Source organism: Cannabis sativa, chromosome 1 (genome assembly GCF_029168945.1).
Source record: "Cannabis sativa cultivar Pink pepper isolate KNU-18-1 chromosome 1, ASM2916894v1, whole genome shotgun sequence".
NCBI lineage: Eukaryota > Viridiplantae > Streptophyta > Magnoliopsida > Rosales > Cannabaceae > Cannabis > Cannabis sativa.
Window position 1 is genome coordinate 13,258,151 of NC_083601.1, and position 72,089 is coordinate 13,330,239.

The window sequence follows — 72,089 nt, forward strand, 5'->3', positions numbered from 1 at the left end:
CACTGGTTCTCTTTTTACGAAAAGGACATTGCTCGGGCTCGCAATTGCACGAGAATGTTTCCAATGCCGTGATGTCCATGGATCGTGACTTGATGCACTGCGAACTCACCGGAGCTCGTTCGTAATTGAAACCGGGGAGAGTCTTCGAATTACTCACCTCACTTTTGCTCATGCTTCCCTTATGCGGTTTGCACTAAGCAATTGGGTTCCAAATTCGAACAAGACCGTGGTGTCTCAAGAAGTGGCTACACTCCTATACCGCATCACCTCTGGAACTTCCATTGATCTAGCTTCTCATATTCTCAACCAGATTGTCTCCTTTCGAAGAGGTAAAAAGCCAACCTTCAAACTTGTATTTCCAAATCTCATCTATAAGGTGTTATCTTCTCAGAAGAATGTGGCCCAAGAACATGAAACTCTGGAGCCTCCCATCACTGGCCCTACATTCCAACCTTCTGAATATTTTGATGGTGTGTTCCAAAAACGGCCAAAGGCTGGTCGCTCTTCGCTTCGCCGGTGCAAGTTCGGGCTCGCTGCCGCAGCTCTGGAAGTCAAGTCCGAACTTCGAATGTGTACACTCGTCTTGAAGCAATGGCCGATGTCCGGCTTGACATGTCCGTGCAATCGACCACCTTGATTAAACTCTCCAAAAATTAAAGTGTTATAGTTTGTTTCTTTTTACTTAAACTTTGGTCTATTTTTGTTCTTTGTTTACTTTGGCCCTCCGATAAACAAAAAGGGGGAGAGATATTTATTTTTTGGTTTGTTGCCCAACTCTGGACCCTCTTTTTCAGGGGGAGTTGTGGTGTGTTAGTACCTGTGAACTTAATGTTTCTTAATATTTAAAGTTAGCATTTTTTTTGGTTTTGTTGTGATATTCGATTGTGCTACTCAGGGGGAGTAGTATCGTTTGCTCTTGCTAACTTTGCATTGCAGGTACTTTATGGAAAAAATTATTTTGTTCATCTAAAGTGCCAAAGGGGGAGATTGTAAAGTCCTTTTTTGGCAAGTTAGGTGACAAAATAATTTTTCCTTTTTATGGTAAGATTGCCTTGCATTCATTTTCGAAATCTTACCTCTTTTATTCGGTTTTAGTTGCCATTTTCCTTGTTTGGAAAGTTGCACTTTCAGCTGAACTTTCCTTTGTTGAAAACTTCTCAAAAGAGAAGGAATTCTCTTTTGGAAAGTTGTCCTTTTTTAGGGAAACTTTGTTTATTGCCTTTTCCTTATTGATTTCGATTGTATCTTGATACAATCAGAATATCTAATCTGTTTTTGGCAGGAATCAAGCTTTGAAAGAAGATCGGACCCGATTTTAGTAAGTTTCCGTTTAAGGCGGTCTGCTTCGTCAGCAACCGAATCTGATGTAGCAGATCGTGTTTGTTTTTGGAAAGTTTTTGTACAGCTGCTAATTCGAACTTGTGGTTGCCTCTTTGGTTTCTATGATCTATAAATAGAGCCTAGAGAGCAACCATTCGAATTACCTCTTCCATTATTCATTTTTTGCATTTATCTTTTGTGAGAAGAGAGTGTTTCTTTGTTTTGTGAGAGCCTAGTTGTTCACCTAGGTTCTAGTTGTTCTATTTCTGTTCTTACTCTATCCTAGAGGTTGTGAAGAACTACTTGACTGAACAAGAGATTGGTCTTCGGGAGAAGACTTGATTAAGCCTTACTTCGGGAGGAAGTAAGCACTTGGTCTTCGGGAGAAGACTTGCTAAAGCCTTTCTTCGGGAGGAAGTAAGCACTCACACTTCAAAGACGAAGGGAGTTCGGGCTTGAAGGTGTTTCAAGAAGTCAGATTCATAAAGTGGATTACAAAGGATTGCGGCAATACTTTAGAGGGAGTCTAAACTTGTTTAAGTCAATTGTCTTTGTAATTTTGATACTTTATTAATTGATTTCATTCTCTGGGCGTGGCCCCGTGGACTAGGAGTGTTCGTGAGAACACTGATACCACGTATAAATCTCTTGTGTCAAGTTATTTATTTTTCTGCAAAATATTTTATATTACGCCCGTTCGGTTTTCTTTGTAGCGAAATTACTTTCTGCTGCTGCAAACGTTTACAGTTTTTATAATTTCACATATACAACTGACATTTGCAAAAACACGGTTTTTCAATTACTAAGGTTATAAACATTTCTTTGTACTTGTTTATACTCTTGAAGATACTTTGAATTCCATGAGTACACATCCTTAGCTGGAAGATAATTAGACCTGAAAATCTTTAAATTTCTATTATTCCAAATCATCCATAAAAGACCTAAAACAGTTTCACAATCAGATTTACTCATTGTTTTAAAAGTCGTTAACATATAGTCTTTAATATCCAAATGTTTATTTTGATTCTAGAAAAGGTGCGTATTTCCATATCTTCCTATCTCTGGAATACTCAAGTAGGGAATAGGTCACTATTTCAGACTGATAGGCACAATAAGAGCATGGAGAAGTCATGGGTTCGAACCCAGGACCTTTAAGTTATTAAGCTAATAAATGATTGTAAAATACCATATTACGTTACACTCAAAAAAAAAAAAGAAATGTCTTTTATATTATGCAGATTCAAAGTAGTGGGAAGAAGGTGCTTACAAGTTCTCCAAACAAATTGTTTTAATTTAAGAGGTAAGGCAGCATATCCCCAAATGATCTATTGCTTTCAAGGTGATAACCAAATTTAAAAATTTCCAAATGGAGCATATCCCCAAATGATTGAATCAGACTTCTAGGTGTCTAAAATAAGAATGAATAGGATATCATTAACCACATCAAGATGGAAAAAATGTTGAAGTTTATGCACATCCCAATGTCCAGAAGGATTCATATATAAAAAAAAGGAAAGAAAGAAACAATATTTGAAGGAGGTGCAAAAGAAGTTTTGTAATTGTTGTGCTTCATATAGGGGATCCAATAATCTTACAAAGTTCTAACAGAGAGACTATTACCAATGTTATCCCAAAATTTGCACAGGGTGACTTGGCATTTATCTGAGTGATACATGAGGAACATTTCATGACTTGGATGGGCAATACGCACCAGGATGTACTGTCTAGAATAATTTATCATTTGTAAACAATTGATTAGAAGGATAACTTGGAATATCCAAACAGAGTAAATGGCACCGTCCTACCAACGTCGATCTTGTCGCAAGCCCACATACACTGGCCAAGGTAAATGCGGGTGGAATATCTTCAGAGATATTTTTCTCTTTTATTTATCAATTAAATCCTTATTTTCATGGAATTTATACATGCAAAAAAATATACAAGTTTCCCATTTATTTCCTAGTTATTTTGGAAAACTAACATGATGTAATTTTTTTTTTATAAATAGTGGAGTCATTTCACTATTGATGGATCCGAAAATTATTCATTCAATAGAGTATTTACGCAGCTAAAATCTCTATAAAAGCTTTCGACAAAGATCAAAAACTTCTTGCTTTTTTTTTTCTCACAAGTTAATACAAGTAAAATTACCATTTACCACTATCATGTGGTCGAACTACTATAACCAATTCGTGTTCATATTGCTCAATTATTATTTTTTATTATTTATAATCACTTTAATGGACTCATTGTCGTTGGCTAAAAGTGAGGTCAAAAACTAATTTTCACAATTAATCCTTTGCTCAAGAGTTCCCTTCCCCAAATAAGACTCTGCCAAACAAAGGAGGAAGAATGGCCTTTCCTAGCTTCAAGAAAAATTGTATGAGCAAAGTACTTAGCTTTAAACAATTTACCCAATAAAGAATTAGGATTTTTATAGATTCTCACTGCTTGTTTAGCAAAAATGGCTTGACTAAAATGAATAAAAAATGTAAATCCTATCCTTCTAAAATATTTAGAGTGACATAAATCTGACTATCTCTTCAATTGAATTTTAAAACATTCATTAAGATAACCCCACCAAAAGTTAGGCAAAAGAGATTCAATTTTTGAACAAATATTAAGAGGAATTTTAAAACAAGACCTCGCATTAGAAGGCAGAGATTGAATGACAATTTTAAGAAGAATTTATTTCCTAGCTCTAGAGAAAAACTTATTGTTATAGAAATCAGGATAAGGATTGACTTTATTAACAAGAAATTGAAATTGCTCCTTCTTATTTCTACAATAAATTGAGACAAATCTATATATTTACTAACAAAAGGTCTATCATATAGATTTAGATTATTAAAGAAACAACATTTCATATCATAAGGTGTATTAGGTGAAAACAAAATTAAAGATTCAAAAAAGTTAACAAGTTGACCTAATGCCCTATGATAGATAGAAAGAGCATCTTTAATAGCTAAACAAGAGTTTCTATCAGCAGTGGTGAATAAAAGACTATCATCTGCAAATAAAAGATGAAATATAGAGGGAGTTGTCCTTCAAATTCTAATTCTACTAAGCTGAGAAGACATTTCCTAACAACATGGTGTCTTTTCTTGACAACATCTTTGTCTCCCAATCGAATTACATACTAAATTATTTATTACAAAAATAAATAATTACTATTTTGCTATTTCAAAACATATTTTTCTCAACATCATTATTTTGTGTCATCTGTTGACATTGAAAAGTGGCCAATACCTAGCTAAATAAAAGAGATGAATAATGAATGTACGTATATAATTTATAGAGACATGCAAAATTTATAGTAGTTAACTGTCGTGATGGTAATGGAGCTACATATGCTTTGAGTTTGTATTCTCACGAGATTGAATTATAAAAAAATGGATAAGTGTTTAAGCTCTAATTTCTATAGAGAGAAACTAGAGAGATTTTCTCTAACCTTGTGGGTAGTAATCTGAATATGAAAAATAAACTAAGGGAGCTCTCCTTTTATAGGTGAAGGACGTCCTTGAAAATAAGAAAAAGTATGAAAAAAATTTAAATTGGCTAATTTTGATCATAGATGATGATCTAATGGTCAAAATTAACTTTTGAGGTTGATACTTAATTTTTGGAGTTCGGGTCGAGACGGCAGGACTCGCTCTAGGTAAGTCGGAGCTTATTTTTGTAACTCCATTGGGGGTGAAAATTGGAGTCGATAACTTAAGAATTGTGATTGAAATTTGAGACATGACTTGTTAGATCATTGAATTATCTTAAAAATGCAAGTTGAATTGCATCAATCAGATCAATATTGAGTGAGTTATGGTCATTTTACTAAAGGTTATTCTGGGCCCAGCCCCCGAGTTGACATCCCATCTCCCAGGTTGACATATGACGTCAACCTGGATGTTGGGTAAGTGAAATAAATATCCAGGGGATGCACTTTATGATGCCTAAGTGATACTTTGAATCACTTAGTATGTTTCTTTGTTCTAGCAAAGTTGGTCACCAGTTCTCGAAGATATTATTGTTTTGTGAAAATGAGAGACTCAAAACTCTTCACTTCCGAGTGAGTTTTCCAATGTAAAAATGATAAATGTGAAGTTATGAATTTAACTTTTCTGACTTCATGGATCTTAGTCATTGTAAAAAACTAGATAGACCGTTGAGACAAAATCGGAATCGAATAAGCAGAACCCAGAGCACCAGAACATTTGTCAACCTGGGCGTTGGGTGCTCATTTTAGAGCTTCTGGGATATCATTTTGATACTTCCAAGGTTCAAGAACCTAAGGACGAGGTCTCCTACCCCATTTTTGACCATTTTGAAGAGAATGCTCAGATCAAATTTGACATTTGAATGATCAAAACTAGAGCACCAGGCTAATTGTCAACCTGGGTGTTAGGCTTAGCTTTAAGGCCCTCGAGTTTGTAGTTTTCTCCTCGAGTTTGCTTATATCTTCGTTATTTCTTATGACAAAAAAAATGCCTAGAATACTTTTTTTGAGAACTTGATTGAAAACAGTTTTGGCCCTCTAGAAGTTCTGTTTGGTCCCTAAAAATAGTTGAATCTTAATATTTTCTAAAAATAGAGAACATGCTCGTAAGAGTTCTCGAAAAACATCATTAAAATCGGCCCAAGTTGACATAATGTCAACTTGGGCATTTTGCCTTGCTTCTAATACCCAAGAACAACTGTTTCTTCCCCAAAGTACCTATTTCCCTATTTTTGATGAAGATGAAGATAATGCAACAGTCAGATCGTCAATTTGATACTTGGAAGTCACCCAGACATCGGGTGCTTTGGGTGCTCAAAAATGAACTTTTTCCAAGTCTAATTATGATGCCTCAAATATTTTCGTGGTATGTCTAGTTTATGTTTCAATGCAAAATTTGACCCATTTACACTAAGACGATCTCGAAAATAGATACCCTAGTTGAGGATGTCAACTTGGGCGCTAGGTGAAACCCTAGTGCCTAGGTTGACTTTTGAGGTGTTGGTTCGTGTATTTTTAGCTCCCAGGGCCTAGACTTGGATGTTTCATGTTTTCATGGTACAGAATACTGAAAGATGGTGAGTTGGAAACAACTTGGCAAAATTAAAACACCCATTTTGGAGTTCTCGAAGTCAACTTAGGCCCAGGGCTAGGGACCCCTCCAGGTCAACTTACTATGATTCAAGACTACTTAACTCCAGGATGTTTTCCTTCTTGCCAAGTGTCAAACATTGATGTCCATGTCACTAAGACTACTTTTGGTGTAAATTTTTTCCCCCCAAGTCAACTTTACACTTGTGTGAGGTTGACTTAATGATGTGAACTGAGCCTGTTTCTCTCGAAACTACTAGGTGGGCATCAATTTTGACAATCTTGGACAATTATTTCTATTCTTCAAGCATTCCCAGTGAAAGTAGGATTTCAAATTCTCATTCCCTGTTGAATAGTAGAATTCAAAATTTCTAGTATAAAAGGAGAAGAGGAAAGATGATCATCTTTTCTTATCGCTTATCTTTTCCTTTACAACTTAAAATTTAAATGAATGCTTGAGTGATTTCTTTTTATTTGAGATACCGTGAAATCATGCTAATATTGGAATGTCAACATTTACTCTGACCTTTGGCTATTGTCTTAGCATTGACTCTCTTGTCGTGCTGTGTGTTTATGTGAATATAGATGTAGTCTTTGTCTTCTCTGAGATTTTAGCCTTGTAGCTCTTTAGCATTCCCTCGACTGTGTTTCAATGAAGGTGGTCTTGTTCATCTCCTAGATTTGGTAGTAGGGGAGGCCTTCGTCAACTCCTTAACTTTACAGCGTAGGAGGCCTTCAACATCCCATCAGCTTTGTAGCCGAGGAGGCCTTCAACATCCTATCGGCTTTGCAGCGGAAGAGGCCTTCATCGTCTCCTCAACTCTACAGTAGAGGAGATCTTTGTCATCTCCTCGACTTCACAGTAGAGGAGGTCTTCATCATCTCTCCAACTTTACAGTAGAGGAGGTATTCACCATCTCATGGGCTTTACAACAGTCTTCTTGACGACTGTCAACGATGTGTGTAGCAGTCGCTGGCTGTTCTTTGGTCAATTGAGGATGTGACCAACTCCTGGATTAATATACCCAATATAAGGTGATGTCTTTCTGATAACTCTAGAAATTAGAGTTATTATATCTCATTTTTTAAGCTAAATCAGTTTAGTTCTTGAGTTTTTAATTAATTACATAAGCTTTTATTTATTTTTGAATTTATTAGCTTTATTTTAATTTTATAGGTTTTATGTATTTTTATAAATATTTTGTTATAATTTGTTATGGGTTATTTATTTATAATATTATGTTAATTTTCTTTCTTTTTTTTTTTTTTTTTTTTTTAATTTTTAGGTGTATTGTTGGAGCAAAGTTGGGATTAGATTGAAGAAAGTATGAGAAAACAGGGACAAGATTGTATTTTAAAAAATAATTCAGATCTGGCCTCAAGCAAATCCCAACTCGTCAGCTCTGCACTAACCAAAAGTTGCCACGCAAGCCAACCGTCAGCCTCCATCCAATCGTGCCACACCTTGTGGCCGTCTGTTGAGAAGAAAAAGAAAGGAAAAAAGAGAATTGTTAATTGATTTTCCACATTTTCTCCCACAATTTACACATAAATAATATAAATGACAATTTCATTTGATAATTAATTATAATTATTAAATAAATAATTTTGGCATTTATAGGATTGAATTATAATATAAAGAAGCACCATCACCATTCGTCGCCAGTGAAAGATTTGACAATTCAGAAGAAGGGTCACGTTGTTAGTGTGACAGAGAGTTTGTAGAGTAAACTAGTAAAGTAGCTTGTGTGCGACATCAGTTGAGGACATTTCGAACATTTCCTCTCGTAGTTACCAATTGTGTTTTGGTGAATATGGATGTTACGAATTTTATGTTTATTACGCAAGTGTACGCAATCAAGTAGTATCTCACGCAAGTGAGGTCGAACCACAGGGAATTGGATTAAGTACTACTAAACTATACTTATGATTCTATTTGGTAAGATAATAAGTTTGCAATTTGAAAGTAAATTACTCAGAAAATTAAAGAGAAAATAAACGAAGATTAATCAAGATGAGAGATTAGGGAGGTGAATCCTGTTGTTAAGCTACCAATGTTAATACCTAATTGCTAATCTCAATGTGAATGACAGATTATAAATTAACCTAACTCTTTTCAGATCTTTTAGGCTCTAAATAATGTGTTCTCTAATTAACTTCTTAATTAAATCAACACAAAATCAGCAGTAAGCAATAATCTATTAGTCATTGAGGCTATGTAAATACTTTCGTTTCACATCAAAACCTAGACTATCCAAATTTTAGCATTCCCAATTCTCACTTTTAAGATTTCGAATTGAGATCATTGAACGTGTAAAAGGTAATCAAGCTTGCACATGGAATTAAACACAAATAAAGATAGTATTCACACATAAGATGAAGGAATGACAATTATTTATTAACTAGGCAAAAACTTAAACAACAATCATCATCCTCCCTTATTGGGAAATTTAGTTCATAATAATTCTAAAAACATCCATGATTAATTCAGAAACAAAACTAAACATAAAGGAAGAAATTAAGGGTAAAAGAAAGAAACTAGAAGGTGATATCGCTCCGGGTCTTCAAGATAGCTTCCTCTCCACTTGCATCTACTATTTAGGTCTATTTCTGCTTAATTCTGACCTTCAGTGTCGTATTCCTTATATAGGGATGAGTAGTGTGCCTCCAATTGAGAGAAAAATCAAAATTAGGTCAAAACCACGATGTCCGTACCAAGTCGCGACTAGCCCTTAAGTTGGTCGCGACTACAAGCAAACCTCAAAAATCGAAGGTTCTGCCAAACCTCGAAGTCGCGACCAGGGTCGCGACCAGGAAAAAGGGTCGCGATCTGGCTCTCATGAGGTCGCGACTACTGACGCGTCTGGAGCCGAATTTTCCAATTTTTTTCCAATTTATCCCAGTTTTTCGCCATTTGACTGAATTTGAACTTTAACACTCCGGGAACCTGAAATAATGAAAATCAAGCGTAAAACTGCTCCAAAAGACACCAATAGACGAGATAATGCTAACTTTAAAGACCCGAAACATAGGCTAATTATAACCTAACAAAATCCCCCAAACTAGATTCTTACTCACCCCCGAGTAAGATAAAAAAAAACTAACTACGCTATCAGATAATTACTATGCTGCTGACTCATGCTCTGTTTTCTTCCTTGCATAAACTAGAATTTTGACCCTACTAACTCTAACAATTAACTCGGATGCTCAATTAATAACACTATGTACAACTGCAACAATTTATTCAAATGTGAAACATTGTTATAAAAGTTTTACTCTTTCCAACAGTTCCACAATCCGACAACTCATAAGCTTGCATGCTTACCTTTCTCCACTAATGTTGACAGTATTCTTTGGAATCATTAGGTCTTTTAAAGGCTTAAGTATAATGGCTCAGATATTCAGGGATAGGCAAAAGACAATTTTTTTTTTTGGCTCAACATATCATAAGCACACAAATAGAACCCACAAGCTTCTTACTTTTCTTTTTTTTTCTAGAATCCCATAATGTTCCCCAAATTTACCAGGATTGATAGAAGATATCTCTATTATTTTTCCAACATCACTGAATCTTTTTTTTTTTCAAACATATTTTTACTTTTTATTGTTTTTTTTTCTTCATACTTCATTTTTTTTTTCCAGTGACATTGAATTACACAATTTTTTTTCATCTTCTCAATCTTACAAGTTTTTCTCCCTCTCACTATTTCCTCACACTAAATGTTTCTCCTCCCCCAAACTAATCATGTAGCTTATGATATCATGGATAACATGGTGAAGAAAAATTAATAGTGTGGTTGCAAAATTTTTAAATCAATGGGTGAAAAACATAACAGGTTTAGGCTCAAAAGGTTAACTAGGGATACACATTATTATGGTAGGCTTGAAAGGCTCAAACTATCCAACAAATGCCTAAGTCATATTCCAATTGAACACTATCAAGGATTTCGCCTCAAAAGAATAAACATGCAAGTTCTAAGCTATCATGTCAATCTTACCACAAACCATAGTAAAACAATTATAATAATTTTCACAGATTGAATATTTGCAGAAAAACATAGGTTTCAAAACATCCGAACTAATCCAAAGAGTTAACAAAATCAAACACACAGTTATTTTACAGTTTCAGATCACATCGCACTAATCAGCAGTATACAACTATCATCAAGCTTATTGCCATTCCTTGACTAAAACAAAAAACTAAAACAGAAAATTAAAAGGCAGAAATTAAAGTGCAGAATTTAAAATGCAGAATTAAAAATTTTTAAGTCTCTCCCCCCAAACTAAAATATGACATTGTCCCCAATGTGTACAGTACGATACAGAGAAAAGAGACTTACCTGAGACCCTCTCAGAAAGGGTTGGGTGGTGGCGGCTGGTCATAGGGATAGAACCGAGGAGGTTGCGCCAAATAGTTCGGGTCATCAATCCCGATGTTCATTCTGTTGATGAGAGAGTTAAGTTGCTGAACTTGTCCCTCATCATAGACACTCCTCTGCACCATGTATTGTTGCATGTGGTTGTTCTGCTGAATTATATAACTCAGCTGTGCATGAGTGTATTGTGTTGTAGGATCGATAGGCCCATGCAATTGTAGGGGCTGCTCCTCTTCTTCTTCAACACTAGGCTCGCGTTGCCGCCTACGCCCTTGCGGTGCATCAGGTGGTAGTTGGCCATAGGGATGTGGCTCTTTCAGCCTATTGACAAAGGCGATGTCCATCTTGCGAAGTGGCAACACCGTGTTGTCATACTCTAATTGGGGAACTTCATATGCCCCGCAGAGTTCTGTGATCACTCCCGCCAAACCAAAACCACCTCCCGTGGCTCCTTGCACGATCTGCTCAATGCTTTGCCTTATGACTTGTCCAATGTTAATGTTGTACCCCTTCATTATGGCGTACACATATTTCAGGCGATCCATTTGGACATCGGAAAAGTGCTTATTTGGCACTAACCGAGCACTTACAAAGTACAGCCATGTTTTTGCCACCGGGTTCAGCTCACACCGGTATAGGATATTTGGGGACCCTTTTGTGCCATCATTGTCATGGAACCTCAACCCAGGAAATCACACTGTCTCCGCCACATCCACCATATCAAACTGCTCTTCCTCCTCAATAATTCGGAGGCGTTGTTCTTGTTGGGTTTTATGCCCTAAATAAAACTCCTTTCAATATAATCAGATTTACTTATTAATATAGATCAGAAATAACATTTAATGTTGCATGGTTCACATGATTTATTTCATGATTATATGTACATAATGTATAAATTCATCTGAAACCCTTTTCACATACTTGATCCTATTTATTGTGCCATCAACACATTGGAAAGTAAACATGACTATGTGAATAAAGTTTCCTAGATTTATCAGACATAGGGTTTTACTGATATGATAATCTACAACAGAGTTTAATTGCATTTGGAGAAGTGTTATGTTCTTTCGAGAGCATTGGTTAAAGTAAAGCTCAGGTTGGATGCATGGAGTATGCATCGGAAGGGACCGATATTGAACTTTGACTTAGATTTATTAAACTTACCGTAATATCTATTCAAGTCAATATCGCCTAGTTGATCCTAGATCAAATGTTCTTAATCCTGTTATGATTAGGCTCAATCTTGAAAGGCTATTCGTGTTCTTTGATTTTTTAGTTAAGCCTACTTTTAGGTCAGGGTGATACGTACATTTTGGGAACACGGTAGTGCAATTGAGTGGGAGCGCTAGCATAAACATAGAATCTATAGCTTCTATCTGGCGAATAGTAAGCAAAGGATGATCTCCTTCGAGCTTGACCAAACGAACATAAATGGTGGAGTACTCATTTCACATAAGCTGAAATATCATTTATACGGGGTCAAGTGTTTTAAGGAATAAATACATTGTAGGGTGTAACGGTAATCTAATCCCTTTACAGTGTAGATTATTCATATAGAGGATCATTGATCAAATTAGGATTATAACAATGGATAACTAATGATGTGTCTATATGGTGGAACATATAGAGCATTCTATATACTGAGAGTGCAATTCTAAGTTCTATGCGTGGATTCAACGAAGAATTAATAAGTTAGTGAATTTTAGTGCTAAATTCTTGATCTACTTATTGGAAGCTCGATTATATAAACCCATGGTCCCCGCACTAGTTGAGATAATATTGCTTGTAAGACTCATATAATTAGTTTTGATTAATCAATTATAATTCTCAAATTAGACTATGTCTATTTGTGAATTTTTCACTAAGGACGAAATTGTAAAGAAAGAGTTTATTAGGGGCATATTTGTTAATTATGATACTTTGTATGGTTCAATTAATAAATATGATAAATGAAAATATTATTTAATAATTATTTATAGTTATTAAATAGTTAGAATTGGCATTTAAATGGTTGAATTAGAAAAATGGCGTTTTTGAGAAAATCATATGCAAAAAAGGTAAAACTGCAAAATTGCAAAAAGTGAGGCCCAAATCCACTATGTAGTGTCGGCCACTTTTGTAGGGTTTTTCCCTCTGATATTTTCATTATTTTAATTCCAAATAATTGAAACCTAACCCTAGTGGAATGCTATAAATAGATAGTGAAGGCTTCAGAAAAATTACACTTAAATTTTCTACTTTTTCATTCAGAAAAAACTGAGCCTTCTCTCTCCCTATCTTTGGCCGAGCCCACTCTCTCTCTCTTCCTCATTGAGATTTCGAAATTCTTAGTGTATGAGTAGTGCCCACACACAGCAAGTGATACCTCAATCATAGTGAGGAAGATCGTGAAGAAAGACTTTCAGCAAGAAGGAGGTTTCAGCATCAAAGATTCAGAGAAAGAGATCCAAGTTCAGATATTGATAATGCTCTGCTACAGAAAGGAATCAAGGGCTAGATATCTGAACGGAAGGAGTCATTTAATTCCGCTGCACCCAATGTAAGGTTTCTTTAACTTTATATGTGTTTATTTTATCGTTTTAGAAAGTTCATATTTAGGGTGTTAATCAACATACTTGTGAGTAGATCTAAGATCCTGGTAAAATAATTTCCAACAACTGGCCTCAGAGCCATGGTAATTGATTTACTTGCAAGAAATTTGGACTTTAAAACGATTGTTTGTTTGTTTTTGGATGGTATCATGTTGTATTGAGTGTTATTTGATGATTGATTGATGTTTGTGAATTTTCATTAAAAATAATTGCGATTCTGTTTCTGGAATTATTTTTATTGGATAGTATGAAAAAAATTAAGCAAGTTACTTTTCTACAGAACTCAATTTCGATTTAATTTGAATTAGTTATGATTTTTTGAAGATTCGAAAAAATCGGAGTTGTCCTGAAATTTTCCTGCGATCGCGAAAACTGTCCGTACAGCTCACAATTTTTTCGTTTTTCTTCGTTTTTTCATGCTTTTTCATGGAATTAACTTTCGATTTTTTGTGTAGTTCTATATTTATACTATTACTATTCCTAATTCAATTCTAATTATCATTATGAATTAATTTAATATTTTTTAAATTTAATTCAAGATATTAGTGTAATTTGAATTTGAAAATCATTAGTATCTATCTTTTTGCTTAATAATCTATCTTATTTTTAAATTTGATTATATCTTATCTTATTTTTAAATTTAAGGTCAGATTTAGAATATTTTAAATTAATTTTTTTTTTAAATAATTTGACCTTATTTAAATTTAAAATAAGAGAACTATAATCATGTAATTTTAAAAAGATGTAAGATATTTTGCTAATTTTTAAATTTTGTTATTTTATTTATTTAAATTACATTTAAAATCTGAAAAAGATATTCATTTATCTTTTTTAATTTTTCATTTAATTTTTATTTATAAAATAACATTTAATTTTTAAAAGTATTTAGCAAATTTTGAAATGATATTTTGGTTGGTTGAAACCTAATTTTTTAAAATTGTAGGTTTAATTTTAATTTTTTTTTTTAAATTTCGAATTTTCAAATTTTTTTTAAATTATCGAAAATTATTTTTTTATTTAATTAATTATTTTTGAAATTAATTATTTAATTTAAAATTAAATAAATCCTACATCCAACTATCCAGCTAACCTTATTGCAGGAGTATGTGTTTTAGCTTGTTTGTAAGTTTTCAAAACCTATTATTACTTGATTGCAAATAGCCATGGTTACTTTTTGCCAGATCTAATGATCTGATGGCTCCCTTGGTCAAGTAAATAATTTGTAACAGGTATATTTACAATCTTCTTTCATCTGTGTATGACCTAACAACATGATAGGACCCATCCAAAGTGTGCCTGTGTGAGCCTATGTGTTTAATTTCATTATAGATGCATATAGGTTGTTGTTGCTAAATAAAATGTCATAATTCTTGATAGATTTTATTTAGGCCCATTTAGTTTTTTTGGTCTATTCAATTAATAACAGTTGTTCATTTTAAGGTTAAATTCCTCTCTTTTGGGCCTTGTGTGAGAGTTGGGAGCCATAGAAGTGGGTACGACATACTGAACCCAGCACCCCCTCACATGAACCACCCCAATTGTGAAGGCCCATTTGCCTGATTTGAATAACTGTACTAGGTTAATTACACTAGTTTAACCTAATAAAATTGATCAGCAACATAATTAATTTCATTTATTTTGAAATTAATTTAAGAAAATTATAGTTTAAAGAATTTTTTATTCTAAGCTAAACTATATGTATTTTCTTGTATTTAATTAAATATAGAATTATAACCATCTAGATTCTTTCTGGAGCTTAATTTAAATTTTTCATTAAATATTCCTATTTAAGTTGATATTTAGTTATCTAAAACTAACCAACTTAAATCTGAATATCTTTTGAATTTCAAATTTCAAAATTAAGTTGAGGAATTGTAGGCATTGGTTATTAAGATTCTTTAGATATTTTTTAGGTTAATATCTTTTCGAATATTAACTTAAAATGGAATATTTTCAAATTAAGTGGTTATAACTTAATTTTTTGATATTTAATTAAATTTAAATTTGAAAATATTTAAGTTCTAGATTTTTTCTAATACAACTTAAATAAGATATTTTTTCAAATTTTGTGGAAAAGATACTTAGTCAAATAAGATATTTTCTAGATAGTTATTTCTAGACTACTTATTATTTCTAATATTAAATAGGAAAATATTATACATTGTGAAATTAATTATTTAAATAATTAATTTTGGTACAATTTATTTTAAGTATATTTTTTCCTAGTATTAAACTAGAGATTAATAATTAAGCCTTCTCTACACTTAATTATTTATTTCTTGAATTTAATACATTTAATTAATTTGAAAATTAAATATCTAAGTTGATTTTCATCATGATACTTAAATATTTCTTTTTCATGACACTTAATTAAATAGAAAATTATTTTTAGTTGAAATTTATTTTTTCAACTAAATTTAAATAATTTTTAAAATATATATTTTTTATTTTATTAATCAAATTTCGAAATTGCATTTATTAAATGCTGGAATTTCGAATTTTATTTGAAAAATAGATTAAAGCTGTAAATTAATTATTTTAATTTTGGACCAACTTAAATCAATGATTTTTTCATTTAATGATTAATTAGAATAAATGAAGTAAAATATATTTTTCTTTATTTTATTAATCAATTTTCGAAATTGCATTTCTTAAATGCTGGAATTTCGAATTTCATCTTGAAAAATAGATTAAGTTGTAAATTAATTATTTATTTTAATTAATTCTTGGATCAACTTAAATAAATGATTTTTTCATTTATTGATTAATTTAAAATAAATAAAATTAAAGTATATTATTAGAAATTGAATTAATTAGTCAAAGGAAAATCTAGATAGATGATATTTTTGCTTGAAGTATTTTTCTAGTGTATTTAATTAAATAGAAAATTAATATTTAAGTTGATTTTCATCATCATACTTAAATATTTGAAATTTTTCTTATATATTTAATTAAATAGGAAAATTATATTTTTTGTTGTAAATTAATTTTATTAATTAATTTTGGGCCAACATTAAATTAGAATAATTTTTCCAGGATTTATTTTTTTTATTTTAATATGCATTTTCGAAAATTGTGTCCTTGAATACTTTAATTTTTCGAAATGCAATATATATTTATAGAAAATTAAATTTGAGTTGTAAATTAATTTAAATTAATTTTGTAACAACTTAAATTGAATCTTTTTCTAAATATTTATTGGAAATTATTACTAAGATGGAAATAATTCATGTTATTTTCATATCCATCTAAGTAAAATTTATAAATATTAAATTAAAATTTATATTTAGAATTTTTCATTCTAAATTGGAAATTTTAAATAAATATATATTTAAAATAAATAGATTAAATAAAGAGAATCAAAGAAAATACAACTCACTTTAAATAATGAGCTTGATTATTATTAAGATATTCGATCTCCATTGTTGGTCTTACAAAAGTTAAATGTTTTCAATATAACCTCGAGACGCTAGACTTCGTCCCCCTATGGATGGTTATTCGTTGAACGCATTTAACACCGTAAAATCTCATTTGATAAGTGTTTTGTAAGTTTTCGTCTCTATTAGACTTTCCCCTACGGTGACTACTTAGAGATAAACTTATGAAACATGAAACAATGGTGGAAGCTCATAAAATGAGAATAACCTTGACTCTCGCCTACCGGGACAACGTTGGATTCTTATTTTGATCGAATAAAAGGTTGCTAGAATGGTTTGCATTTTAGATGAGCTGACAACTCTATTCAATGAATGATACTTTGACTCTCGCCTACCGGGACACTGTATCAGTTTGTTGAAAACCTTGGAAATTATTTAGGATTGTATGTTTTAGTATTTTCACTGGTCATTCCTACTTGCTATATGTTTAATAATTTCTGAATTGTGTATGAATTTATATTGAACCATGTTAATTTCTGTTATTAAATTGTAGTTTAATTTCGAATCTTCATTGTTGGTCTAACATGTTTGTTTATCTAATGAGATAAATCCCTAATGGATTTTCACCATTAGACATACATAATAGTGTAAGATCTCGAAAGATAAATATTGTATATGCAACATCTAGCTGTTCATCAATTGATGACACCTTAGACTAGTATTTTTACAATATGAAACAAGAAGATTACATAAATAAGATTACTTTGTCTTTCGCTAATCGAAGCATCGTTGGATTCTTATTTATAAACGAAATTATCCTAATTCCTCTTAGCCTATTCATTTCGAATTAGCTTTAAAACATATCATTGGATGAATGGTCTATAAATCATTTCATGTCATTCTATATTTTCTCTTAAGAAATTAAATGACCCATATGATTATAATCCCGAAATTCTATTCCCAATTGATATAAATCCTCAATCTTAGAAATCTCCTACTTGTATGGGCAAATCTGACTTAGAGTTTGTATTAGTAGTGCTGGTCTAAGCTAGAATTACTCATTCCAGGAAGCAATACAGTTACACTTTCCAAGTGTTCAATATCCATCTTCTATTAATGGATTCAAACTGTATGGAATATGAGTTTGGTATTCTGTGACCAGGATCCACTTGCACTATTCTAAGAACTCTTTGATGTAACTATACCTAAATCATCAAAAGACACAACCACATTTTTATTAATCTATGGCATTTGTATCTTGTTCATAGTGGATTTGACAAGATCAATCTCTGCAAAGAGTTAATATGCCTATATCCACTGAAAGTAGTTCATCTCATTCGCAGATGGATGTACATTCAGGGGTGGATATGAGTTTTTCGTTGTATTCTTAAAACGATAACTCTAGATATACCTTTTATCAAAGAAATTTGAAATGTTTGAAAAATTTCATAAATTTCTAGCAATGGTTAAAACCATTAAGGTAAGTAGTTAAAGATCTTGCGAACTGATAGGGGTGGAGAAATAGTTAGTAGATATGCAGTTCAAAGATCATTAAATTGATTTTTGAATTATATCCAAACTTACCTCCCCATAAATTTCGAGTTGCATGTTGATGATTAGTTACTAGTCGTTGCCTAATTCCTTCTATGGTAATACAATTTCAGAATGATGTAATGGTTGTATACTTAATGTAAATCATTACTAGATTCATGGATGACCTAATCAAAATCTTAAGAAAAGCTAGAACTGTTAACCATGGTTTGTTAGCTGTTCTAAGTGATTAGGGGTGGACCATCCCATTGTCAATAGATAAGAAAGTGTTTGTTCAAACAAATACCACTTTTCTAAGAAAATGACTAAGTCTGAAAATCAAGTAGCAAATAAAGGAGATATTTTTTTTCTTGATTCCAAAAGTGTTCTATCATCTTATTTAACATATGATGATCCCACTGCCTCTGTTGTCTTGTCACAACCGAAGAGATCAATACCATTTAGTTTTCTTCGACATAATTCAGGGTACCTTGTCGTAGTGGGTGAGTTTCTAGGAACTCACCTTCTTATGACTTGGGAGACACTAGTGATTAAAATCCATTGTGAGTTTAAACAAGTAATGGATTGTCAAGATAAGAAACTAAGAAGAAAGCCAATAGAACTATGGTTTAATCCATTCACATGGAGTAACCTAAAGTTTTCTATTACAAGGACATAAAAGGAAATTTTCGTTTATAAGTCTATTCAATGGACTTAACAAACTTCCTGTTCCTAGTATTATAGGTTTGAGTTTATCTAAACCTATGGCTTGTGGTATACTTGGTAATTACTTACTCTAATGCAAGCAACTTACTTTAGTAAGATGCTGAAGCATTTTCTTTCTAATGGCAATCTATAGAAGCTTCACAACTTCTTAAACATAGATTTTATTTATCTAAGGAAAAGTTTCAACTATTCCAGAAAAGATAAAGTCATGAAAGAATTTCTTAAATCAACAGTGAGAGGTCTTAGATATGCTTGTGTATGCCTTAGACCAGACACTTGCTGTTGAGTGGGAGTAATGAGTAGGTATCAGATTAATCCAGGAGAAGAACATTGGAAGACAATCAAGTAAATCTTAAGATAAAGAAGAGGAACTATATGTTAGTCTATAAGGGTGTGTTTAAAACTCTTAGACTACACCATATCAGATTTCAAAATTTGCCTTTGTGTTAGTAAATCTTTCTGATAAGATTGTGGCTACTCTGGGGGTGGAATAGTGGTTTTGGAGAAGTGTAAAAACCTATCTGAAGTCTCTAGGTCTACCAGAGAGAGACTGAATGTTAAAGCTGCAGGAAAGGTACTTATTCAGTCTAAGGAAAGTTCTATACATTTTTGGCATCATTCCAAATTGCCTTAAACTACTAGTGTTAATTTCCTGATTAACCAAAAGTAGTTGCCAAAGATATAGAATCCAGTATCCCAAGAGAGTAGACATATAGAGAGGAATTTCACATTATCAATAATTTTGTGATTAAAGGAAGAGTAATGGTGGAGAAAAGGTTGTGTTTAATTCAACCTTTCAGATCCAATTACGAGGAGTTTACTACTACTACACTTGATTTGTATATCAAGGTGTTGAGATTATTTGAAACGCACTTTTTTGTTTTATATTAGTGCAAGTGGGAGTTTGTTGGGTTTTATGCCCTAAATAAAACTCCTTTCAATATAATTAGATTTACTTATTAATATAGATCAGAAATAACATTTAATGTTGCATGGTTCACATGATTTATTTCATGATTATATGTACATAATGTATAAATTCATCTGAAACCCTTTTCACATACTTGATCCTGTTTATTGTGCCGTCAACACATTGGAAAGTAAACATGACTATGTGAATAAAGTTTCCTAGATTTATCAGACATAGAGTTTTACTGATATGATAATCTACAACAGAGTTTACTTGCATTTGGAGAAGTGCTATGTTCTTTCCAGAGCATTGGTTAAAGTAAAGCTCAGGTTGGATGCATGGAGTATGCATCGTAAGGGACCGATATTGAACTTTGACTTAGATTTATTAAACTTACCGTAATATCTATTCAAGTCAATATCGCCTAGTTGATCCTAGATCAAATGTTCTTAATCCTGTTATGATTAGGCTCAATCTTGAAAGGCTATTCGTGTTCTTTGATTTGTTAGTTAAGCCTACTTTTAGGTTAGGGTGATACGTACATTTTGGGAACACGGTAGTGCAATTGAATGGGAGCGCTAGCATAAACATGGAATCTATAGCTTCTATCTGGCGAATAGTAAGCAAAGGATGATCTCCTTCGAGCTTGACCAAACGAACATAAATGGTGGAGTACTCATTTCACATAAGCTGAAATATCATTTATACGGGGTCAAGTGTTTTAAGGAATAAATACATTGTAGGGTGTAACGGTAATCTAATCCCTTTACAGTGTAGATTATTCATATAGAGGATCATTGATCAAATTAGGATTATAACAATGGATAACTAATGATGTGTCTATATGGTGGAACATATAGAGCATTCTATATACTGAGAGTGCAATTCTAAGTTCTATGCGTGGATTCAACGAAGAATTAATAAGTTAGTGAATTTTAGTGCTAAATTCTTGATCTACTTATTGGAAGCTCGATTATATAGACCCATGGTCCCCGCACTAGTTGAGATAATATTGCTTGTAAGACTCATATAATTGGTTTAGATTAATCAATTATAATTCTCAAATTAGACTATGTCTATTTGTGAATTTTTCACTAAGTAAGGACGAAATTGTAAAGAAAGAGTTTATTAGGGGCATATTTGTTAATTATGATACTTTGTATGGTTCAATTAATAAATATGATAAATGACAATATTATTTAATAATTATTTATAGTTATTAAATAGTTAGAATTGACATTTAAATGGTTGAATTAGAAAATTGGCGTTTTTGAGAAAATCAGATGCAGAAAAGGTAAAACTGCAAAATTGCAAAAAGTGAGGCCCAAATCCACTATGTAGTGCCGGCCACTTTTGTAGGGTTTTTCCCTCTGATATTTTCATTATTTTAATGCCAAATAATTCAAACCTAACCCTAGTGGAATGCTATAAATAGATAGTGAAGGCTTCAGAAAAATTACACTTAAATTTTCTACTTTTTCATTCAGAAAAAACTGAGCCTTCTTTCTCCCTATCTTTGGCCGAACCCACTCTCTCTCTCTTCCTCATTGAGATTTCGAAATTCTTAGTGTATGAGTAGTGCCCACACACAGCAAGTGATACCTCAATCATAGTGAGGAAGATCGTGAAGAAAGACTTTCAGCAAGAAGGAGGTTTCAACATCAAAGATTCAGAGAAAGAGATCCAGGTTCAGATATTGATAATGCTCTGCTACAGAAAGGAATCAAGGGCTAGATATCTGAACGGAAGGAGTCATTTAATTCCGCTGCACCCAATGTAAGGTTTCTTTAACTTTATATGTGTTTATTTTATCGTTTTAGAAAGTTCATATTTAGGGTGTTCATCAACATACTTGTGAGTAGATCTAAGATCCTTGTAAAATAATTTCCAACAGTTCTTCAATAGTGTAATCTTGGACAGAGAACATCACATTAAATGCATCAGCAGTAGCGGGAACTTTCTTCCCACGCACTTTCACTTCCCCATTCCGGCGGTCAGGCCAATTTGCAAGAAATTCACAAGCCATAGTAACATTAGCCCGACCCCGAGCATCCACAAAACTTCCCCACTTCATTCTTTCTATTTGAGCTCTGATTGTTTCAAATCGAGGTTGATGCCTCAAAGGATTCTCGGGGAATTCAATACCCCGATCATCAATATAAGTCCTATTCTTTAGCCTCATGAAGTGATTTTGGGCCTCAATGTTTCCAAAGCGGGTCTATCAAAACCCGTTGGTGGTGGGTTTGAAGACGAACCCTCCTCTACATTCCTAGTCCTCTTAGGTGCCATATTTTTTTTTATTTTTTTCTTCGAAATTTTTTTTCTTTTTTTTTCTGTTTTTTTTTTCTTTCAAAAAAAAATTGGGCAGCACCTCCCCTTAATTTTTCTCTATCCCAAAAAATAAAAAATCACTCAAACAATAATCTCAAATACTCAATACAATAATGACAACCCAATATCAATAATATTTTGCACAATACACAATTAGACCACCCAAAATCTAAAAAAAATTAATCAAATTCCTAAAAGATCGAAGAAAGTGATACTTACAAACCCGAAAAAGCTTTACTCCACCTCCATTGTTGAATGTTCTTGAAAGCTTGAGGTTGAAGATGAAGACAATGATGATTTTCGGAATTGGGGTGTTAGGGTGATTTTTGGTATGGGTTTTGATGATATGTGTAGTAACATTAGCCCGACCCCGTTGGTGGCGGTCAGGCCAATTTGCAAGAAATTCACAAGCCATAGTAACATTAGCCCGACCCCGAGCATCCACAAAACTTCCCCACTTCATTCTTTCTATTTGAGCTCTGATTGTTTCAAATCGAGGTTGATGCCTCAAAGGATTCTCGGGGAATTCAATACCCCGATCATCAATATAAGTCCTATTCTTTAGCCTCATGAAGTGATTTTGGGCCTCAATGTTTCCAAAGCGGGTCTATCAAAACCCGTTGTTGGTGCGTTTGAAGACGAACCCTCCTCTACATTCCTAGTCCTCTTAGGTGCCATAATTTTTTTTTTATTTTTTTTTTAGAAATTTTTTTTCTTTTTTTTCTTTTTTTCTCGTTTTTTTTTTTTTCTTTCAAAAAAAATTGGGCAGCACCTCCCCTTAATTTTTCTCTATCCCAAAAAATAAAAAATCACTCAAACAATAATCTCAAATACTCAATACAATAATGACAACCCAATATCAATAATATTTTGCACAATACACAATTAGACCACCCAAAATCTAAAAAAAATTAATCAAATTCCTAAAAGATCGAAGAAAGTGATACTTACAAACCCGAAAAAGCTTTACTCCACCTCCATTGTTGAATGTTCTTGAAAGCTTGAGGTTGAAGATGAAGACAATGATGATTTTCGGAATTGGGGTGTTAGGGTGATTTTTGGTATGGGTTTTGATGATATGTGTAGATTATTGAGTAAAATTGGGTTTTTGAATGGATTGGGTTTAAGAAATTTGAGAAAAGATGAAAAGATTGAAGATTGGAGATGAAAATTTGAAATTTTGAGATGGAAAGGGGTAGGGTTCGGCTGAGAGGATTTGAAATTTGAAATTTTTAGTGTAGGGTTGAATGAGGGGGAAAATTTTGAATTTATAGAAAATACGTGAGCAAGTCGCGACTTGGCCAAAGGCTAGTCGCGACTAGCTTACGATCAAATTATGTGCTTCTCTGGAAAATTGGGAAGTCGCGACTGGGGTCGCGACTTGGAAAATAGGTCGCGACTTGGCCAAAGGCAGGTCGCGACCACTGGAGCCAAAAAAATTCACGAGTTTCTGTAAAAGTCCAGGTCGCGACTTGAAAAATAGGTCGCGACCTAGGAACCCTCAGGTCGCGACCACTGGGCTCCAGGTCGATTTTTTTTTTTTCACGCTTTTCACGATTCAACTAAAAAGAAATAATGTCTGGTACTATTCGAAAAATTAAACTACTAAAAATACTAAAGCATAGACTATAAACATAATCAAAAAGTCTGAAAAATTAAAGAAAAACACTTGGGTTGCCTCCCAAGAGCGCTGTCTTTATCGTCATATAGCCGGACGCTGAGCCTTGTGCTTCAAAGTGGCGCCAGAATCATGGCAGACTTGGCTTGGTTAAATTGACCTCCCAAGTAAAGCTTTAAATGCTGTCCATTAACTTTGAAAGTTGCTGGACCAACACCTTTTAACTCCACCGCTCCATAAGGAAACACCTTGACCACTGTGAATGGTCCTGACCACCTTGACTTCAGCTTCCCAGGAAACAGTTTCAACCTTGAATTAAAGAGTAACACTTGCTGCCCTGGTTGAAACTCCTCCCGTACTAGACTTTGATCGTGCCACTTCTTAGTTCTCTCCTTGTATATTTTTGCGTTTTCATAGGCTTCGTTTCGAAACTCCTCTAACTCATTCAGCTGTAACAATCTCTTCTCCCCTGCAGCTTTTAGTTCCATGTTAAGAGTCTTCATGGCCCAAAAAGCTTTATGCTCTAACTCTACCGGTAGATGACAAGCCTTTCCAAACACCAACCGATATGGGGACATGCCAATCGGTGTTTTGAAAGCAGTTCTATACGCCCACAATGCATCATCTAATTTTCTTGACCAATCTTTCCTTGATCTTTGCACTGTTTTCTCTAGAATCATTTTGATCTCCCGATTAGAAATTTCGGCTTGGCCATTACTTTGGGGATGGTATGGTAAAGTAGTTCGATATCGGACACCATATCTTGAAAGAAGTGCTTCAAACTGCTTGTTGCAGAAGTGACTCCCTTCATCGCTTACTATTGCTCGAGGAGTACCAAACCGAGTAAAGATGTTCTTTTGTAGGAAGCGAAGAACTGTCTTACCATCATTCTGAGGTGTAGCTGTTTGTTGACAACGATCACATGCCTTTACAAAGGTAGTAGCATCCTTGAATAGCGTTGGCCAAAAGAATCCACTTTGCAACACCTTCGCAGCCGTTCTGTTTCCACTAAAATGTCCTCCACATGGTAAAGCATGACAATGATTTAGGATAGAATACATCTCCTCTTCAGGCACACATCTCCTAATTATCTGATCGGCGCAGTGCTTGTAGAGGATTGGCTCTTCCCAATAATAATGTTTCACCTCAGAAAAGAACTTCTTCAATTGTTGACGCGAAAGCTCGGGAGGGGTTATTTTTGCAGCCAAGAAATTAACATAGTCAGCATACCATGGTACCATCAGGTTTTCCCTCACACTAAAGAGTTGTTCATCAGGAAATTGCTCATTTATTTGTACCTCCTTTGTATCCTGACTCTCTTCCAGCTCTAATCTTGACAAGTGGTCTGCTACCAGGTTTTCGGTGCCCTCCTTATCTTTTATCTCTAAGTCAAACTCTTGAAGTAGAAGTACCCACCGAATCAGTCTCGGTTTTGCATCCTTCTTGGTCATAAGGTATTTGATTGCTGAATGATCTGTGTAGACAATTACCTTATTTCCAATCAGGTAGGGTCGGAATTTGTCACAAGCAAACACTATTGCCAGCATTTCTTTCTCTGTAGTGGCGTAATTTAATTGAGCATCATTCAGAGTTCTACTAGCATAGTAGATTGTGTGGAATACTCTGTCAACTCTTTGACCCAAGACCGCTCCAATGGCATAGTCACTTGCGTCGCACATCAACTCAAACGGCAACTCCCAATTTGGTGAAGTTACTATCGGTGCTGTAATCAATCTCTTCTTTAGAACCTTGAAAGCTTTTAAACAATCTTCTCCAAACTCAAATGGAACACCATTGACAAGTAAGCTAGACAAAGGTTTTGAGATCTTGGAGAAGTCCTTGATAAATCTGCGGTAGAAGCCAGCATGTCCTAGGAAACTCCTCACTCCTTTTACAGAAACTGGAGGTGGCAAATTCTCTATTGTTGAAACTTTAGCCTTATCCACCTCAATTCCTGCCTTTGAAATTTTGTGCCCAAGAACAATTCCTTCTGTTACCATAAAGTGGCACTTCTCCCAGTTTAACACCAAGTTAGACTTCTCGCACCTAGTTAGCACTTTTTCCAAATTTTCCAAACAATGATCGAAGGAAGAACCAAAAACTGAGAAATCATCCATAAAGATTTCAATACAAGATTCAATCAAGTCTGAAAAGATAGCCATCATACACCTTTGAAAAGTAGCAGGGGCGTTGCACAAGCCGAATGACATTCTTTTGAAAGCAAAGGTACCGTAGGGACATGTGAAAGTAGTCTTCTCCTTATCTTCGGGTGCTATAGCTATCTGGTGGTAGCCAGAATATCCATCAAGAAAGCAGTAATATTCTTGCCCCGCCAATCTGTCTAGCATTTGATCAATGAAGGGCAAAGGGAAGTGATCTTTTTTGTTGCTTTGTTGAGTTTCCTGTAATCGATGTAGATCCTCCAACCAGTGACTGTTCTTGTAGGAATCAATTCATTCTTTTCATTCTTGATCACAGTCATTCCACCTTTCTTTGGAACCACTTGCACCGGGCTAACCCACTTACTATCTGAAATAGGATAAGCAACTCCAGCATCCAACCACTTAACTACTTCTTTTCTGACAACTTCTTTCATGGGTGGATTGAGTCTTCGTTGAGCGTCAATTGTCAGTTTGGCATTGTCTTCCATGAGAATTCGATGCATCACTGTTGAAGGACTGATTCCTTTGACATCACCTAGTGTCCAAGCGATGGCCTTATTATGAGCTCGGAGTACCCTCAGAAGTCTATTAGTTTCCACATCAGAGAGAGAAGCTGAAACAATAACTGGCAGCTTTTTATCTTGACCCAAAAACTCATACCTCAAGTGACTAGGAAGCACCTTCAATTCAAGTTCTGGAGGCTTTTCAGTAGATGGCTTTAGCTCTTTTGGAACTGCTCCCAATTCCTCAAAATATCTTCTGTTCAAGGGCCCATAGGAATCAAGCCACTTCACATAACCCATGACCTCTTGTCCCTCTTGCTCCGTCAATTCATCTTCAGTTAAACTTAGTTCAAGAGGATCATCTAGCAGATTTTTCTCACCCACAATTTCATCAATCAAGTCAATGAAGAAACAGTTATCACTTGCCTTTGGGTACGTCATAGCCTTTAGCACATTAAAGACCACTTCTTCTCCTTGGACTCTCAGCTTTAATTCACCCTTCTGAACATCGATCAAGGCTTGGCCAGTTGCCAAGAATGGTCTCCCAAGAATGATTGGGACATTGCTATCTTTTTCCATATCCAAAACGATGAAATCAGCTGGAAAGATGAACTTGTCAACTTTAACTAACACATCCTCAATGACTCCTCTAGGATGGGCTAGTGATCAGTCCGCCAATTGGAGAGTTACTATTGTTGGCTTTGCTTCACCCAGCTGCAATCTTTTAAACACTGATAGAGGCATCAAGTTAATGCTGGCTCCCAAGTCACAAAGTGCATTTATTCCTTCAATTCTCCCGATAGTACAAGGAATAGTGAAACTCCCTGGATCTCTGAGTTTGGGAGGGAGTTTCTTCTATAGAATGGCGCTGCACTCTTCAGTTAGAGCCACTGCCTCATAATCCTCCATCTTTCTCTTCTTTGACAGAATTTCCTTCATAAACTTCACATAACTTGGCATCTGCTCTAAAGCTTCAGCAAAGGGAATGTTAATGTGAAGTCTTTTGAAGACTTCTAGGAATTTGATGAACTGCTTGTTTAGGCTTGACTTTCTAAGCCTTTGAGGGTAGGGTATTTTCACATGGTGATCACTATTAATTGGTGGAGACTGTTGTGGTTGTGTTGGGCTGTCAGTAGCCTTCTCTGATGTGGGTGTTGGTGTTGGCATTGGTTGAGCTTCGTTCTCCTTTTCTCCATTCGCTAGTTGTGGCATTTCAGGACCATCATAATTTTTACCGCTTCTCAGGGTAATTGCTTTGCAGTTTTCTTTGGGGTTTACTTCAGTTGTGCTAGGCAGATTCCCTTGAGGACGGGTTGCTACTTGAGTTGCTAGTTGGCCCATCTGTGTCTGCAGGTCTTTGATTGAAGATCTAGTTTCAGTCATGAATTGAAGCAATAAATCTGTTTGCAAACTAGAATTTCCACCAGAGGTTTGTTGCTGATTAAACTGTTGGTTCTGATTTCATGGCTGATAGAACCCACTGTTTCTTCAGTTATTACCCTGGTTAAACCCATAATTGTTGTTGTTATTCTGTGAATAATTTCCAATGGCTTTAGCTTCATCCATTGGCAAATCATCCACATCTGCTTGACACTCTGAAAAGTGATGACTTCCTCCACATAACTCACAAAAAACTTGGGCTTGTTTAGCTTGCCTGCAATTAGCTTTGTCAATGCCTCAACCTGAGCTGTCAACTTTGTGATGGCATCAACCTCTAACAGAGCAGCTACCTTCTTTGATTGACTCCTTTCAGTTGGCCACTGCTGATTGTTTAGAGCCATCTCCTCCAATAGATCATAAGCCTCATTAGCACTCTTTCTCATAAAGGCTCCACCAGCTGCTGCATCTATTAGAGTTCTAGTGTTTCCTACCAACCCATTGTAGAAGTTGTGGACCAGCATCCACTTCTCTATACCATGATGAGGGCACTTTCTGATCAGATCTTAAAATCTCTCCTAAGCCTCATGGAGAGATTCATTATCTTGTTGGCAGAAGTTGTTAATTTCTCCTCTCAGCTTTGCAGACTTGGCTGGAGGAAAGAACTTTGACAAGAATTTCGTTGCCAGATCATTCCATGTGGCAATAGAGTTGGGTGGCAAGGAGTTTAGCCAACTCTTGGCTCGTTCTCTAAGAGAGAATGGGAACAGTCTCAGTCTAATAGCATCATAACTAACTCCATTAACTTTAAAAGTTTCACAAAGTTCCATGAAGTTAGAGAGATGCAGGTTAGGATCTTCAGAAGGGAGGCCACCAAACTGAACTGAAGACTGCACCATTTGAAGTATGGCAGGTTTGATCTCAAAGTTGTTCGCATCCACTGCCGGTGGCCTGATACATGACTGCACTCCCGTCAGAGTAGGGAGAATATAATCTCTCAAGCTGCGGCCATTAGCTTGATCTTCCACGGTGCCACCATTATTACCGTTATTACCTCCATTGTTTGCAGCATTAGCATTCACATTAGCAGCCATGATTTCTGAAGTTTCAGCAGTGGCTGAAACTCCTTCTTGCCTCTTGTTCTTTCGGTTTCTCCTACAAGTTTTCTCGATTTCAGGATCAACTGGTAATATGACAGCTTGTCCTTGACGGCGCATACACTTAGGATTCCTGAAATGGATCACGAAAATATTGCAAGAAAAAGGTTAGAAAGATCAGCAAGAGAAAAATATACCAAAGTAGAAGTTAGTATAATTTTGTGTAATATTAATTGTTGCTCCTAAAATCGCCCAATGTACGTGGACCAATCAAGAAGGGACACGTGGATCAAATTACTTGGGAAGAACTGCTAAGTCTTTGTATGGCACCAGGAAGCATTATTCGCATGAGTCCCGGAGGATGCTCCCGGAGTACACGGTACTCCCGGAAGCGAGCATAGCTTAAAGGCACTCCGGGATGTGTCAGGTCTCTCCCGAGACATCAAGTCGCATTTAATGCTGCATGGGAGGAAGCGTGTTGGGACTGTAACACGCAATAAAGTCCGACCAAGCACATCCCCCAAACAAGAAAGCGCTACAGTAATGATCATTTAAGTCTAACGACGGCTACTCTGCGAAGAGTCACGTCAATCATAAGACAAAAAGGACATTCTCCATAAAAACCCTACAGCACCTAGGGATTTGACCATGCATCACCCATGGTATATTCATCGGAAATGCCCAACTTTATGGATACTTACAGACACATGTGTAAGTACAATTCTAGGGATTACCCCACCAAAACACTATAAATACCCCCTCAAAGCTCATTTAATGGGGTCGGAGAATCTTGGCTGCTTAAGAGCAAACAGAGAAAAAACTCACCAAGAACATTCTTTGTATTAAAGAGAGAAACATTCTCCCAAGTGTAGAATCTGTATTAAAGATATCCATAAATATCAGTGGCTCGTGGACTAAGGCTCATTAACGCCCCAACCACGTAAAAAGTCTTCATCTCGCTTTCTTACAGCTCATTATTATATTCATATTTTATTAGTTGCCGAAAACCTCGGTCAACATTTTGGTGCTTTCATTGAGAGCTGAGGAAAGCTGCTTCACAACAAGCATTTAACTTCACAACAATGGTGGAGACAAGAGCTACACGTCACCCTCGCCCTCTAGAAGACGCTCAAGATCCCAATGAAGAGGATGTAGCCTCAAGGGCAGCAGAGGAGTCCGAGGAAGAAGTTCCAGATGAAAACCACGAGGAACACCTCGACGAATACGCTTACGATGACGGAAGCTACCAAGAGCTGGTGCTCCTCAGACAAAAAGCCATCGATCACGAAGCTGAGATCGAAGCTCAGAAAGTGCAAAATCAAAAGATGCATGAGGTGATGCTAGCCATGCAAAAAGCCATGGAGGCAGCTGGCATTCACGTGCATCCCAAGGCAATGGCCGCTGGACTCGATGGGGAGCCAGCTACGTCTTCGCCCAATTCCCAGCAGCAAAGGCCTAGGGAACCTAGCCCTATAAGGCACCCTGCTGAGGAAAACCAAATAAAAAACCCTACTTCTGCCCCTGGTCGAAAGAAAAGGCGCAGATCCGCGTAAGGTCCGCTCGCATTTCCCTAAAGGGAAAGGTCCGCAGAGGGGCAAGCCCCAAAGAGGGAGTCTTGGCCCTCAGGATCGAGGGGACCGAAAAAGCGTTTCCGTGCACCAAGAACCGGGGGTAGAGGCAGAGGAGGACAGAGATGTCCACCCGTTGATTTGAGAAATCAAATCAATGGGAATCAGGGTGACCTCCGGGATCACCTTGATCAAAAAAGATACAGACCCGAAGTCTCCTCGGGTACTGTAAACGAAGGGATTATGGCAGAGCTTGCCATCCTTCGAAAAGATATTGCCCGAGTCTCCCGGAGGCAGAAGGGAGATGACTCCGACTCGGATAGTGAGGACCGGGAGCCCTGTGCCAAGCATATCCTGGAGGCGGAGCTCCCTAAAAACTTCAAGATGCCCGAAATGGCGGCATATACTGGGAACTCCGACCCCAGTGATCACCTGTCACGATTCAACCGAGTCATGACAGTCATGCGGGTCAGCAATGACGCCAAATGCCTATGCTTCCCCCTCACTCTGAGCGGTTCGGCAGAGGAGTGGTTCAAGAAACTAGAACCAGGATCGGTGGGATGTTGGAACAAACTCCAAACCAACTTCCGGAGACAATTTGTCGCCGCCAGGAAGGTCAATTTGGAGGTTAGTGCCTTGACTAACATCAAGCAACTACCCACCGAGACCTTGAAGAATTACATCAAGAGGTTCCGAGAGGAGGCCTCGAAGACCAAGAAGGTTGACGACGGACAACAGCTTGCGCTTCTCCAAGCAGGAATCCGTACTGGGACTCCCTTCTGGAACGAATTACAGCAAGAAGGCGCTGCTAGCCTTCAGGACTTCCAGAAGCGAGTCCAAAAATATATTAACCTCGAAGAAGCCCAGATCGTGGCCTACGGAGGCTATTATCCCACTGGGATAGCAGTGGTACATGCCGGTAGTATCGCCCTCGGCATCGTCCCGACCGCGGCCCCTCCGGTTAGTGGCATACGGTTTCTGCCACTCCCGGGTACAACCAAGGCCAAGCTCTGCCCCCGGCATCTTCCCATTACGGCAATCCGTCCGGGGTGAATGGACGGGCTCCTTCACAGGCTGCCCCAACCGCTAGCTTAACAGGCCCTACTCAAGGGTCTAGAAGCAAGAGGTCTTCCAAAGGCAGCACCCGAACGGGAGAGAAGCGCCAAAAGAAGGGGTACACACCCCAATACACCCAGTACACAGAGCTCACGGACTCTCAGGAACGTGTCTATTTTGCCACAAGGCAGAATACGCATTACCGGAGACCCCAGCCATTGTACAGGGACAGCTCCCGGAGAGATCCGAGCAAAAGGTGCGAATATCACAACGACATCGGCCACAGCACCAACGAGTGTAAAAATCTCAAAGATGAGATTGAGAATCTGATCCGGTTGGGCCACCTCTATGAGTGGATCAAGAATAGGTTACCCCACCTTAACCCGGGGCAGGTGACCGGGGGCATGCCTTCGGGAACACCAGGGGGTACAGCAGGAGTATTGCCTCCAGCTGCTCCCGCAGGTGACACCCAGCATATACCCGGACTACCGCCTCGGCCTAATGGACGGGTAGCCATGATCTCCGGAGGTCCCCATATCGGAGGAAACACTCGAAAGGAGCGAAAGAGATATGCCGAGGCCGCAAGGCACAGTGAGGTGTGGGAGGTCACTCAACTCCCAGCTCAAAGGCCTCGGTTAATGGACCAACCCATAACGTTCACGGAAGAAGACGCCAAGACGGTGCGTTTTCCTCATCACGACCCGCTGGTCATAGAGACCCCCATTGCAAATAAAGTGGTGGCCAGGGTCCTGATTGATAATGGAAGTTCCGTGAACTTGCTCTTCAAAGAGGCCTTCACTGCGATAGGGTTGACCGACCGGGACCTCTCTCCTAGCGGATCGCAGCTCACAGGGTTTAACGGGACAACTCTAATCCCGATGGGAAAAGTCAGGCTCCCAGTTACCCTGTGCCCGGACACTCCCCAAAGCACGTTTAAGTATTGCACCTTCGTGGTGGTAGACTGCCCAACAGCCTACAACGCAATCTTAGGCCGACCGGCCCTCGTCGACTTTGGTGCAATAACTTCCATCCGACACCTATGCCTAAAATTTCCTACCCAGGAAGCCGGAGTCGGAACGGTGAGGGGAAACCAAGGAGAGGCCAGGCAATGTTACAACGTTGCCACCCACTTGCCAGTGCTCATGGTCCGGGGGCCCCCTGAAGTAGAGAAGGCTGAAGAAGACGAGTTGGATCCTCGTATAGGATCCGAAAGGGTCGTAGAACCAATGGAGGACGTCGAAGAGATACCAGTGTGCGACGACGGCTCCACCAAAGTACTCCGGATAGGGAGAGGCCTAGATCCGGAGGAAAAGGATAAAATAATAAAAACCCTGAAGGGCGCCATTGATGTTTTTGCATGGCGCCAAGAGGACATGACCGGCATCAGCCCTCATGTCATCACCCATGTCCTCAACGTCAACCCGGACATGCCTCCTATACAACAAAAGAGACGCCCGCTCGACTCGGCGAAAGCCGAGGCCTTAGAAAAAGAGGTGGATAAACTTTTGTCCAACAGCATGATCCGCGACGTATACTATCCGGAATGGCTGGCCAATCCGGTCCTGGTGCCCAAGCCGAACGGAACTTGGCGGGTTTGCATAGATTTCACAGATCTAAACAAAGCCTGCCCAAAGGACTGCTTTCCGCTGCCCAGGATTGACCAAATGGTGGACGCCACCTCCGGATTTAAACTGCTATCTTTCATGGATGCCTATGCTGGGTACAATCAGATAAAGATGCATACGGCAGACCAGGAGTGCACTAGCTTCGTGACCGATAAGGGGGTATACTGTTACCTAGTCATGCCTTTCGGACTGAAAAACGCCGGAGCAACCTATCAAAGAATGGTTAACCGGATGTTTAAAAGCCTCCTGGGACGAAACATGGAAGTATATGTAGACGACATGCTCGTCAAATCCAAAGCATGCAATAGCCATGCAAACGACTTAGAAGAATGTTTCGAAGTCGTCCGAAGATACGGCATGAAGCTCAATCCGAAGAAGTGTACCTTCGGAGTCAAGTCGGGAAAATTCCTGGGCTTCATAGTCAGCCAGAGGGGGATCGAGGCAAACCCGGAGAAAATCCAAGCTCTCTTGGACATGCCATCCCCCAAGAAACATAAGGACGTGCAAAGTTTGACCGGGAAGGTGGCCGCCTTGAGCCGTTTTATCTCACGATCCACGGACAAGTGCATACCCTTCTTCAGCATACTGAAGAAATGCCAAAAGTTCGAATGGACGGACGAATGCGAAGAGGCATTCAAGAGGCTAAAAGACCATATGGCCAAACCTCCTATACTATCAAAGCCCATCCTCGGAGAAGACTTGTTCCTTTACTTGGCGGTCTCCGAACATGCGGTCAGTGCTGCATTGGTCCGGGAGGAAGAAAAGATCCAGCATCCCGTGTACTATGTTAGTAAACGCATGATAGGGGCCGAGACAAGGTACCCGGTCATTGAAAAGCTAGTATTCTGCCTCCTGATGGCATCGCGGAAGTTGAGACCATACTTCCAAGCACATCCAATCAGAGTTTTGACCAATCATCCACTCCGGCAAGTCCTCCAGAAACCTGAAGCCTCCGGAAGACTCCTCAAATGGGCAATGGAACTGAGTCAGTTTGACTTGCATTACGTGCCCCGGATTTCTGTAAAAGGCCAAGCCTTGGCGGACTTCATCACCGAATGTAATGAAGCCGAGGCAACAGCCAACACTCCGGAGCCACCCATTCCCACTTGGAGAGTATTTGTGGATGGAGCTTCAAACGAAAACGGCTCGGGAGCCGGAGTGGCTATGATATCACCCACTGGGTTGCGGCTCCAGGCAGCACTCCGATTCAACTTCACAGCTTCGAATAACGAAGCCGAGTATGAGGCCCTGATAGCAGGGCTAAAATTGGCTAAAGCTGTAGGAGCCAAGAGGGTGGAAATCTACAGTGATTCCCAGCTGGTCGTAAACCAAGTATCCGGAGAATACCAAACCCGCGGCGAAAGGATGGCCGCGTACGTAACAATAGTCCGAGAACTGCTCCACGAGTTCACGGACTATAAAATAGAAAGAATCCCCCGAGAAAAGAACGCTCATGCGGACTGTCTGGCTAAGTTAGCCTCGGATAGTGAGATCGAAGAGCTGGGGGTAGTACCCGTGGAACGCTTGGCAGAGCCAAGCATCAAAATAAAAGAGACCACACAAACGGTTGGGCAAGAGCCCAGCTGGATGGTCCCCATCATAAAATACATAACCACAGGTGAGTTGCCCCAAGAGAGGGCAGCCGTCTCGAAAGATTCAGTATCAGGCTCATCGTTATGTAATGATGGATCAAATTCTCTACCGGAGAGGACTCAGCATGCCTTATTTAAGGTGTGTATCGGACCCTGAAGCTAGACAAATCATGCTGGAGGTCCACGAAGGGTTCTGTGGAGATCATACGGGAGGACCCAGCCTCTCAAAGAAAATATTGAGGCAGGGATACTTCTGGCCAACAATGAAAAAAGATTGTATAGACTATGTCCAAAAGTGTGACTCGTGCCAAAGGTACGCGAACATACCGAGAGCTCCTCCAAATGAGATCACGCTGATGACAAGCCCCTGGCCCTTCGCGGTCTGGGGCATAGATCTCATCGGGTCTCTACCTACGGGAAAAAGGAGGAGTAAAGTATGCAATAGTAGCAGTAGACTACTTCACCAAATGGACAGAGGCTGAGCCTATGAAGACAATAACCGCTAAGAAGGCGTTGGACTTTGTTGTCAAAAACATAGTGTGTCGATACGGCTTACCTCACAAAATAGTCTCGTACAATGGAAAGCAATTTGATTGCGAGGAATTTCTCGACTTCGCAACCGACACGGAGTAGTGAAAAGCTTCTCCGCGGTAGCCGGTCTCAAACAAACGGCCAAAGTGAGGCAAATAATAAAATCCTAAAGGTCACCTTGAAAAAGAAGCTGCTGGCTTGTAAAAATAACTGGCCTGAAGAATTGCCAAGGGTATTGTGGGCCTACCGGACGACCCCCAGAACCACAACAGGTCACTCGCCGTTCTCAATGGCATACGGTTGTGAAGCAATGGTCCCGGTGGAAACATTATTCCCATCCCACAGGAGAACGACCTACGATCCGGCCACTAATCAGGCCCTGCTCCAAGAAGCTCTGGATCAAGTCGAAGAACTCCGGGATGAGTCCCAAATACGGATGGCCGCTTATCAAAAGAAGGTGACCAAGTATTTTAACTCCAAGGTTAAAAACAGAAAATTCGCTATCGGTGACATGGTCCTAAGAAGGGTCTTCCCAGCCACCCAAGAACCCGGAGTGGGGGTACTTGGACCAAATTGGGAAGGACCATATGAAATCGAGGACGAAATCGGCTCTGGCACTTACAAACTGAAAAGAATGGACGGAACTACTGTCCCAAGAGCCTGGAATGCCGATCACCTCAGAAAATACTACCAGTAGCGAATTAAACTTAGCTTTTGTTCAAAAGGGTTTGTACCGTCCAAATGTATGCCTCCTCTATATTAAATAAAGCTGAGTGCCTTAAAAACAAAGTTTCTATGCCACTCAGGGGGGTACTAGGGTATACCGCACGGACAAACAAAAACAAGCTAAGTAAAATATCCTGACCCAAAGGGCAGGTCAAGCTAAGTAAAATATCCTGACCCAAAGGGCAGGTCAAGCTAAGTAAAATATCCTGACCCGAAGGGCAGGTCAAAAATATGCGCAAAAATAAAGAGCGTAAGTATGAAATCCTGAGCCAAAGGACAGGTTGAAATATATAAAGTGTGGAAAAAAGATCGCACATATATATATAAATAAAAAAAAATAAAATATCCTAGCCCGAAGGTTAGGTCATACACATATAAATGGCCCGGGGACAGGCCTTAAATTGTCTCCCCTTTAAATAAAGGCTGCCGCCTGTAAGTAAATTGTTCTAAGGCAGCAGCAAGTATGTACAAAGAAAAAAAAAGAGTTATGAAAAGAACGAGTACAATCTGGGTCAGTAATACGGCAGCTCAGTCAGCCCGCGGTGGAAGACGAGGTCCGATCCGTGCCTCAAGCTCAGCATCAAGTCTCTTCTTCTTCTCCCGAAATTTGGCAATCATGTCCTCGGGTTTGGGATAGAAGGAAAGCTTGATACTCTGATCGTTGGTGGCCCAAGCCATGTAGACACCATCATCAAAGCGCTTCGGGCACCGGGCACAGGAGACGGGAGAAAGGAGCTCGGCCCTCTTGGCCTTCCTAATAGACTGATCTTTATAGTCCCGAAGCTCCTTCAACTCCGCAGCCAGAGCGGCCTTGGATTCAATATCCGACTGGTGAGTCTCCTCTAGAGACCTCACCTTGACGGCCATTTCGTCCAAAGCCTCCCTGGCCTCCCGAAGGTCCCGCCTAGCCTTCTCGGCAGCCTCGGTTTGAGCCCTTAGCTCCTCCTGATGATGGGCCTCCATCCTGCCTCTCCGCTGGGCCTCGGCCTGGATCATGTCCTCCGCCTGAGCCTCCCTCCGGATGGCCTCCTCCTCCCTGGCCTTGGCCCTCTCTTCCTTAGCCTTGGCCGCTGCTTCCTGGCGCTCGGCGGCCTCCTGGTAGATCTGCCTCTCCGCAGTAAGGTCTTGGAGGACCTTCTTGACGTCGTTCATGTCCCCAAAATCGGACAGAGCGAAGCCATGGCTTATGATGTTCTTGGAGAGGCGACCAGCCTCAGCTGCAAGCTGAACCATAACGGGATGTAAGGAAAAATTTCTCAAAGGAAGAAAACAAAATACAAACACCAAAAAGGAAACGCAAAAAGTTGCGAAGTACTTACCACTGTGAGGGAATGGCTGAGGTCCTGGACTTGGAAGATGGAGTTCAGGGAAGCGCAAGTGGCAAACCGCTTGGGCGCACAGCGTGTAAGCTGAGAGGCGAACTCACCGGTCATTTCCGCGGCGAAGGGAGCCAGAGTGGGCCCTAGGAGGGGACGGAACCGGGCCTCGCCAAAGGATCCGGGTTGAGGTTCCACGGATCATGATAGTCCGGATGGTTAATGCTCGCCTCAACCTCCGCTCGCAAAATCCTCCTAAGGGCCTCCACATCGGCATATCCCCGGGAGTACTCGTCCATAGCGTAGTTGTGTTTGGCTATGCGAAGCTCCTGCCTTGCCTCATCCCCCGGAATCGGGGTAAGCTCAATGCGAGGAGGAGCAGGATTTTCCTCCATCGGAGACACCCCGCCGTCTAGGCCATGAGCGGGAGTGTCGGCCCTCCGAGGCCTCTTCGGCTCGTCTTGGGCGATCATCTTGCCCTTACGCTTGCGAATCAGAGCCACTTCAGACTCCTCCTCGTCCTCCTCTGCTACCACTGGAAGAGCTTGAGGGTCTCCAGCACCCTCGGCGGCTTCCTCCGAGAAGTCCCGCCCTTTCCCCTGGCCTTCTCCCGGAAGCACCTCCTCGTCATCCACCAAGTCGATTGTTTCGGGAGGAGCGCCGGAGGAAACCTTCAAGGAAGGGGCCGGGGGAGAGGGGGTGAAAGCCGGAGGAGCCACCGGAGTATGGACCCCAGCCAGTGCTCCGGGATGGCATCCATGGAGGTACCTGTTCCAATAAAACAAGCAAGTGTTAAAAGTCCGTGAGAAACTACTTACAAAAAGGTGCAGCAAATAAACTACTCCTACCCGGACTCCCTAGTTTGGCCCTAGCAAAGTCCCGAACTTTAATGCTGGCAGCATCATCTCCAAGATAACTGTCCGAGGGCCGAAACCAGCTGGACGCTATGTAAGCCGACGGACCTAAGGGAATAGGTTCCGGAGGGCCGGGGCCTATCCGGGACCGACCTAGGTAATCTCCTAAGTTTGTAAAATAAAATTCCTTCAAATGATCCCCCCACCGGGTCGACGGCATCTTAAACCTACGGAGACGCTCGTCGAACCCTATGGGCCTACGACTGGTATATTCATCAACGGAAGGAACATATTGAATTATCAAAGGAGACTTACCACCAGCACCAGAAGTGCTAGCACCGGGAGCACCCGAGTTTGGTTCGGGGACTGAAGGCTGAGGCCGGGAAGTCTGGTTCTCGGAAGAACCTTCAAGACGAAGGGGTCCCCCGGCGGAAGGACCTCCAATCTCTTCTTGAAGAATCTTGTCAAAAAATTTTGCCTCGGACTTCCCGCCGATGGCTTGGCTCCTCCGCACCACCGGGCTCCCCACGCGAAGCCCTCTCCCAGAGGCAGCCTGGGCACTAGAGTACGCCTTCTCCTGGGCCTTCCGGTAGAGATAATCTTGGTACTTCTTCTCTGCCGTAGCAATAAGCTCATCCCGGAAGGCCTTCTCCGCGACTGGCGCCCTCACGTTAGGGCAGATAACCTTGGAAAGGTTGGAGTCATCCACGGATTGGTGAGAAAGGATAAGTTTGGCCTTTCTACAATTCTCCGTGGTGACCAGGCCCCCGACGTCAAGATCGGCATGGTCGTAAGAGGCGAAGGCTTGGGCCCTTCGAAGGAACGCCTGAGTGGTGAGCGTCCGCTGGTAAGGTGGGATCCGCACCCACTCCGTGAGAAGCTCCGGGTGGTCCACGGCCCTAAAACCGGAGGAGAAGAAAAATCGGTGGCGGTACTCCTTAACATGAGTCTGCCTATTATACGGAACCACCCCTTCGTTAGCAGGGTGGATCCGGAACCCATAAAAACCGTCCTTAAGTTTGTCCCCTTTCTTGGGGACGGATACAAGTTCATAAAAATACAAAATCTCCGCCGGGCTGGGAGACCCCCAGCCGCGCGCGGAGTAAAAATAAATAAGCCCGAGAGCAAAGCGGTAAGCTTGAGGAATAAGTTGGTATGGCGCAAGGCCGACAAATACGAGAAAATTAACAAAATAATCCTGGAGCGGGAGCATTGCACCGGCCATCAGATGGGTCTGACTCCAAGCCCCGAAGCCATCATAGTTGAGATTGGGCGTCTCCGAGTCACGGGGAGGCCGGTGGAAGGTCCCTGAGGTAGAGGGTTTAATTCCAGCCACATTAATGATGTTCTCCAGCTGGTGAGGGCAGGTCAGGGTCGATCGAAGCTCGGCCGCCTCCCAGCCAGTGGCGCGGGACTTGTACCCTTCCTGGGCAACGGGTCCCAGAGAAACCTCCTCCAGGGTGGCAATGTTCTTCCCCTTCTTCTTCGAAGACTTCGAGCCAGAAGCAGACATGTTATGCTCTGAGAAAAACGAAAAGAAAAAACAAAGCAGTTAGGCCCCATATCAAACCCTAAACCAGAAAAAAGGGAGTGGGGGTCCCCTAACCGCTGGAAAGAGGCCCCCTCCGGACACGTGTCACCTGGGAAACTCAAAAGAGAATCCCTGAACAAGTGTCGGGTGCAGTGAAATCGCAGTAAAAATAGTTTTGCAAAAAGGAAAAGAAAAGAGAAAAGTTTTCCTATGCCCTAAGCGATTGCTAAACGAAGGATACATGGCCTTCTTCAAACAAAACTGTACGCCTACAACTAATACAGTAAAACATAAAGCAGAACTCGAAGAACTCAAACACCCACACTCCAGAAATCTCTAAGTGCGAACCCAGAAAACAAACAAAATAAATGTAAGCATGTTATTATCTAAAGATGCAAAAAAACTTACAGTTGATTGTTGAACTGGGGGTACTGGGTATGATTGAGCGAGAGTTGAGAAGCACTGGCAAAACCGAACACTGGAAAAATTACAGGAAGTGTTTAAGTGTTAAGACGGTTCGTGCTACTTTGAGGAATTTTTTCTCTCTGAGAAATTCGAGCAAAAATGGTAAGGAATGGAAAGTAACCGAAATAAAGGAAAGGTGGTGGCTTTTATAGGCAAAAATGCATGAGGAACAGGCGTCTTCACCTACCAATCGTACGGCAGGGGAAACGCACGATTCGAATTCCCAACAGATCAACGGGCTAGATCAATCTACCATTAAGGCGGTGCAAACGTTTGAGTATCCGCCTGACACCATCAATGCGCCGCATCAATCATGGGGCGTGAAACGAATCGACCTCTGCAAAAGTGAATCACTGCATTTAATGCCATTATTAGACACATCTTCACGCGCCCCCAAGTCGTATCATAAGACCGAGGAGGCGGCTGGAAACATTCCTGCGAACAAGCATATTGTCGCATTAAATAACATCATTTAATGTGCCCCCCACGCGCTCGAGACTCGAGCTGGGGAAACGAGGAGTCAACTGGAGACACTTGAACAAGCCTTGGTTTATTTTTACTAAGTAAACAAGGCTTGGGGGGTAAATGTTGCTCCTAAAATCGCCCAATGTACGTGGACCAATCAAGAAGGGACACGTGGATCAAATTACTTGGGAAGAACTGCTAAGTCTTTGTATGGCACCAGGAAGCATTATTCGCATGAGTCCCGGAGGATGCTCCCGGAGTACACGGTACTCCCGGAAGCGAGCATAGCTTAAAGGCACTCCGGGATGTGTCAGGTCTCTCCCGAGACATCAAGTCGCATTTAATGCTGCATGGGAGGAAGCGTGTTGGGACTGTAACACGCAATAAAGTCTGACGGCACATCCCCCAAACAGCAGCGCTACAGTAATGATCATTTAAGTCTAACGACGGCTACTCTGCGAAGAGTCACGTCAATCATAAGACAAAAAGGACATTCTCCATAAAAACCCTACAACACCTAGGGATTTGACCATGCATCACCCATGGTATATTCATCGGAAATGCCCAACTTTATGGATACTTACAGACACATGTGTAAGTACAATTCTAGGGATTACCCCACCAAAACACTATAAATACCCCCTCAAAGCTCATTTAATGGGGTCGGAGAATCTTGGCTGCTTAAGAGCAAACAGAGAAAAAACTCACCAAGAACATTCTTTGTATTAAAGAGAGAAACATTCTCCCAAGTGTAGAATCTGTATTAAAGATATCCATAAATATCAGTGGCTCGTGGACTAAGGCTCATTAACGCCCCAACCACGTAAAAAGTCTTCATCTCGCTTTCTTACAGCTCATTATTATATTCATATTTTATTAGTTGCCGAAAACCTCGGTCAACATTAATCTTTAAACAATTTCCCGGCAACGGCGCCAAAAACTTGTTACGAATTTTATGTTTATTACGCAAGTGTACGCAATCAAGTAGTATCTCACGCAAGTGAGGTCGAACCACAGGGAATTGGATTAAGTACTACTAAACTATACTTATGATTCTATTTGGTAAGATAATAAGTTTGCAATTTGAAAGTAAATTACTCAGAAAATTAAAGAGAAAATAAACGAAGATTAATCAAGATGAGAGATTAGGGAGGTGAATCCAGTTGTTAAGCTACCAATGTTAATACCTAATTGCTATCCTTATCTCAATGTGAATGACAGATTATAAATTAACCTAACTCTTTTCAGATCTTTTAGGTTCTAAATAATGTGTTCTCTAATTAACTTCTTAATTAAATCAACACAAAATCAGCAGTAAGCAATAATCTATTAGTCACTAAGGCTATGTAAATACTTTCGTTTCACATCAAAACCTAGACTATCCAAATTTTAGAATTCCCAATTCTCACTTTTCAGATTTCGAATTAAGATCATTGAACATGTAAAAGGTGATCAAGCTTGCACATGGAATTAAACACAAATAAAGATAGTATTCACACATAAGATGAAGGAATGGCAATTATTTATTAACTAGGCAAAAACTTAAACAACAATCATCATCCTCCCTTATTGGGAAATTTAGTTCATAATAATTCTAAAAACATCCATGATTAATTCAGAAACAAAACTAAACATAAAGGAAGAAATTAAGGGTAAAAGAAAGAAACTAGAAGGTGATATCGCTCCGGGTCTTCAAGATAGCTTCCTCTCCACTTGCATCCACTATTTAGGTCTATTTCTGCTTAATTCTGACCTTCAGTGTCGTATTCCTTATATAGGGATGAGTAGTGTGCCTCCAATTGAGAGAAAAATCAAAATTAGGTCAAAACCACGACGTCCGTACCAAGTCCCGACTAGCCCTTTAGCTGGTCGCGACTACAGGCAAACCTCAAAAATCGAAGGTTCTGCCAAACCTCGAAGTCGCGACTAGGGTCGCGACTAGGAAAAAGGGTCGCGACCTGGCTCTCATGAGGTCGCGACTACTGATGCGTCTGGAGCCGAATTTTCCAATTTTTTTCCAGTTTATCCCAGTTTTTTGCCATTTGACTGAATTTGAACTTTAACACTCCAAGAACCTGAAATAATGAAAATCAAGCGTAAAACTGCTCCAAAAGACACCAATAGACGAGATAATGCTAACTTTAAAGACTCGAAATATAGGGTAATTATAACCTAACAATGGAAGACATTCTATTCTCATTAGACGTGGATGAATCAGCATTGAAAAGTTGGTGGAGCAAGGGAAATATCAGCACCGGTATTCAGTTCAATCGCAATAGAAGTTGAGTGTGTCATCTCAACTTGTGATGGAGGTATTGTTGTGTTGGTGTGATTCGAAGATGAGACATGGATGTTTGTTGGAGGAGTAGGAATTGACAAAGCAACATAACTACTTAGTGAATCTAAGAACGTGACAGCATCTACATTGCAGATCATCTCCTTAGGTATTGGACTAGGACTTAAAGCTGGTGGTAGGCTTCGAATTTTTGTGCGTGAAATAGAGAAATTACCAGGCCTACCAGAAGCATTTGAGACATTGGCAACATTATTCTTCAAACCATTAACCACAAGGGTATGAACAGAGGATGAAGCAAGTTTTCCTTGAGAAGCCAGATCAAGAACAACTTTAGAAGAGAAGTTGTTCTGTTGTGAAGATTGTGAAGGCAGAGTTTGAACTAAGCTGTCATTAGAGACCATAATGCCTTTGCCCTTTTCACGAGTGGTGATTGAGGGTGGCAAAGCAAGAGGTTGTCTAGTTTGAGGGATGATAAGGTTAATTGTGTTGCGAGCAAGGCATGTCATAAAAGGCCAAGGTCTTGCTTTAGAAAAATTTTGCCTGTATCAATTGTATCCTGAACTAGGCAGAGCCAATCCTTCCATCCAAGGTCCATAAGGGAGATCAGGGTCTCCACCTTCATCAATCTTTTAAAAAAAGAATAGGACATTTGTCAAAAACATGGCCTATAATACCACATTCATATTAGAAATCTAGTAGTCTTTCGTAACGGTATTCTAGCCATAGTTCATCAGCTTTCCATGGGAAAGTAACAGTTTTCCCTCTAAGCAGAGGCTTGGAGACATCTATGGCAACTCTAATCCTTAGAAAAAGACCCCATCCTTCATTGAGAGAGTCCTCATGAACATCAATGAATGATCCGATCAGATTACTAATAACTTGTGCAAGAGTTTCAGATTTACTTAAAAACGACAGACGATAGACTTGTATCCAGAAAAAAGTAGTGGTGTATGCTTCCATTGAAGCATTCTACAGAACACTTGGGAGGCAAAGAATCATATGTTGGTTATGGAAATACCATGGTTTTTGGACAGAACTCTTCTAAGATCTCCTTCACAGCCAAAGGAGACCATATAAGCATCAAATTCGTAATTTGATATGGTCACATCAAATCTTTGTTTCCATTGAGTAGTGATGAAATTGTTGAATTCCTTTGGGTTGTAGCCTTTTTTGGAAAAAAATCCTGCAAATAAGTCGGTGGGAAACAAGGCATGGCGGAGGAATAGCAATGTTAGTAGATTGATAACTTCACGCTTTCTGACTGAGAGTGCATTGGACAAATCGGGATGAAAGGAATCCATGAAGAAAACTAAGAAATTGAAAAAGAACTGAAGGAAAGTAATGGAGAGATAAAGAAAAGGCAGGTGATAGTGAATAGAAATAATGAAATAAAGATTGAGAAGCAGTTATCTACGGTGGAGTATGGTGGCTAGAGAAGTTATGGACGGTGGATAGAGAAGTTATGGGTGATGGGAGTGGAAATAAACTGTCAAGAAACAGTTAAAAAGATGAAAGAGAAACAACTGCCACAGAGCAAACATCAATGGCAGACAATGCTTAATTTCCTTTATTTTATTGGGTGACTATTCAATGGTTACATTTTTATTGTAACCATATGGTTACATTTTTCTTTAACCTGTAATAGCAGTTTACTAATAGGTAGACTTTCCTTTTTTAGATTTAATTAATTATAATTAACTATTTTCTTAAAATAATTAATTAAAAAGTAGACATTCCTTTTTTAGAATTATTTAATTATAATTAACTATTTTCTTAAAATAATTAATTAAATATTTAACAAGATCTCTTTTAGCAATTAATATTTATATTTAAATCCTTACTTGAATTATTTTAATAATTAAGCCATTTAATTATAATATTTACAATAAAATTAATTTTTTTTTACAAAAATTAAACTTCTTTTGACACAAATTAAAATTCTCTTCTTATAATAAATTTTTAAATAATTAATTATTTTTAAGTAATATTTAATTATTTTGTTACAATTATATGAACTGAGTATCAGGCCTCAAGCTAATCAATCAATAACAAGTGCAGCTATTTTTTTTTCTAAAAAATCCTTCAGTTTAAATCATTTTTTACTTTTTAAATATTTAAATAAAAAATTAAATAATTAAGTGTAATAATTTAAAATTAAGATTACAAGTATAATAAAATTTAAATTATGAAATTGTATGTGTATAATTTTAAATTATAAAAAGGTTTGCTATAAAATTTTAAATAATTTAAGTATAAAAAAATAAATTGTTAAAAGATCCTTATATAGTAATAAATTGCAAAAAATTAATTAATAATTATAATTAATTTAATTTTAAAATACAATTAATCTTAATTAAAGTTTTATAAGGAAATAAATGATTAGGTTACTTTCAGGTTACAAGTTATTTATTATTTATTTTTATTTAATTTCCAAATTAATCACAACCATTTAATAGTGATCCAATGGCTTAAAAAAATGTAACCATGATGGTTACAATAAAAATGTAACCATTGAAACCTCTTCCTTATTTTATTTTATGTTTTTTAAAAGTAAAAAATCAAATTAGGTTTGGAGTTAGCTAAGTTTGAAATTTTTTTACTTGAACATAATAAATAAGATTTAAAATTAATTTTAAACAAAAAAAAAATCAATAATTAACTGTATTGTAGTTTTTAATTGGTCGTCGAGTATCTATATTGTTATACCCGAAATTTGGTTGCCACCTCAGTTGAGGACACGTGTCACGATAAGGGAAATATGAATCGATACAATCGCCTAATATGGAATAACTCATTAATTACGTGAGTACCAGAGTAAACTTGTAACCTGTAGACGTTAAGTTCTTAGGCGAGGAGCTAATATACAAACAGATACTTAGCATATTGGCGAGAAACTATATGTCGCTGAAGGCGAGTTGCGAGGCATTAATGACGGTATACATTGGAGGACAAAAACAATATATATCAATTGCAAAAGTCCTTAGTATACAAACTGTTAGGTTATAATTAGCCTATGTTTTGGGTCTTTAAAGTTAGCATTATCTCGTCTATTGGTGTCTTTTGGAGCAGTTTTACGCTTGATTTTCATTATTTCAGGTTCCCGGAGTGTCAAAGTTCAAATTCAGTCAAATGGCAAAAAACTGGGATAAACTGGAAAAAATTGGAAAATTCGGCTCCAGAAGGTACAATAGTCGCGACTTCATGAGAGCCAGGTCGCGACTCTGGTCGCGACTTCGAGATTTGGCAGAACCTTTGATTTTCGAGGTTTGCCTATAGTCGCGACCACCTTAAGGGCTAGTTGCGACTTGGTACGGACGTCGTGGTTTTGACCTAATTTTGATTTTTCTCTCAATTGGAGGCACACTACTCATCCCTATATAAGGAATACGACACTGAAGGTCAGAATCAAGCAAAAACAGACCTAATAGTGGATGCAAGTGGAGAGGAAGCTATCTTGAAGACCCGGAGCGATATCACCTTCTAGTTTCTTTCTTTTACCCTTAAATTCTTCTTTATGTTTGTTTTTATTTCAGAATTAATCATGGATGTTTTTAGAGTTATTATGAACTAAATTTCCCAATAAGGGAGGATGATGATTGTTGTTTAAGTTTATGCCTAGTTAATAAATAATTGCCATTCCTTCATCTTATGTGTGAATATTATCCTTATTTGTGTTTAATTCCATGTGCAAGCTTGATCACCTTTTACATGTTTAATGATCTCAATTCGAAATCTGAAAAGTGAGAATTGAGAATGCTAAAATTTGGATAGTCTAGGTTTTGATGTAAAACGAAAGTATTTACATAGCCTTAGTGACTAATAGATTATTGCTTAATGCTGATTTTGTGTTGATTTAATTAAGAAGTTAATTAGAGAATACATTATTTAGAACTTAAAAGATCTGAAAAGAGTTAGGTTAATTTATAATCTGTCATTCACATTGAGATAAGGATAGCAATTAGGTATTAACATTGGTAGCTTAACAACAGGATTCACCTCCCTAGTCTCTCATCGTGATTAATCTTCGTTTATTTTCTCTTTAATTTCTGAGTTGTTCACTTTCAAATTGCAAAATTATTATTTTACCAAATAGAATCATAAGTATAATTCAGTAGTACTTAATCCAATTTCCTGTGGTTCGACCTCACTTGCGTGAGATACTACTTGATTGCGTACACTTGCGTAATAAACATAAAATTCGTAACAAGTTTTTGGTGTCGTTGCCGGGGAATTGTTTAAAGATTAATATTACACAAATTATACTAACTTCTACTTTGGTATATTTTCTCTTGCTGATTTTTCTAACCTTTTTCTTGCAATATTTTCGTGATCCATTTCAGGAATCCTAAGTGTATGCGCCGTCAAGGACAAGCTGTCATATTACCAGTTGATCCTGAAATCGAGAAAACTTGTAGGAGAAACCGAAAGAACAAGAGGCAAGAAGGAGTTTCGAATCGCTGAAACTTCAGAAATCATGGCTGCTAATGTGAATGCTAATGCTGCGAACAATGGAGGTAATAACGGTAATAATGGTGGCGCCGTGGAAGATCAAGCTAATGGCCGCAGCTTGAGAGATTACATTCTCCCTACTCTGACGGGAGTGCAGTCATGTATCAGGCCACCGACAGTGGATGCAAATAACTTTGAGATCAAACCTGCCATACTTCAAATGGTGCAGTCTTCAGTTCAGTTTGGTGGCCTCCCTTATGAAGATCCTAACCTGCATCTCTCTAACTTCATGGAACTTTGTGAAACTTTTAAAGTTAATGGAGTCAGTGATGATGCCATTCGACTGAGATTGTTCCCATTCTCTCTCAGAGAACGAGCCAAGAGTTGGCTAAACTCCTTGCCACCCAACTCTATTGCCACCTGGAATGATCTGGCAACGAAATTCTTGTCAAAGTTCTTTGCTCCAGCCAAGTCTGCAAAGCTGAGAGGAGAAATCAATAACTTCTGCCAACAAGATAATGAATCTCTCCATGAGGCTTGGGAGAGGTTTAAAGATCAGATCAGAAAATGCCCTCATCATGGTATAGAGAAGTGGATGCTGGTCCACAACTTCTACAATGGGTTGGTAGGAAACACTAGAACTCTAATAGATGCAGCAGCTGGTGGAGCCTTCATGAGAAAAAGTGCTAATGAGGCTTATGATCTATTGGAGGAGATGGCTCTAAATAATCAGCAGTGGCCAACTGAAAGGAGTCAATCAAAGAGGGTAGCTGGTGTGTTAGAGGTTGATGCCATCACAAAGTTGACAGCTCAGGTTGAGGCATTGAGAAAGCTAATTGCAGGGCAAGCTAAACAAGCCCAAGTTGTTTGTGAGTTATGTGGAGGAAGTCATCACTTTTCAGATTGTCAAGCAGATGTTGAATATTTGCCAATGGATGAAGCTAAAGCCATTGGAAATTTTTCGCAGAATAACAACAACAATTATGGGTTCAACCAGGGTAATAACCGAAGAAACAGTGGGTTCTATCAGCAACGAAATCAGAACCAGAATCAGAATCAACAGTTTAATCAGCAACAAACCTCTGGTGGAAATTCTAGTTTGCAAACAGATTTACTGCTTCAATTCATGACTGAAACTAGATCTTCAATCAAAGACCTGCAAACTCAGATGGGCCAACTAGCAACTCAAGTAGCAACCCGTGCTCAAGGGAATTTGCCTAGCACAACTGAAGTAAACCCCAAAGAAAACTGCAAAGCAATTACCCTGAGAAGCGGTAAAAATTATGATGGTCCTGAACTGCCACAATCAGCTGATGGAGAAAAGGAGAATGAAGCTCAACCAAAGCCAACCCCAACACCAACATCAGAGAAGGCTACTGACAGCCCAACACAACCACAACAGTCTCCACCAATTAGCATTGATCACCATGTGAAAATACCCTATCCTCAGAGGCTCAGAAAGTCAAGTCTAGACAAGCAGTTCACCAAATTCCTAGAGGTCTTCAAAAGACTACACATCAACATTCCTTTTGCTGAAGCCTTGGAAAAAATGCCCCGTTATGTGAAGTTCATGAAGGAGATATTATCTAAGAAGAGAAAATTGGAGGACTATGAAACAGTGGCATTAACTGAGGAGTGTAGCGCCATTTTGCAAAAGAAACTACCGCCCAAGCTTAAAGATCCGGGTAGTTTCAATATTCCATGCTCTATAGGGGGTTCGGTGGAAACTAAAGCTCTATGTGATCTAGGAGCAAGCATTAATCTAATGCCTTTGTCTGTCTTCAAGAGGCTAGGATTGTGAAAAGCAAAGCCTACAACAGTGACTTTACAACTGGCAGATCGTTCTTTGACTCATCCTCGTGGGATAATTGAAGATGTACTGGTGAAGGTTGGTAAGTTTATCTTCCCTGCTGATTTCCTAATTCTTGATATGGAGGAAGATTCAACTATTCCCATTATTTTGGGAAGACCATTCTTAGCCACGGGCCGAGCATTAATAGATGTTCAAAAGGGAGAGTTAAAGTTGAGAGTGCAAGATGAAGAGGTCAATTTTAATGTTTTTGCCCCAACCGACATTCCTACCTGTTGCAAGATTGAGATGGTGAAGGGTTCTTTTGTTAAAGCTGATAAGAAGAAAGCAAAGCCTAAAGAGCGACTTCGAACGATTCAGCGTCGTTGGAAAAGATTGATGTGTGGTAGTTCTGAAGGTGAGCTTACTCTTGTGCAAAACTCTGAAATCAACACTATTGGTGGTCAATTTTCTTCACTTAGTACGAGGACTCTTTTGGATGAAAAGGGTCCACCTAACCCTTTCTGATAGGGTCTCAGGTAAGTCTCTTTTCTCTGCATATTCCTGTATACATTGGGGACAATGTCATATTTAGTTTGGGGGGAGAGACTTAAAAATATTAAATTCTGCACTTTAATTTCTGCATTTTAATTTTCTGTTTTAGTTTTTTGTTTTAGTCAAGGAATGGCAATAAGCTTGATGATAGTTGTATACTGCTGATTAGTGCGATGTGATCTGAAATTGTAAAATAACTGTGTGCTTGATTCTGTTAACTCTTTGGATTAGTTTGGATGCTTAGAAACCTGTGAACAATTGTAATTACTCAATCTGTGAAAATTGTTATAATTGTTTTACTATGGTTTGTGGTAAGATTGACAGGATAGCTTAGAACTTGCATGTTTATTCTTTTGAGGCGAAATCCTTGGTAGTGTTCAATTGGAATATGATTTAGGCATTTGTTGGATAGTTTGAGCCTTTCAAGCCTACCATAATAATGTTTACCCCTAGTTAACCTTATTGAGCCTAAACCCGTTATGTTTTTCACCCATTGACTCGAAAAATTGTAACCACACTATTAAATTTTTTTTTTCACCATGTTATCCATGATATCATAAGCTACATGATTAGTTTGGGGGAGGAGAAACATTTAGTGTGAGGAAATAGTGAGAGGGAGAAAAACTTGTAAGATTGAGAAGAGAAAAAAATTGTGTAATTCAATGTCACTGAAAAAAAAAACACAATGAAAAAGTAAAAATATGTGTTCAAAAAAAAAAAGTAAATAAAATATATGATTTCAGTGATGTTGGAAAATAATAAATATAACTTCTCTCAATCTTGGTAAATGTGGGAACACTATGGGGTATTGAAAAAGAAAGGTAAAAAAGCTTGTGGGTTCTATTTGTGAGCTTATGATATGTTGAGCCAAAAATTGTCTTTTGCCTATCCCTGAATATCTGAGCCATTATACTTAAGCCTTTAAAAGACCTAATGATTCCAAAGAATACTGTCAACATTAGTGGAGAAAGGTAAGCATGCAAGCTTATGAGTTATCGGATTGTGGAACTGTTGGAATGAGTAAAACTTTTATAACAATGTTTCACATTGGAGTAAATTGTTGCAGTTGTACATAGTGTTATTAATGGAGCATCCAAGTTAATTGTTAGAGTTAGTAGGATCAAAATTCTAGTTTATGCAAGTAAGAAAACAGAGCATGAGCCAGCAGCATAGTAATTATCTGATAGCGTAGTTAGTTTTTTTTATCTTACTCGGGGGTGAGTAAGAATCTAGTTTGGGGGATTTTGTTAGGTTATAATTAGCCTATGTTTCGGGTCTTTAAAGTTAGCATTATCTCGTCTATTGGTGTCTTTTGGAGCAGTTTTACGCTTGATTTTCATTATTTCAGGTTCCCGGAGTGTTAAAGTTCAAATTCAGTCAAATGGCGAAAAACTGGGATAAACTGGAAAAAATTGGAAAATTCGGCTCCAGAAGCTACAGTAGTCGCGACTTCATGAGAGCCAGGTCGCGACCCTTTTTCCAGATCGCGACTCTGGTCGCGACTTCGAGATTCGGCAAAACCTTTGATTTTCGAGGTTTGCCTATAGTCGCGACCACCTTAAGGGCTAGTTGCGACTTGGTACGGACGTCGTGGTTTTGACCTAATTTTGATTTTTCTCTCAATTGGAGGCACACTACTCATCCCTATATAAGGAATACGACACTGAAGGTCAGAATCAAGCAAAAACAGACCTAATAGTGGATGCAAGTGGAGAGGAAGCTATCTTGAAGACCCGGAGCGATATCACCTTCTAGTTTCTTTCTTTTACCCTTAAATTATTCTTTATGTTTGTTTTTATTTCTGAATTAATCATGGATGTTTTTAGAGTTATTATGAACTAAATTTCCCAATAAGGGAGGATGATGATTGTTGTTTAAGTTTATGCCTAGTTAATAAATAATTGCCATTCCTTCATCTTGTGTGTGAATATTATCTTTATTTGTGTTTAATTCCATGTGCAAGCTTGATCACCTTTTACATGTTTAATGATCTCAATTCGAAATCTGAAAAGTGAGAATTGAGAATGCTAAAATTTGGATAGTCTAGGTTTTGATGTAAAACGAAAGTATTTACATAGCCTTAGTGACTAATAGATTATTGCTTAACGCTGATTTTGTGTTGATTTAATTAAGAAGTTAATTAGAGAATACATTATTTAGAACCTAACAGATCTGAAAAGAGTTAGGTTAATTTATAATCTGTCATTCACATTGAGATAAGGATAGCAATTAGGTATTAACATTGGTAGCTTAACAACAGGATTCACCTCCCTAATCTCTCATCTTGATTAATCTTCGTTTATTTTCTCTTTAATTTCTGAGTTGTTTACTTTCAAATTGCAAAATTATTATTTTACCAAATAGAATCATAAGTATAATTCAGTAGTACTTAATCAAATTCCCTGTGGTTCGACCTCACTTGCGTGAGATACTACTTGATTGCGTACACTTGCGTAATAAACATAAAATTCGTAACACAAACTAAATGCTACTAACGTATCGGCTCAAGACCAAGTAAGCGAGGTGCCTGTCTCGTTATGGGAAGACTTCATATAACTTCATCCCGTTAGCATCAGCGAGGCTCACAATCCTGGCGAGCCAGAAGATGACATTCAAATGAGCCTCGAAGAACTCTTTAAGAACCATGGTCGTTACAATACATGCATCGACGACCCCGAAAGAAAAATGGTCCCAGCTTGCTATTGAGATCAATGGAACCAAGCTTCTATCGAGACATCTTCAGATACAACAATTAAAGACGTGTTTAATACACGATTATTTTGACCTAGTAAAAGCGGGAAAATTACAGTGTTGTCGAGTGAATTTCGCAACACCAAAATGTATTATTTAATTAATATAAAAGAGAATTTTCAGGGAAGTGACAAGTGCGAGTATTCGACCTAGAATGGCGAGTACTCGACTGGGAATGCAAGAACAAACAACAAGGCTGGAAAATGTAAATAAGACAAAGAATTATAGTGGTTCAGTCAGATTGTGATCTGCTTAGTCCACTGTAGCAAAGGATTCGTAGGTGCCATTTTCATGGTGGATCACCCCTTTATATACAAAGTAGGTGTCCAATCGGTTACACAAGGATCACATTCATTGTTAATCCATTATTTACATATTGAATTGCAATAATTAAACCCAAACAACGTTAACATCAATAAATGTGTAACAGTTACTAAGTTCATCAACGTATGGGTCTTCCGCATCTGCGAGTTGACTGTTCATGTTCCGTTTGTTGAGCTCGCAGGGTCATCAGTACGTTTAGAACGTCTGCGCCCTTAGGTAATCGCCCCTTGTATACATCGCATGTTTGAGCTGGTAGAACTTGGACATGCGAATTTATATCGGCTTGTCAGGGCTATTGGATCATTGGGACCAAATTGCATCATAGAGAGTTGGTCTCTATGCTTTCCGCGGAAATATAGAGGGGACACTCGCACATGTTCTGACACATGCGAGTTGGATCTACCCTGCATAACGAGAATTATGGTTACGTGGTTCGACTTAGGTCGCACTCGCAATATCTCGCTGGTTTTATCCTGAGCGAGGTCTAAACTTCGAGAAGTCTCTCACGGACATTTCAGCTTTCATTGGAAATCTGAACACACGTGTCCTTTAGAGAGGAGTCTGGTCTCGAGTTTCTAAGTGAGAGAAATCTCACTATAACACATGCCCCTAGTTTCGCGACGTGACAGGAGCGGTCACTGAGGGAAACTATTATTCGAGAGACAGGTGAAAGGTTGTCACGAGGAGGTGACCTTTTGGTTGTCCCATCGAGGGTTTCGAAAAATGACGGTTGTAATTATTAGTAATTATTACCTTTATGGTGCCACGTCACAAAACCCTTCGGTTTTCGTGTAGGCGTGGCCATCGTTGGCCGTTAGATTGGGCGACCTTAGGCATTCTGGCTGCCACGTGTCACAATCCCAATTAATAAGGGATATGGGTATTTAAATACTTTGATACGAATCAAAATTCCCATTTTTCCCTCTCACTCTTAACTTCTTCTTTCCCTCCATTACATACACTTCGAAAATCCATCCCCAGATTTTCTACCATTTTTCCACAACATTCTCAATCTCAGAAGTGATCGAAAGCAATCGCAGAAATCAGAACTAAAGGTTAGTTTTCAAATCACTGCATTTTTCGTTTTCTGTTTTGGGGAAAATATGCTTTACTTTCTGGGTTCGGGTATTTTAAAGGTTTTATTAGGAATGTATGCTAGTGGGTGTTAATGAGGCTATGTGTTTTAGGTAAGAAAACCTGGGTAAATTCGTAGGATATGACCTGTAAACTGACATAACAGCACACAATTCATAGGCACTGTTCCACGTCTTGAATACTCGCGGATATTCGGATGAACAACTTGAATGTTCGCGGGTGTTCAGATGAACAGCTTGAATACTCGCATGTTGCCAAAATTTATTTCCATTTGACTGTTAGCTAGATCTTTTAGGATTTTTATATGTCGCGGGCTGAGTTGCGAGGGTATTAATCGCTATTCCAAATGGTGGGTGTGTCACAGTATTCTAATGGCCATATACGCGGTTATATGCCCCTTGAGTTACTGAGATACACCCAGCCATTTGCGACATGCGTTAATATTCGAATGAGCGTACTCTTTGGTTGATAGGTAGTCTCGGAACGGTGGGGGTCTCCTAGTAACTTCAGGATTATGCTCGAAAATGCATACCCCTTGAGTCACTGGGAAACTCCCAGCCGTTTCTGGAGGTATACCGCTTAGCCGAGGATGCGTGAATTACTTGCCCAAGATAGTTTTATCTCTTCTCGCACATTGATGGGATGGTCAGTATTCGCAAGGAGGCTGACCATTCTGTCGAGTGCGACTTTATAATCTACTGCGGGTGAGATCACTCACTTTGTTTTTCACACATCCATCACGCTGAAAAGATCTTCTATCTTTCAGATGAGCGATCTATCGGATAGCCAACAGCTCGACTCGGGAGGCCATGCATTTGACGGTGAGACTGACCAGGAGAGGGACAGTTTTCTCCCCACGGACATTTCCGAAGTGGAGGCCGCTCAAATAGAATTAGGTCAGATGTCTTCTGTGGACATCGAGAGGATGGTGCAGGAACTCGCAGAACCTGGGACCATCGATATCCGGGACAGCGAGTCCACAGTGTCGGCACGCGACTACCTTATACATACGAGGCATGCTCCTGACGTCGAGGTCGAGGAGATGGACGAGGAATGGACGACTCCAGCTCGCGAGTCAGGTGGGGAAGAGGAGGAGGCGGAAGGGAGTGGGACAGATTCGGTCGACGATTCCCAGCTGAACGAGCCCTTCGCGTGCGAGGATTTAATCTCGAGGGTTGCAAAATCAGACTTCACCACCTTTGTGAGGTTGAATTTGCTGCGACTCGCGTTTCAACGTCCTAAACCGTCTCAGAGAGCGCACCTTCCATTTACTAACCCTGCGATCATTCCCACAGAGGATGTGGTAGTCTCAATACCCATCCTTCGGTGTGGTGTATCGATCCCCTTTCACCCCTTCGTCGCAGCCATTCTCAGGCGATATGATGTATTGCCCTTTCAGCTAACTCCCAACAGTTATCGCACTGTCCTAGCCTTCTATGCGATGTACATGGAGTACGTCCATAGGGCTCCCTCAGTAGAAGAGTTCAGTTATTTCTACGACATAAAAAGCGTAGGTCTTCATAACGGCTTCTACTGCTTTAGCAAATGGGCGACTTCTGAAATCAACGGAGTTGAGGGAATGGTGTCGAACATGGGTGATTGGAAATCGAAGTGGTTTTATGTCTTTAAGGTTCCTGGGATTAGGACTGACTTTAATCGCAGACCTAGTATGTCGCGTATTTCTTGACTTAGACATTTTTTTTTTTTTGCATTACTTTTGAAATCTTTTGCTCACTCGCTCTTTGTTGTCATCGCAGATAGACCAGCTCGACCGACCCTTGACGCGACTAGCAAGGAGACAGCTGAAATTCTCGGGAGCCTTCCGGTACAAGATCGCGACTGGCGATTATTGTGTACAACTGCGAAGTTGCGAGAACATCAGCTGATTCCTGAGAACGCAAGTCTTCAAAGGGAGCCAGTATACAAAGAACCATCAGAGAAGCAGCAAGAACGAATAGACAAGCGTCTTTCTAAGCAAACTCCTCGACAAATTTCAGGTAATTCGTCTCTTGTTATAAACTAACAGGTAGGATTTTGACTTATACTTATCTTTCATTTGTGTTCGCAGATATGACTTTTCTGAAGTCTGCCCCTATCCTGAAGATCAAACCAAAGGGTGGAACAGCGACGACTTCGCCGGTTGTCGCTCAGAAGAGGAAGAGCGACGCGATAGCTACACTTGTCGCGGACTCTTCCAAGAAGCTGGCCAAGACCACACAAGACAAGGGGAAGAAAGTCGTAATTGATCCACCTGTTCGAGCTCGCGACTTCCTGGCCATGCAAGAGAAGTTCCTGGCTGAGATTCCTTATGGGGATCTTGTTACGCGATCTGCTGAACTGGCCGCGCAGTCAATGGCTTTGTTCATAAAAGCTGCGGCTACTCCTTCGAAGGAAGCCGACTCGCTGAAGAGGCAGAACGCTTATTTTCAGGAGAATATAAAAAAGCTGAAGCAAGAAGTGGTGAGGATGGAGAAAGAGCTCGAGGAACTCAGCAAGGCCAAGGAGAAGGAGCTCGAAGAACTTAGCAGGGCGAAGGAACAGGCGGAGCTTGAAGTCAAGAAGTCGCAGGCAACGATCGTGGAGATGGCCCGCGATTTGGAGGCTGAGAAAGAGAATGGGAAGAAGCAGTATGATCAGGCAGTGTCTGATTATATCTATACCACTCTTTCCAAAGTCCCAGACTTCGACTTTTCTCTTCTTGGAGCAGAAGCCGCTGAGATGGCCGAGGCTTTTCGCGCCATGTCGCCTACTCAGACTCAAGGTGGGGGGGGGGGGGTAACCTTCTTGACGAGGTCGAGGGCGCACAAGCTGAAGAAGTCGAGAATGAGGTCATCAGCAAAGTCGCGGACGAGACTGCTCCGGATGAGACTACTCCTGCTGCTCCAGATGCTTAGTTATCCTTATGTTGTTTTTTGATTTTACTTCTATCTTCTTTTTTTTATATGCGGTACAAGGGTACTCGCGCTTATGTACTTGGACGAATTTACTTTTTGTTTTGGACAAATTTCTATCCTCGCGGGGATAGCTATCCTTTAACATTTACGCAGTATACGGGTACTCGCATTTTTATATATATTTGCGACTTCAATTACAGCTTGGTGTAATAAGTAGGAATATTTGCAAAGCTGGCAAAATTTTTGAAAATTTAACAAGTAATTTTATTCATATAATCAATAGTACATTCGGGCATATATCCCCCTATACTTAGGATTTTTCCTTGTTGAATGAAAAATATCTAAGTATAAGTACAAGAATGAACATAATCGAATAATGCGAATACTATTGATAATAAAATTTCAAGCTCTCGCTATTCCATGCTCGTGGAATCGCAGTTCCATCGAGTGTTGCGAGTCGATACGTTGCATCACCAATTTGATCTGCAATGAGGTATGGTCCCTCCCAATTATCTCCGAAGACCCCGTGCGACGAGTTTTTGATGTTTGGCATTACTCTTCTAAGGACCAAGTCTCCTGCTCCCAGGGGTTTTACTTTCACTTTGGAGTTAAAGTATCTTGCAGTTCGCTGTTGGTAAGCCGCATTTTTTAGGTGCGCTTTATCACGCTTTTCCTCCAAAAGATCAAGGCAGGATAGCTGATTCTCGTTGTTCTGCGAGATGTTGAAAATATCCCTGCGAAGGGAACCTGCCCCGACTTCAACTGGCAACATGGCCTCGCACCCGTAAGAAAGTGAGAAGGGTGTTTCGCCAGTTGTAGATCGAGGGGTCGTATTATAGGACCATAGGACTTGCGATAACTCGTCTGGCCAAGCCCCTTTGCGATCTTCTAATTTTCCCTTTATGGTGTGTTTAATTATTTTATTAACGGCTTCAGTTTGTCCGTTACTCTGCGGGTAAGCAACTGCGGAGAAAGCCTTCTTAATCCCCAAATCGTCACATAGTTGTCGCATCTCCTTACAGTCAAACTGTTTTCCATTGTCTGAAATGAGTTTATGCGGAATGCCAAAACGACAAATGATAGAGGTATAGACAAACTCGCGTAATTTCGTTGCAGTGATGGTTGCGAGTGCTTTGGCTTCAGCCCACTTCGTGAAGTAATCGACTGCGACTACCGCATATTTGACTCCGCCTTTTCCTTTGGGTAACTCGCCGATTAAATTGATTCCCCATATTGCAAAGGGCCATGGACTTGTGATAGAGTGGAGGTTACTCGGAGGCTGATATGTGTAAGTGGCTATTCGCTGACATCTATCACACCTCTTTGCAAATGCGAGAGCATCTTGTCTCAATGTTGGCCAGTAATATCCTTGCCGCATAATTTTTAAGGCAAGGGAATTACCTCCGGTATGATTGCCACAAATCCCCTCGTGTACTTCACGCAGTATGTAACCGCAGTCTTCTCCACTGATACATTTGAGAAGTGGTTGGCTAAAACTTCTGCGATACAACCTTTGGTCATATATCACATAACGGGCTGCTCGCTGTCGCACTTTCCTCGCTTCTATTTTATCATCAGGTAGGAGCCCCTTTTCAAGGTATGCGAGGATAGGAGTCATCCAGGTAATCTCCTGAACGTCATCTATCTCCATGATTACTTCTCGATCTATGGTTGGGTGAGCCAATACGTCTACCGGAATCACATCGAGTAATTCGGCTTCCCTAGTTGAGGCCAAACGGGCCAATGCGTCTGCGTGGGCATTTTGAGCACGCGGTACTCGAGATACAACTACATTTTTGAACTTCTGCATTATTTCACGAACGATGGCTAAGTATTTAACCAATCTTCCGCCTCTTGCTAGGTATTCTCCATTCACTTGGCATACCACGATTTGAGAGTCGCTAAAAGCCTGTAGATACTCGACTTTCATCTCGAGGGCCAGTTTCAATCCTGCGATTAAAGCCTCATACTCGGCTTCATTGTTAGATGCAGAAAATTCAAAACGTAAAGCAGCGTGTACCTTGAAATTATTGGGACTGATTAACAAGATCCCACTGCCAGAACCTTCGTTATTTGAGGCTCCATCGACGTACAATGTCCATACTTCTTTGCCTGCCATGACAATGTCATTTCTATCCTCTACAACTGCCACCTCGGTGCTTGGGAATTCAAGTATAAAATCTGCCAAGGCTTGCCCCTTGATCGCAGTTCTCGGTTTATACTTGATGTCGAACTGACTCAACTCCATCGCCCACTTTAACAATCTCCCCGATGCTTCTGGTTTCGCTAAAACCTGTCTTAAGGGGAAGTTTGTCAAAACTTCAATGCTGTGAGCCTGGAAGTAAGGTCGCAATTTTCTTGAGGATATTATCAAGGCGAAAGCCAATTTCTCCATTTGAGGATAACGCGTCTCGGCGTCTAGTAATCGCTTACTGACGTAATACACCGGGTATTGGCGTCCTTGGTCCTCGCGTATTAGTACTGAACTAATCGCATATTCGGAGACGGCCAAATAGATAGACAAAACTTCTCCGGACAACGGCTTCGATAAGATTGGAGGTTGCCCCAAATGCGTTTTTAAAGCTTGGAAGGCCTGCTCGCATTCTTCGTTCCAATGAAACCTTTTGTTGCCTTTCAAAGTCTGAAAAAACTCTTTACACTTATCAAAAGATCTGGATATAAAGCGGTTTAAAGCCGCGACTTTACCTGTGAGGCTTTGAACCTCCTTTGGCTTAGTCGGTGATGGCATCTCTACCAATGCCCTGATCTTCGCAGGATTGGCTTCTATTCCTCGCTGATTTACCATAAAACCAAGGAATTTCCCAGAGCCCACCCCAAAGACGCATTTCAACGGATTTAGACGCATCTTGTATCGCCGCAATATGTCGAACATGGCCTGCAAGTGGGTAATATGATCCTCCGCATGTTGCGATTTTACGAGCATATCGTCAACATATACTTCCATTGTCTTTCCAATAAGATCTGCGAACATCATATTCACTAGCCTTTGATAAGTCGCACCTGCGTTTATTAAACCAAAAGGCATTACTTTGTAACAGTATAATCCTCGATCAGTAATGAACGAGGTATGTTCTTGGTCTGGTTCATACATCGGGATTTGATTGTATCCCGAGTACGCATCCATGAAGCTCAAAAGCGCGTGACCTGCAGTGGCATCGACAAGCTGGTCAATGCTAGGAAGAGGAAAGCTGTCTTTGGGACAGGCTTTGTTTAGATCTGTAAAGTCAACGCATGTGCGCCATGAGCCATTAGGCTTTGGCACGAGTACTGAGTTAGCTAACCAGTTGGGGTAAAATGACTCCCGTATAAAGCCGCAGGCAAGGAGGCGGTCGACTTCTTCTTTCAGCGCTTGGTACCTCGCGGGGTCCATTTTGCGGCGCTTTTGTCGGACACCTCGCACTTCGGGGTCAATGTTCAAGCGATGATACATGACCTGCGGAGATATCCCGACCATATCTGAATGTTTCCAGGCAAAAATATCAAGATTTTGCTTTAGAAAGGTCGTTAATTCTTCTCGCAACTGTATATTTAATTTAGAACCAATTTTTAAAACCTTGTTATTATCTATAGGATCTATAGGTACCTCGATTGTGTCTTCCGCGGCTTGGGCTGCGGCGGTGTGATCGAGGATTCTTGGATCCAAGTCTGGTTCGTCCATGTGCGGCACCTCCTTGATCCTGAGGATCTCCTGGCGAGGTGGTGGTGCATCCAAAAGGTAGATAACATTTACCGTCCTTTTTTCTGCGAGTTTAACAGCTGCGTTATAACATTCTCGAGAGTCGGATTGGACTCCCCGCACCGAACCTACTCCAGCGGGAGTAGGGAACTTCATCGTCAGATGATAGATCGAGGTTATGATCTTCATCTCCTTCAGAATTGGTCGACCAATTACGGCGTTATACGCTGAGTATTGGTCAATTACTGCGAAGTCGGCCATCGACTTGGCTGTTACTGGGGCAGTTCCCAAAGTGATTGGGAGCTTGATCATTCCTTTAATTGCTATGACATCTCCCGAAAAGCCATAGATGCTTGATGTCATAGGTCGCAAATCCTTCTCTTGCAACCCCATTTGCTTGAAGGCTTGGAAATTCAACAAATTCACTGAACTCCCATTGTCAACCAGTATACGATGGACATTGTCTCCACCAATATTGGCGACTATCACCAGTGCATCAGAGTGCAGGTGATGGACCCATCTCGCGTTGCTCTCCATAAAGATGATGTCGTCGCATTCTTTCTTAAAGAGCTTCTCTAGCCGTTCACCAAGATTGTTCACATTGGTTAGCGGCCTCTCCTTGGCTTCTCTGGCATACCTTTCTTGCGATTTGCGAGAGTCGCCCGCGATGTGTGGTCCTCCGATAATAGTTAGGATATTGCGAGGTGTTCTGGAGCCACTCGCGTTCTGGGTTTCTCCTTTGCCATCAGCTTGGGGATGACTTTCCTCGCTTCTTTTATACTTGTCGAACTTCCCTCTCCGGATCAGCTCCTCTATCTCATCCTGCAAGACCCAACATTCTAGAGTAGTATGACCAATGTCCTTGTGGTACTTACAGAATTTTTTAGGATCCCTCCGGTCGCGATTTCCCCTGATGGGGGGCGGCTTTTTGAAGACTCCGTTCCTTTCCTCAATCGCATAGATATGGTCTCGAGGTACGGCAAGTTCAGTATAGTTGACGAAGCGAGGTCCTCCCTTCCTTTTCGGCGAGGACTCCTTCTTTGGGGGTGACTTAGCCAACTTCGGGCTTCGCTGTCTGCGCGGGCTACATCTTCTCGGGCTTCGGCCCCTGGAATTCTTCCCTCGCGGACTGCAAGATCGTGACCGCGGTATGGGTGACCGACGTTTGTCCTTCCCCTTCTCTAACTCTGCTAGAGAGTTCTCGATTCTCTTGTGAGGTTCGGCCATGGCGAAGAACTCTACTAAGGACTCCGGCCTTCGAGCTTGCAGTTCCTTCCAGAAGTCGGTCCTCGGCAAGATACCTGTTATCAACGTACAAACAAGCGAAGACTCGGGGGCCTTCTCGACCTTTGTTACTTCTGCGTTAAAACGCTTGAAATAGTCTTGTAAAGACTCACCAGGTTCTTGTTTGATGTTGGCCAAAGTCGTATAGGGTGGCCTATACGTCATTGTGGCCTGGAAATGCGTGAGGAATAAGTCGACGAAGGTTTCCCACGTCGATATCGATGCCTCAGGTAATTGGGTGAACCAATCATGAGCATTTTCCTCGAGTGTTGCCGCAAGAATGCGGCACTTCGCGAGTTGCGGTACCTGGTCTACTTCCATTATAGTATTGAATTTTTCTAAGTAATCTATCGGGTTAGAAGTACCTTTATACTTGAGGGATTCAGATAAACGAAACCCTTTCGGAAGTTGAGCCTGTCGCACCTCTGCAGTAAAAGGCGAGGTGCCATGCAGCTTGTATATAGGCTTGCGCTGCTGCTCGACCATCTTCAAAGCTTGCAGAAGCATGCTTTGGTCAATTCCTCCTGTCGCAGGGGCTGGAGTTGCTGCGACTGCGGGGCTCGCAACCACTGCGGCAAGGTTTGCTGGGATATTAATCCCAGTGGTCGCGATCGGCGCGATAGGCGGGTTATTACCTACGTTGACACCCTGATCGCCCGCATGGGGATCACGGAGCGTCTCAGTATTATGTGGGCCGCGGGAGCGTGCCCTAAAAACTGCGTTGAGATGATCACGTAGATCACCTCGGTGTACTTGATAACGTCCTCCCTGTTGTGTTTGTACAGAGTCGGACCTTGTATATCTGCTCGGAGTGCGGCCATGCGATGACGAAGAGGCTGACTCTGCGTCATTGTCTCTCAATGGACGACTGCGAGGATTACGGCGCTCGGGATCTTCGTCAATTTGTGCGCTCTGGTTAGGAAACCTTGCGGATTGATCTCTTGACATCGGGTGATTCAAGTCCAGAGCTTCAGGGTCAGTTCGTCGTTCCCTGCGTACACGGTTAGTATGACGTCTAGAAGTTGTTACCTGAGGGTTATCGTTGCGAATGGCGGGAACTCGAGGAGGGCGTCGAGCTCGACTCTGTCCGTCTACCTCGGCCTGTAGTGCCCGCAGTTGATCCTGAATTGCAGCATATTGATCGGTGGTGAGCTGGACCATTCCCTCAGATACTACCGCCGGAGTGACGGGGGGAAAATGCATGGTTGCTGGTGGTGTGGACGTGTCCCCGACTTGAGGGCCAGTCGTTTCTGGGAATAGGTTGAGAGGTCTAATATTGCTCCTCCCTACTCCGCCGTTGATGACGTCCACAGGTGGCACTCCAGCTCCGGGCAGTGGTACACTCATCATTCCAATATTGATGGACCCGTTGTTAGCTCCGTTAACGTGATTTCCAGCCATGATGAAATAGTGTTCTTTGAAGTGAATGAAATCTCTTAGTCGACTTCCCACAGACGGTGCCAAATGTTGTCGAGTGAATTTCGCAACACCAAAATGTATTATTTAATTAATATAAAAGAGAATTTTCAGGGAAGTGACAAGTGCGAGTATTCGACCTAGAATGGCGAGTACTCGACTGGGAATGCAAGAACAAACAACAAGGCTGGAAAATGTAAATAAGACAAAGAATTATAGTGGTTCAGTCAGATTGTGATCTGCTTAGTCCACTGTAGCAAAGGATTCGTAGGTGCCATTTTCATGGTGGATCACCCCTTTATATACAAAGTAGGTGTCCAATCGGTTACACAAGGATCACATTCATTGTTAATCCATTATTTACATATTGAATTGCAATAATTAAACCCAAACAACATTAACATCAAAAAATGCGTAACAGTTACTAAGTTCATCAACGTATGCGTCTTCCGCATCTGCGAGTTGACTGTTCATGTTCCGTTTGTTGAGCTCGCAGGGTCATCAGTACGTTTAGAACGTCTGCGCCCTTAGGTAATCGCCCCTTGTATACATCGCATGTTTGAGCTGGTAGAACTTGGACATGCGAATTTATATCGACTTGTCAGGGCTATTGGATCATTGGGACCAAATTGCATCATAGAGAGTTGGTCTCTATGCTTTCTGCGGAAATATAGAGGGGACACTCGCACATGTTCTGACACGTGCGAGTTGGATCTACCCTGCATAACGAGAATTATGGTTACGTGGTTCGACTTAGGTCGCAGTCGCAATATCTCGCTGGTTTTATCCTGAGCGAGGTCTAAACTTCGAGAAGTCTCTCACGGACATTTCAGCTTTCATTGGAAATCTGAACACACGTGTCCTTTAAAGAGGAGTCTGGTCTCGAGTTTCTAGGTGAGAGAAATCTCACTATAACATACAGCTATATGATTTTCAATATCATAAACCACATTTACACTACGTGATATGTAATCAAATCCCACGATTCGAGTTTCTAGGTGAGAGAAATCTCACTATAACATACAGCTATATGATTTTCAAAATCATAAACCACATTTACACTACGTGATATGTAATCAAATCCCACGATTTTAGAGATGATTGTTGTAAACATATTACAGTATACTTTGTAATTAACTGTCCACTATGTAATTATAAATAGTGGCAGATAAGATCAAAAAAGGGACGAAAAAACTCATACAAGAGAGGTCCTGAAAAACAATCAGAAATCTAAATAAGATTGACTCGTGAACTATGCAGAATTTTAACTGAAAAACCACGTAAAAAACTTTGTGTTCATATCTTCACTTTTTACAGCTTTTACTTTTTCTGTGTGGAATTACTACCGTGAGGCTCAAATTTGGTTAACGAAAATTTGCATTAACATATATATAAAGGAGAAGTATGAGGCGGTGACGTAACAGTCTAAAATATCTTTATTCTACTCTAATAAATTTCTCCTTTTTTCACATTTTTAATCACATTAAATATTAATTAATTCAATAACTAATAAAAAACTTTTCAAAAAAAAAAAAATCAACCTTCTACCTTATTTATTCTATTTTATTTTAAAAATTAAATTTTTAATTTTGCTCCCTTGATTTTTTCTTTTTTTTTAATGAATATCACGTTTTGCTTTGCTCCATTGATTTTTTCTTCTTTTTTTTTTAAAAAAAAAAAATTAAAATTGATGATATTTTTTAATAAATATCTCATTTTGCTTGGTATACAGTTTTGCTTAGTATCTCATTTTGATAAATAGTTTATTTGCCTTATCTTTTTTTTAAAAAAAAAAAAATTAATTTTTTTTTTAAAAAAATCATATATTTTTTTTGGCTTTTTGGTTTTTTTTTTTTAATTATTTTTTAAAACTCTCTCTATATATATCCTAAACTATTTCTCTTAAATTCATAATTCACTTTACTACTTACCTTCTCTATTCTTCTCTCATGATGGTGTATTGTTTTCTTACCGACTTAAATACTAATACAGATAGTTGGAGCATAAAGATTAAAGTTTGTAGAATGTGAGAGTCTCTTAATACTAAGAAAAATAGAGAATTGATAAGTCTTGATATGATTTTTATTAATGAGAAGGTAATTATTATTTTATTCATATTTTCTTTCTATTTTTTTTTTATCATTTGTCAAATATTAAATACATCTATCATTTATCATACAAGAAAATCTAAAGCATGCAACAATAAGAAAATAAATAAGTTTCTAAGTTTAAGTAGATATTGAGTGAAGGTTCTTGGAGAAGCATGAGGCGGTGACGTGACAGTCTAAAATAGCTTTATTCTACTCTAATAATTTTCTCTTTTTTTTTCACATTTTTAATCACATTAAATATTAATTAATTCAATAACTAATAAAAAAATATTTCAGAAAAATAATAATAATAAAAAAAAATCAGCCTTCTATCTTATTTATTCTATTTTTTTAAATTAAATTTTTAATTTTGCTCCCTTGATATTTTCTTCTTTTTCTTTTTTAAATTAAAATTAATGATATTTTTTTTAATGAATATCACGTTTTGCTTTGCTCCATTGATTTTTTCTTCTTTTTCTTTTTTCTTTTAAAAAAAAAAAAATCAAAATTAATGATAGTTTTTAATAAATATCTCATTTTGCTTGGTATTTCATTTTGATAAATAGTTGGTTTGCCTTATCTCTTTTAAAATAATAATAATAAATTTTTTAAGAATAATAAATTTTTTTGGCTTTTTTGTTTTTGTTTTTTTTAATATTTACTAAATTCTATATATATATATATATATATATATATATCTTTATATATTAAAAGTGTCTATTTAACGGCATTTCTTGGTTTAACAGAATATACTTAAAAATAAAAGAATATTCTGTTAAATTTAACGATTAGGTTTGATCTCCCGTTAACAAATAAACCCAATAATTAAACCCAAAAAATTAAACAATCTTTTAAATATTAATAATCTCTTTTTAAATTAAAAAAAATCTTAACCACATATCTCTCTAACAAGCCTATCTTGAGAGAATATTAATAATTTTTTTTATTTATTTTTTTAAAAAATCTTTATTTTTTTGATTCCGATGCATAATGTGATGTTATTCTTTTTAATTGCATTATTAATTTCTTTTCTATTCTAATGTGAAGAAATTTTTGGCAATAGGGAGTCATCAAATGTAGTCCAAGTGTTTGCACTCCATAATCTATATATCTATCTATAATATAGGTCATGATTACTCTTTTTTTTAACCTATTAATTATACAAGTAATCATATAAGGATAATTATTTTTTTTTATTGTTATTATTTTTTTCACTATGATATTTGTAGATAATTTTTTTTGACTAAATAATTATTAAATATTAAATAGATTAATTAAAAATATCTAAATGATATACCATTTAAATTTAAATTTGTTTAGATTTAATTATGTATCTACTTTCTCATTATTTGTAATTGTTCTAAATCTGATCGTGCAAACTCATATATTAAACACATTATTCCATCTTGAAACTGTTCTCTGTTTTTTTTTCTTTCTTATTGGTTGGTGTTAATTCGCCTCGATGATTCAAGTGTCATGGTTTAGCAGAAATACCACTTCTATCTTTGTGTGATTGCAGATATACCATTTCTGTCATTAACCCACTTTTTAGCTTTATAAATGCAGATGTTCATATAATATTAATACTTTACAGAATATTTATAAATATAAACTTACATTACAATGTTGTGTTAAAAAAATAACTAAATAGAATAATCTACTACTCTAATAATAAATTTATTTACAATTTTATAATTACACTAATATTAGTTTTAATACATTATTAAATAATATTTCAAATATAAATATTTAATTTTTTCAAACAAAAAATTTGTAATCTTTAAAAATAAAATACATTCAAAATTTTCAAAAGACTAAAATCTGAAATGAAACTAGCAATACGTGGCTCGACACGTACATCCACCTAGTATATATATATATATATATCCTGAATTATTTCTCTTAAATTCATAATTCACTTACCTTCTTTCTTCTTCTCTCATATTAGAGTATTCTTTTCTTACCGATTTGAGTATCCTTTTCTTACCAACTTAAACACTAATATAGATAATTGGAACATAAATTTGATAAGTCTTGATATGATTTTTATTAATGAAAAGGTGATTATTATTTTATTCATATTTTCTCTATTATGTTTTTTTATCATTTACCAATTATTAAATACGTCTACCATTTATCCTACAGAAAATCTAATGCATGTAACAATAAGAAAAAAATTAGTTTCTAAATTTAAGAAGCTATTGAGTGAAGGTTATTGAAAAAGTATGAGGTGGTGACGTGACAGTCTAAAATAACTTTATTCTACTCTAATAGTTTTCTCCTTTTTTTCATATTTTTTAATTGCATTAAATATTAATTAATTCAATAACTAATAAAAACTTTTCAAAAAAAAAAAATCAACCTTCTACCTTATTTATTCTATTTTATTTTAAAAATTAAATTTTAATTTTGCTCACTTGATTTTTTCTTCTTTTCTTTTTTTTTTTAAATTAAAATTATTGATATTTTATGAATATCACGTTTTTCTTTGCTCCATTGATTTTTTCTTTTTTAAATTAAAATCGATGATATTTTTTTAATAAATATCTCATTTTGCTTAGTATACAGTTTTGCTTGGGATCTCATTTTGATAAATGGTAGGTTTGCCTTTTTTTCGGCTAATTAAGATTTTTTTTCCCCGAACTTTGACATGTACCAAATCATGTCTTCTTAACTTTTTTAGCCATTAAAAATTCTCCGTGAACTATTGAGATTGTTAGATTTAAGGATTTTTCTAATTTCATTCAATTTTACTATTTTAGTGATTGTTTATGTACTAAACCATGCTCCCTAAACTTTGATATCTACCAAATCATGCCCCTCAAACTTTGATATGTACTAAATCATGCCCCTTGAACTTTCATCTATGTTAGAATTTTTTTTATTAAAATTAGATAAAAGTCCTTTAATCTAACAATCTCAATAGTTCAGAGAGAATTTTTAACGGCCAAAAAAGCTCAGGAGGCATGATTTGGTACATGTCAAAGTTCGGAGGGAAAAAAAATACTAATTAACCTTTATTTCAATTAATTTTTTTAAAAATAATATATATATATTGGCTTTTTGGTTTTTTTTTTTTAATTATTTACTAAACCCTCTCTATATATATCCTAAACTATTTCTCTTAAATTCATAATTCATTTTACTACTTACCTTCTCTCTTCTTCTCTCATGATGGAGTATTCTCTTCTTACCGACTTGAGTATTCTTTTCTTACCGACTTAAATACTAATACAGATAGTTGGAGCATAAAGATTAGAGTTTGTAGAATGTCGGAGTCTTTTAATACTAAGAAGAATGGAAAATTGATAAGTCTTGATATGATTTTTATTAATGAGAATGTGATTATTATTTTATTCATATTTTCTCTCTATTATTTTTTTTATCATTTATCAATTATTAAATATGTCTATCATTTATCCTACAGGAAAGTCTAATGCATGCAACAATAAGAAAAAAATTAGCTTCTAAGTTTAAGAAGCTATTGAGTGAAGGTTCTTGGAGAAGTATAAGGCGGTGGCGTGGCAATCTAAAATAGTTTTAATCTACTCTAAAAAATTTATCTTTTTTTCACATTTTTAGTCACATTAAATATTAATTAATATAATAACTAATAAAAAAAATTCAAAAAAAAAATAAAAAAAAAAATCAACCTTCTACTTTATTTATTCTATTTTTTAAAATTAAATTTTTAATTTTGCTCTCTTGATATTTTCTTCTTTTTCTTCTTTTTTTTTTTTTAAATAAAAATTAATGATATGTTTTTTTAATAAATATCACGTTTTGCTTTGCTTCATTGATTTTTTCTTCTTTTTCTATTTTTTTAAAATCAAAATTAATGATATTTTTTAATAAATATCTCATTTTGCTTGGTATCTCATTTTGATAAATAGTTGGTTTGCCTTATCTATTTTTTATTAAAAAAAACTAAATTTTTAAAATAATATATCTTTTTTGGCTGTTGTGTTCTTTTTTTAAATTATTTACTAAACTCTATAAATATATATATATATATATATATATATATATAAATGGAAGAGGTTTCAATGGTTACATTTTTATTGTAACCATCATGGTTACATTTTTTTAAGCCATTGGATTACTATTAAATGGTTGTGATTAATTTAGAAATTAAATAAAAATAAATAAGAAATAACTTGTAACCTGAAAGTGACCTAATCATTTATTTTCTTATAAAACTTTAATTAAGATTAATTATATTTTAAAATTAAATTAATTATAATTATTAATTAATTTTTTGCAATTTATTACTATATAAGGATCTTTTAGCAATTTATTTTTTTATACTTAAATTATTCAAAATTTTATAGCAAAACTTTTTATAATTTAAAATTATACACATATAATTTCATAATTTAAATTTTATTATACTTGTAATCTTGATTTTAAATTATTACACTTAATTATTTAATTTTTTTATTTAAATATTTAAAAAGTAAAAAATGAAATAAGTTGAAGGATTTTTTAGAAAAAAATGGCTGCAATTGTTATTGATTGATTAGCTTGAGGCCTCATACTTAGTTCATATAATTGTAACAAAATAATTAAATAGCATTTAAAAATAATTAATTATTTAAAAATTTATTATAAGAAGAGAATTTTAATTTGTGTCAAAAGAAGTTTAATTTTTGTAAAAAAAAATAAATTTTATTGTAAATATTATAATTAAATGGCTTAATTATTAAAATAATTCAAGTAAGGATTTAAATATAAATATTAATTGCTAAAAGAGGTCTTGTTAAATATTTAATTAATTATTTTAAAAAAATAGTTAATTATAATTAAATAATTCTAAAAAAGGAATGTCTACTATTTAATTAATTATTTTAAGAAAATAATTAATTATAATTAATTAAATCTAAAAAAGGAAAATCTACCTATTAGTAACCTGCTATTACAGGTTAAAAAAAAATGTAACCATATGGTTACAATAAAAATGTAACCATTGAATAGTCACCCATATATAAATATATGGAAGAGGTTTCAATGGTTACATTTTTATTGTAACCATCATGGTTACATTTTTTTAAGCCATTGGATTACTATTAAATGGTTGTGATTAATTTAGAAATTAAATAAAAATAAATAAGAAATAACTTGTAACCTGAAAGTGACCTAATCATTTATTTTCTTATAAAACTTTAATTAAGATTAATTATATTTTAAAATTAAATTAATTATAATTATTAATTAATTTTTTGCAATTTATTACTATATAAGGATCTTTTAGCAATTTATTTTTTTATACTTAAATTATTCAAAATTTTATAGCAAAACTTTTTATAATTTAAAATTATACACATATAATTTCATAATTTAAATTTTATTATACTTGTAATCTTGATTTTAAATTATTACACTTAATTATTTAATTTTTTTATTTAAATATTTAAAAAGTAAAAAATGAAATAAGTTGAAGGATTTTTTAGAAAAAAATGGCTGCACTTGTTATCGATTGATTAGCTTGAGGCCTCATACTTAGTTCATATAATTGTAACAAAATAATTAAATAGCATTTAAAAATAATTAATTATTTAAAAATTTATTATAAGAAGAGAATTTTAATTTGTGTCAAAAGAAGTTTAATTTTTGTAAAAAAAAATAAATTTTATTGTAAATATTATAATTAAATGGCTTAATTATTAAAATAATTCAAGTAAGGATTTAAATATAAATATTAATTGCTAAAAGAGGTCTTGTTAAATATTTAATTAATTATTTTAAGAAAATAGTTAATTATAATTAAATAATTCTAAAAAAGGAATGTCTACTATTTAATTAATTATTTTAAGAAAATAATTAATTATAATTAATTAAATCTAAAAAAGGAAAATCTACCTATTAGTAACCTGCTATTACAGGTTAAAAAAAAAAATGTAACCATATGGTTACAATAAAAATGTAACCATTGAATAGTCACCCATAAATATATATATCCTAAACTATTTCTCTTAAATTCATAATTCACTTTACTACTTACCTTTTCTCTTCTTCTCTCATGAAGGAGTAATTTTTTCTTGCCGACATGAGTATTCTTTTCTTACCAACTTAAACACTGATATAGATAAGTAGAACATAAAAATTAGAGTTTGTAGAATGTGAGAGTCTCTTAATACTAAGAACAATAGAGAATTGATAAGTCTTGATATGATTTTTATTAATGAGAATGTGATTATTATTTTATTCATATGTTCTTTCTATTATTTTTTTTTATCAATTACCAATTATTAAATACGTCTACCATTTATCCTACAGGAAAATCTTATGCATGCAAAAATAAGAAAAAAAAATTAGTTTCTAAGTTTAAGAAGCTATTGAATGAAGGTTCTTGAAAAATTATCAGGTGGTGACGTGACAGTCTATAATAACTTTATTCTTCTCTAATAATTTTCTCTTTTTTTCACATTTTTTAATCACATTAAATATTGATTAATTCAATAACTAATAAAAAAAATTTCAAAAAAAAAATAATAAAAAAAATCAACCTTCCACATTATATATTCTATTTTTTTTTAAATTAAATTTTTAATTTTGCTCCAATAATTTTTTTTTTATTATTTTTTTAAATTGAAATCAATGATATTTTTTAATAAATATCTCATTTTGCTTGATATACGGTTTTGCTTGGTATCTCATTTTGATAAATAGTTGATTTGCCTTTATCATTTGTAAAAAAAAAAAAAATTAAATAATATATTTTT

General features: G+C 37.7%; 1 protein-coding gene and 2 non-coding genes across 3 annotated transcripts; 1 reads left to right on the top strand and 2 right to left on the bottom strand.

Annotated features, from left to right (window-relative positions):
• Positions 1 to 28,435: 28,435 nt before the first annotated feature.
• On the top strand, positions 28,436 to 28,542 carry LOC115708379 (small nucleolar RNA R71). The gene has a single exon (XR_004009879.2). It is a non-coding gene; the product is annotated as a small nucleolar RNA R71 (small nucleolar RNA).
• An 8,039-nt stretch (positions 28,543 to 36,581) lies between these two features.
• Positions 36,582 to 37,565, bottom strand: LOC133031064 (uncharacterized). The gene is made up of 2 exons (XM_061104308.1): positions 37,416 to 37,565; positions 36,582 to 37,320 (listed from the first exon to the last, which is right to left on the bottom strand). Exons 1-2 carry the CDS (start codon positions 37,527 to 37,529, stop codon positions 36,625 to 36,627), a joined length of 810 nt encoding a protein of 269 aa, XP_060960291.1. The 5' UTR covers positions 37,530 to 37,565; the 3' UTR covers positions 36,582 to 36,624.
• A 10,385-nt stretch (positions 37,566 to 47,950) lies between these two features.
• On the bottom strand, positions 47,951 to 48,057 carry LOC115708463 (small nucleolar RNA R71). Its single transcript, XR_004009962.2, has one exon. It is a non-coding gene; the product is annotated as a small nucleolar RNA R71 (small nucleolar RNA).
• Positions 48,058 to 72,089: the final 24,032 nt, after the last annotated feature.

What these genes read in the sequence shown, in the direction of transcription:
- LOC133031064 (XM_061104308.1), bottom strand. Translation starts at nt 37,529, where the DNA reads ATGACCGGTGAGTTCGCCTCTCAGCTTACACGCTGTGCGCCCAAGCGG. An exon ending in TCAGCCATTCCCTCACAGTG is followed by an intron (nt 37,321 to 37,415) that starts GTAAGTACTTCG and finishes GTTATGGTTCAG; the next exon opens with CTTGCAGCTGAGGCTGGTCG.